The sequence below is a fragment of the Euprymna scolopes genome, chromosome 2 (assembly GCF_053919585.1).
Source record: "Euprymna scolopes isolate OS-2025 chromosome 2, ASM5391958v1, whole genome shotgun sequence".
Classification (NCBI taxonomy): Eukaryota; Metazoa; Mollusca; class Cephalopoda; order Sepiida; family Sepiolidae; genus Euprymna; species Euprymna scolopes.
The window spans coordinates 31,179,666-31,251,754 of NC_136483.1; the positions used below are offsets into that span (position 1 = coordinate 31,179,666).

General features: G+C 34.8%; 1 long non-coding RNA gene and 4 other non-coding genes across 5 annotated transcripts; 1 reads left to right on the forward strand and 4 right to left on the reverse strand.

Annotated features, from left to right (window-relative positions):
* Positions 1–32,496: 32,496 nt before the first annotated feature.
* On the reverse strand, positions 32,497–32,568 carry Trnae-cuc (transfer RNA glutamic acid (anticodon CUC)). Its single transcript has one exon. It is a non-coding gene; the product is annotated as a tRNA-Glu (tRNA).
* A 6,119-nt stretch (positions 32,569–38,687) lies between these two features.
* Trnap-cgg (transfer RNA proline (anticodon CGG)) lies at positions 38,688–38,759 on the reverse strand. Its single transcript has one exon. It is a non-coding gene; the product is annotated as a tRNA-Pro (tRNA).
* A 10,235-nt stretch (positions 38,760–48,994) lies between these two features.
* Trnap-ugg (transfer RNA proline (anticodon UGG)) lies at positions 48,995–49,066 on the reverse strand. The gene has a single exon. It is a non-coding gene; the product is annotated as a tRNA-Pro (tRNA).
* Positions 49,067–50,252: 1,186 nt separating this feature from the next.
* LOC145290448 (uncharacterized) lies at positions 50,253–54,997 on the forward strand. Its single transcript, XR_013869318.1, has 2 exons — positions 50,253–53,864; positions 54,289–54,997. It is a non-coding gene; the product is annotated as an uncharacterized LOC145290448 (long non-coding RNA).
* Positions 54,998–55,436: 439 nt separating this feature from the next.
* On the reverse strand, positions 55,437–55,508 carry Trnap-ugg (transfer RNA proline (anticodon UGG)). Its single transcript has one exon. It is a non-coding gene; the product is annotated as a tRNA-Pro (tRNA).
* Positions 55,509–72,089: the final 16,581 nt, after the last annotated feature.

A 72,089-nucleotide genomic window follows, 5' to 3' on the forward strand; every position in this document is an offset into this window, starting at 1 on the left:
ATTGAATGAAACCAGTTTAGTCTTAGCGGCATTGAACGTGACCATCCATTTTTGCCCCCATTCCACTACTGATTGGAGGTCATCCTCTAGTGTTTCTGCCATTACTTTAGATATATGTTCATTTGCTTTCCTGTCGTGCCTGCTATAGAGGGTGGTGTCATCAGCATATATACCCATCTCAGAGGCAATTTTGTCGGGGAGGTCATTTATGAATATCAGGAACAGTAAAGGTCCAAGGATAGATCCCTGGGGCACTCCCGCATTTATATCATATTGTTTAGATGTACGACCGTCGAGGACAATCTGGATTTTTCTCTTATCTAAGAAGGATTTAATTATGTTAAGTATTCTACCAGTGATACCGTATGATCTAATCTTCCTGAGGAGACCCTCATGCCATACCCTGTCAAAAGCCTTAGATATATCTAGAGCTACCGCTCTGCCCTTTCCCGCTTTGTCCAGTGAATGGTATATGCTTTCAAAGATTACAGTGAGGATGTCTGCTGTGGAACGGGCTTGTCTAAATCCATATTGCTGGTCGGTCAGAAGTTTAGTATCTGTAAGGTGCTGGACTAGAGCATGGTTAATTAAGGTCTCAAATATTTTGGCAAAAAGTGGGAGGAGGCTAATAGGGCGATAATTTAATGGGTCAGTTCTTTCGCCAGAATTCTTGAATACTGGTATCACAGAAGCAGTTTTCTAACAGCCCGGAAAGCAAGATTCATTAAGGCATTTGTTGTAGAGTTTGGAGAGAACTGGAGCTACTTCGACTGAGCACTTTTTTAATAGCACAGCTGGGATGAGGTCGGGTCCACATGCTTTTGAAGTGGCAAGGTTTTTTTATGATAGCATGCACCTGAGCAGGGGTGATTTTCAGATCGTCTAGCGTGGCGTCTGTCCGCATAGGAAATTTAGGTTGGAAAAGTAACAATTTGCGATAGGGAGTGAGATACAGAGAAGCTATGAGTTGCGCTGCCCGCTGCATCTGTGTAAGTAGAGAATCCAAGCCAGTTTTTGTGATGGACATTAAAGTCGCCAAATACATGTACTTGGGCGCTAGTGTCGAAGGAGAGTGCTGTGTCTATGCTGTCAGATACTTTGTTTATTATGGTGCAGTCTTGGGTTGAGGGAGAGCGGTAGAGAAAGTAAAAGTAGCTAATGTTGTGTTGCATGATTAGTCTAAAGCACATAAAGGCTTGATCATCCGTTTCTAGGTTTGTTTCTCTAGTCAAGGGAAGGGTATTACGAATGTAAACTCCAAGTTCGTGCATATGCCTGTCACAGTCCTTACGGCAGAGTGGGAGATATCCAGGCATGTTAAAGTAGTAAGAGGGGATGGAGGTTAGTCTTACTTAGTGCTAAGATATCCGGGGTATTTGTTAGGAGAAATGCTTCAACATCAGCTAAATTAGTTCTAACCCCACGGATATTTGTGAATGCAAGCCTCAAGGGAGGAGGCAAGTTGGATTTGACCCTAAGCCTGGTTTTAGCTTATTTTTGATTGTACTGTCATCATATTTTTAACGATTATAAAGATTTTCCCAAATCTCAGTACCCTGTATATCAATTTTTGAGTCTGTAGACTGAAAGTTGACAGAGCTACTGTGTAGTAAAATGTACACAGACAGATAGACGGCCAGACAAACACGTTCACTTTATATATATATATTTATATATATATATATATATATATATATATATATATATATATATATATATATATATATATATATAGTAAAACTGGTAATTAGTAAATACTTAAAGAGAGTGCTTAATTTCAAATGTTTAGACAAGAAATTGTCTTGGTAATTTGGTAGAGACCGCAGAGGTACAATGTTTTTCAACTTCGACCCCTATTATGAACCCCTTAATATTTATTGTTTTGTGCTCAAATCAAATTATTAAGTAAGATCCATGTCCAAGGCACCTATATCTAAAATTTCAAGGGTTTGGACCCGAAATTCTCGGAGGAGTTTGATAGAGTTCTCAAAGGTCAAATCGTTGAACTTTGACCCCTTTAAAGCCTAATTTCTGGCCGAAAACCGATCACATCGATTTTCCCAAATCTCCGTACTCTGTATATCAAATTTCGAGTCTGTAGACTTTTAATTGACAGAGTTAATGGGTAGGGAAATGTACACAGACAGACACACAGACAGACACACAGATACACAGACACTTTCACTTTTATATATATATATATATATATATATATATATATGTATATATATTATTGATATACACACATATATATACATATGTATATATATATATATATATATCATTTTATTATTATTGATATGTTATCAATAATTAGTATCTTTCAGATAAGGATAAACATTTTTTTACGAAAACGCTAAAAAAAGAGTGTGGCTCATTGGTTATTATTAATTAGAAAATAAGAAAGGAAAAATGATTTTAATCATGAAATTAAAAACTGACTAAAAGTTATATTAAAACAGAAATATAATGCCAAAAAATTTATGTTGGATGTAAAAATAGAGAAAAAAGCAGTGTTTCTTTACTTTTAACAAGTATTAGGAAAAAGATTTAAGCTTCATTAATCAATTATTATGAGGGAAAAATATGAAGATAAAAATAACATATTTTACCATAAATAGCATTTGTAATTATAATTTACTTCAATTATTTAAAAAAAAGTGTATTTGCCTGTCTAGTGACATTAAAATTCATGAAAATATTTAAATAAATATTTAGTGTTCCTATACCTAAAATCCAAGATTGCGGCGGTAGTTAAAATGTACAAGTTCATGATAAAAATTGGAATCATTTGAACTTATTAAAATATAAGATAATTATATTCTAATATTTTTGCATATTCTTATAGCCAATCACAGTAAATTTAATTTAGATATAAAAAAGTTAGTTTAATTTCTTCGAAAACCTTTTAAAAATATATATGTTTTATTTACATTTTGCGGAGATTGGGTAAACGCGTTTTTTTTTAAATTTAAGTCTATTAAAAATTATAGAAAAGTATATTATTCTGCTTTTAACATAATAAACTTCAGGGTTTTATATTTCTGATAAAACCAAAAGTTGTTCGGAAATAACGGATTGTTATAGATTTTAATAAGCAGTTTTTGATCGATTGGCGATCACTAGTTATGTAATGTACTCGCCAAAGAACGAAAAGTTCATATTTCAAAAACAAAGTAATTTAATGAAATAGTATTTATCTTTAAGAAAATTAAATTTTAGTAATTGCTTTATGCGAGAGAAACCCCTTAATTGCCATATTTGATTGGATTAAAAATTCATCTCTGGTTACCTCCTCCTTAACAACCTCTTCAGAAGTTAGGGCTCATCAATGGCTGCTAAAATACTTAATCGCTAGAAATCGTAAAATTTGATTTTCTTTAATAGAAAAAAAAAACTACTTGATCAATTTTTGTGATTTTTGGAATATAACATTTTCAAGTCGTGTTTTTCTTTATTTTTGTTTTTTTAAATAAGTGCATGTCTAAGCAACTGATTTTCTTCTAAACAACAATTTGTATGGTATACATTCAATTATATTAGTTTAAAAAAATGCTTTAATAAAACCCCCGGGTAACGCCATATTGATATATCACGTAATTTATAAACAAGAGTAAATAAGAAACTCGTGTCACAAATATGAATATAGGCTGTGCGGATGATGACAAATGAACGAAACGAATTGTTATTATTCAATATGTGGATAAAAACTTTAAGCCCGCATAGGGACTCGCACCCCAGACAACATCTTCCAGATATAGGCCATAAAAGTCTGATGCTCTACCGACTGAGCTATGTAGGCTCACGGATGCTATAACATCCGGAATACTTGTTATTTTTTAGTAAAATTTTTATTTATTTGATACGAATATTATTAACATCAAATGATTAGTGAATATTATAGAAAATCATTGGTTGGCTAAGCATTACTCAAACGTTGTATACATCTCATTGTGTGATATTAATTCGAATTCCAAAATCAGTTATTCATTTATTTTGTTTTTGTTTTTTGTTTTTTGTTTTTTTTTTAATTACGAGTTAAGTTATACGTCCTAACATTCTGTAAATAATAAATAGTTATCCGTCCTAACATTCTGTAAATAATAAATCCTAAAATAATTTCCGTGAAGTTGTCGACCACACGGTGAAGACCCTAAAATGTCCCTCACTTTGAAATGTTCCTCACTTTGAAATTATTTTTTATTACAATTTTCTTTGTCCAATAGTAATGAAATGCGATTTTTTTTCGTATTATAATAAAAGGAATAAATATTATTCTTACTTTGAACTTTATTTTTATTACAAGGTTTTTATCAATAATAAAATGAAGCGAGGTGAACCATATTTTTTATAAAAAATACAATTTGAAACCTTTGTAAACAATCACAGACGAAACTTGGGCTTTCCATGTGTAAACGGCATTTTTAAATTGTGTTTACTTCAGTCGGATACAAAGGTTGATATTGTTGGCTATAATAAACAACATATATTATTACTGTTAAGGGATTGACCAGCCATAAATCTGAAGTGTTCTAATGGATAGTGTCTAGCACCATCACCACCGAGGGAGTAGGTCGGTGAACATGACAGCATAACTAGGTGTGTTAGAAATTTCGTGAAAATAGTGAATAATTCCACCCCATCTTTCCAAGCTTATAACTCCTCGAAAAATGTAATTCAAGCCCTAATTTTTTTTTCAATTAAAGGAGCAAGGACCAAGGTTTCATTAAAATAAAACAAAAAACAACGTGTTTTTTTTAAGGTTTTAAACTTCGGACTTTACAGGGAAATTTCTAAAAAAAACAGTTCGTTTTTTTTTGTTTTAAATTTGAATATATTATTTATTGACCTTTTCTCTTCAATTTGTGATATATAAGACTTTGGTACATAAATTAATTATTTACTTTTTAATATACATTTCAAAATGGGAGGCGTGAATTATTCGACTCCCTGTCTTTCCAAGCTTATAACTCCTCGAAAAATGTAATTCAAGCCCTATTTTTTTTTTCAATTAAAGGAGCAAGGACCTAGGTTCCATTAAAAAAAAAAGAAAAAACAAATAACGTGGTTTAAACAAAAAGGTTTTAAACTTCAAACTTTACAGGTAAAATTCTTTTTTTTTTTTGTTTTAAATTTGAATATATTATTTATTGACCTTTTTTCTTCAATTTGTGAGTTAATTAATTATATACTTTTCGGTGAGTAAATTAATTATTTACTTTTTAATAGAAACTTGAAAATGGGGGGGGCGTGAATTTAAAAAAAAACGTTTGCCTAAAATATTATATTCGATTTATTGGAAAGAACATAAAATTTCACATTGACCCTGAAAATATCGTAAAAATAGAATCAATAGAAAAATTTTGATAGATTTTTAAAGTTTAAAAATTGAAAAATATTGAGTTCGGAAAATTCATTACTGTTTAAAAAAATATCTCTATTACTTTTAAAACAACTTTAATAGTTTATTTTGGAAGTATAATCCATAAAGAAAATAAATAACCCACTTTTAACAGAGAAATTACGAGATTTTTATATTTTATTCGCAGTTTCGTGTTAGGGGTGTCAAAAATTCTTACAAAAATTCTGATACACCTACAGCATAACGTCACTTCCTGATCAACTTGTAGGTATAGAAAGTTTCCGGTATTCAACCACGTCGTCACGCTAACAGGCATTAAAAATATGGCTACCGATTGTGTTACCGATTGTCCATGGCTACCAATATGTGTTACCGATTGTCCATGTATGTTCTAAAGAGAAAGAACAATTCTCCATTTACATCATTATTATTATAATTGCACATTGGGATAATTTTAATCTAACAAAATATAGTGAACTAGTTTTTGAACTTTTATTTCTATCGGAAAAAGTCGAATATTTCATTTTATTTTTTTTTTTACTCCAAAACAAACAATTTTTATATAACATTTTTCAGTCTGTTCTTTTAATAATAAATGAAACTTTTCACTGAGTATTTCCAAATATTTTGAATTTAGCATTTTTCACGGCAGTTTTTTTTTTTATTATTAATTTTTTTTTTACGATCGGTGAATTTTCAATATTTTAGCACCGGACGTAATTTATTTCTTTGAAATATATTTAAAACTTCAAGTTTTTGTTTTTTATAACATTTTAACTGTAAATAATTTACATTACGGGGTTGTTTTACTACACACACAGATTCGAAAAATTTGTCAAAAAACAAATATATAACAAATAAATGTTATCAAAGGCAAGATAAGTTACTTTTCTACCATGCTGGATAAATCTTTAGTGTTTTTAATTAATGTAAAGTGTTTATTCGGCTCAAAAAACATACAGTGTTTACCGATGTATTTGAAAAATGTAAATGGCAGCATGCTTACTGTTGCACACAGTAAGTTTAGGAAAACGAGTTTAAACAAAAAAATTATACAAAATACTGTTAGAAACTCGCTCAGCGAGTTCAATAGCGAGCATGCCGACATTTTTCTTTTTAAAATATATCGATAAACTTTATATGATTTTCGAAGCGACTACACGTTTTAAAGTGAGTAAAATCACTAAAAACCTTTCCAGCTACGGCGAAACATACATTACATGAAAGTACTTCGTTCGAACTTCTCGGCTTAACGTTCACAGGGAACATGAGTTGGGACGGATACATGGAGGGTATTGCCAAGGCTTCTGCGAAGAAGTTGGGCTCTCTCTCTCGCTACCCGTTAGAAACTTACTTACGCCTGAAAGTATCCTGTACCTCTATAAGGCCACCATTCGTCCATATATGGAGTATTGCTGTCACATTTGGACTGGTGCATCTGCTACTAGTCTCTCACTCCTTGACAGGGTCAAAAGAGAATCGGCAACCTGATAGACCCTGAACTGTCATCTAAGCTTCAACCTCTGTTCCATCGTCGAAATGTTGCATTCCTTTGCCTGTTTTACAAGTATTTTAATGGTGAATGCTCCCACAAACTACAAGCCCTTATACTCCTTCGACATAAATATCCTCGAAAAAAAAACGAGAAACAGCAAGCCCCCCCCTACACAGTAGAGATCCCTAGATGTAAGAAAGCCCTCTACTCCAATAGTTTCTTCCACTAGCTAAATTTTGGAACTCCCTTCTGGGTTCCTGCTTCCCCAACTGTACTGAAATGCAGAAGTTCAAGTGTAATGTGAACAGACATCTTGCTGCTCAACTCCCAACATAGTATCATTTCAATTGATGCCTCTGATAGTAGCTCTCTACATCAAAGTGGCACTGTGCCTTGTTTGGGATGAAAATGTAAAAAAAAAATAAAGAAAAAAGAAGCCGTGTGTCAACTAAAAAATTGGTGTCTAACTTTTTGTCGGTCAAAGCGTTCTTTAAAATTGCTTGAAGCTATTTATTTACTTTTTCGGAAATAGTGTTTCAAGTTACTTTTCTCAATTCGATCCTTATTCTATTCTCTTATGAACGAAGAATTTAAAATTAGTTTTTGTTCATTAACATTTCATAAATGAAATTATAATTTGTTTATAAATAACATTTAAAGAAAAAGGTTTAACGTCGGATTTATTAATGACAAGATATAGACATTGGGCTCCTCCGGAATTTGAACCCGGGACCTCTCGCACCAAAAGCGAGAATCATACCCCTAGACCAACTAGCCAACTATAAAGATCTTGACACATTTATTTTTTACTTTACGTAAAGTGGGTCAATTTTTTAAAAATCTCAAACAAGCTATTTGATAATAAGCGACACCAGATTTATCGATCAATCCTGTGGATGAGGATTGATGCGAACGAACATGAAAAGTTGCTAGTCTATATTAGCTACTCCCTTTTTTCTCCATTCGTTTAGCTTACTTTTATACCGTCCTCGAAAAAAAAATAACATGTTTTCACGTAAAAGTTTAGTTCTCAACTAAGGAAACTGATTGCCTTTATTCGAAACAATGCATTTAACGAGCCGGTATTGAATACCAATTTCTCAAAAAAAAAAAAAAAAAGAAAAAAAAGTTAAACCTCATCAATTAAAAACATAGGGAAGTCAACTTAGACAGAAACAATACAATATGCCCAGCGCACCCAGCATCACACTCTCTCTGCTCATTAAGGCAATGAGACGTAACGAGTACTTTATTTAAACTTACGCTTAAAGAGTTTACATTACATACTTACACAATGTCTCCTAAACCGTGGCCTATATAAATATAGTATATATATATTCTCCTCACTAACGTAATGTACTTGCAATAACCCTTATCCCTGAGTGGCTTCCGGGCCTTGATAAGTGGTGATCACTGTGTAAAAAAAAAAAAATATAGATTCTGACTGAAAAACGGCCTCATGTCTGAAGTCCTAGCGAGAAAGTTTTTTTTTTTTACAGATAATGAGATAATCAACTACTACTAACATGATTACATTTATGACCATCTTTCTTGTTTTTTTTTCTTTTATAAAAGCTGATCTTTCTCAGAATTTTACAATTATTTTTTAAATATAAAAAACAAATCATTTCATTTTTTTTAATTTCTCTCAATCTTCAAACACCGATTTTTGTGCTAAAATAAATAAAGCATGTTTACATGTTTTACTAATAAAATATTTTTTTACATAAAAATACCGTTTTCATTTTAAAAACAAACCATATTATTCTGCAAATTACACAGTGGTCACCACTTATCAAGGCCCGGAAGCCACTCAGGGATAAGGGTTATTGCAAGTACATTACTTTAGTGTGGAGATTTGATGAAGTGTTTACTTAAGGGGGCGGTTCATTAGGAATTTGTTAACGTTGGACTTGAACACATCCACGTTGTAGGAAGCAGACAGACGGAACAGAGTTCCACAGGCGTGCAGTTCTAAGAAAGAAGCTTTCTTCATGGAATCCACGTTTTGATTTAGGCACAGATAAAGAGTGAGGGAAATTTTTCACAGTGGATTCAGCTAGACGGGTGTTTTTCGTGAAAGATTACCGAGGGGGGGCAGAGATTGGAGTTCAGACGAGCACCTGCCATGGAAATAACGATAAAACAAGGATAGGCTCGCAACGTCTCTTCTGTGGGAGAGAGGTTGCAAGGTAGAGAAAAGGGCATCCTCCACTAAGCCACAAAGTCTATTTTGTACTCTGTCAAGGCAGGATAGGCTTTTTTTAAAGCTCCTGCCCAGATACATGTACATATATGTAATAGTGTCAAAATAATCTTATAGCAAGTGAACTACACAAACGTCTGTTTCTTTCTACTAAAAGAGTTCGCCAGGTAAATTGTTAGTCTGATGAATTCCTTCGATGGAATAAAACGTTGCAATAAGTGTATATTTTATACTACTACAAAACTCTATAGTATTGAGAAGTTTATATATATCTACAAACCACCCCCATATCGAATGACTTATGCTCATTTGCATATCACATTATATTAAATCTCTTTAACTAATTACCTCGACCTTATTACATATTGGAAATATTCTAATCATTTCAACTGTACTATTTACAAAATCTATTTAACATTTAATTATTTAATATATTTTCATTTAATTTTATATTCGATTTATTTCACTTTACGTATATTATCAAAACAATTCATTGGCGAGCAAAGCTTTATGTTTTGGGATTGTATTGAAAATGTAATGGAAATTTCAATTTCGTTCCGTTTTAATTTTTTATATTTTACTTGCCAATATAATTGAAAGAATACAATTCAACTATCGTAATTTTATATAAATAAACAAAAACAAATATTTTAAAATAAAACTTTATTAAAAAAGAAATAATTTTATTTTTAAATGAAAAAAATCAATTTAGTAAAATAATTGTATTAAACACCCCCAGCCTTGTCAGCAAACCTGTAAACCTATAAAAGTTAACATTTCGAATGTAAACAGTGATTTTTCGATTTTGTTAGCGCTTGCCGCAATTAAAGACAATTAAAACGGAACTAACTTTATTTCCATTCTATTTTTTAAACAACCCCCAAAACATAACGCTCTCTTCCAGTTATAGCCAATTTTTTTTTTAATTAAATAAAACAGGTCAAAATAAACAGATAAGCGCATTTTCTTTTACATTTTTCTTACAAACATTGTCATTTAACCAACTGCAGGATATCGTTACTTTGTGGGGTTGTTTTGAAAATGGCACGGAAATTATAATTTCGTTCCAATTTAATCTTTCTGGTCGAGCCTATTTCGAAAGCCTGTCTTATCATAGATTTGAACTACAAATAATTTATTACATTTTGATTATTACTATCTTAAGACTTAAAGCTTATATTTATTTCATTTTTCTATTTATATATTGAATTAGTTATTTCCAGTCTTATTTAAACTTAGTGCTTTCTTTAAACCGGATGAACCTTTTATAAAAATATGAGTGTAACGCAAAGAACACGAACAAGGTATTATTTAACTGAATTTCTTCCAGTTTACTAACAAAATATATAAATTTAAAAGAGATATAAATAATAAAATAAAAAGGTTATGTAATTTAAAAGAAATACACGTACTCACAAAAGCAGAACTTTTTTTTACACATTTTTTTCTTTAAAACCATAACAATGAGACTAACAATTACCTAGATCTTAGTAATTATTTGTTTTAATAGAACTGTTTTAATTGTACTGTTTACTTAGTTAACCTAAGTTGGTATTACATTTATTTTACATTTACTTTTTTTTTTAATTATTACTTTTAGACTGTGACGTTTACACCCGGAAGTAATGAGTCACACGTAGGTCGCTTTTATTCATTCCTTTTGGTCAAGATCAAAGTGTAGTATCTGTTCTTCAGATGCTGCACTTCATTTTCTTGTTCTCTTTCGGTGGAGGAGAAATCCTTCACGACTGAGACAATTTTTATTTTTGTACCTTTTCTCCACGTTAAAAAACGACCCTGGTGTCTAACTCTGTCCCGTGGGGAGGCATAGTAAATAGGTACAATATAATTGTTTATAATTGTACTATTCAGAAATATTATTTATAGTTCGTCCATTTCAGTTAGTATACATTTCCTTTACGCTTAATTAATTTACAATCATTAATATCGTTAAACAATTCCGTTTAAAACCGAAATTATGCCACCCAAACGAAGTAGAAACGAAAGTGAGGAAGAAAGAATGGAAAGATTGGAAGCTAATAGACTAAGAGTTGCTGCAATTCGCTCCAATGAAAACAATTCAGATAGAGAAAGACGTCTAGAACTTAACAGGATACGTCAAAGAGAAAGGAGAGCAAGACTGTCAGATTTGGAAAGAGAAACCCAACGTGAAGCTGACAGAACTAGACATGCTGTAAGGCGGTTAAATTCATCACAAGATGAAATTCAAGAAAGGCAAAGATATGCACTGGAAAGAGAAGCAATATTACGATCGAATGAATTATATGAGGTAAGTAGACGTACACAAGGTCAGTTAAGAGTGGCTCAACGACATCAGAATGAATCGGAAACCCAACGAAGCTTTCGCCTATACCAAGGGCAACAACGAGAGGCTGCATGGAGAGAGAGTATGACTTTGCCCCAGCAATTGACAGAAAACGAGGCAGCTAGACAACGAATGACTGCTTTGAGACACCATGAAATAGAACACTGCAATAGAAAAGGATTGCTCTACAACAAAAATGACTCTCTCACTACAGCTGATATAGGAAAAATGGACAAAGTATGTCAACATTGCTCAGCTGTAAAATTTAAAGGAGAAACCCCTGGTTGTTGTTGTTCTTCTGGCAAAGTTGTGCTTGATAGCTTTCCACCACTGCCTCAGTTGCTTCAAGATTTGCTCTCCGGCAATGGTCCCATCTCTAAAGATTTTCTGCAAAATCTACGCAGTTATAACAATTGTTTTGCAATGACATCATTTGGTCACAAAATTGCGGCAGTACATGGGTGGAATCCTTCTTTTAGAATTCGAGGCCAGGTTTGCCACCAGATTGGGAGTCTTTTACCACCTGAAGATGAAACAGCAAAATTTATTCAAGTCTACTTCTTGGATAGTCTGGAAGAGGAACTACATAATCGGGGACGTGGCAGTAGACTCAATAGAGACATTCTCCAAAGTCTGACTGAATTTTTACATGAGAACAACAGCTTTATTTGTCAGCTGAAAACAACAAAGGAGAGGATTGAAGAAGAACACTTGGTAGAACATAAAGTTGTCATAAGGGAAGACCGAAGGCCGCAAGAAGAGCATCCACGGCGATTCAATGCTCCAACAACAACGTATGAGATTGGAATATTAATGGAGAATGAACCAACAGCTAACCGGGATATTGTCTTGCGTTTTAGAAATGATACATTAAAATGGATCTCCGAACTACATCCCCTCTACGATACTTTAATGTACCCGTTAATGTACCCCTATGGTTCTCCATCTTACAACATCTACATGAAGGCATCCAATGGGCGAAAAGTTACCCAACAGCAATTTTATTCGTACCATTTAATGACTCGGCCTGGAAACTATTTTCTCTGGTACCGAAGGCTATTTCAACAATGGCTGGTGGATGTGTACTGCAAGATTGAAACAGAACGTTTACAGTTCCTGAGGCGTGAGCAACAGACCCTGAGAGCTGACAATTATAGCAACTTGAGAGATTCAATTCTTAGGGAGGATGGGAATCCAGAACAGTTTGGTCAACGAGTTGTACTTCCGGCAACTTATACAGGAGGCCCTCGATACATGTTTGAGCATCAAAGTGATGCCATGGCATATGTTCGGCGAATGGGCCGAGCCGACCTCTTCATCATGTTCACAACAAATCCAAAGTGGACAGAAATTACAGAAAATTGTCTTCAAGGGCAAGACCCTCAGGATCGTCCAGATATTGTTGCCAGGGTTTTCAGGCAGAAGCTAAAAAAGTTACTTGAATTTATTAAAAAGGGAGGATTTGGCAGGTTGAGGGCTTTCCTGTACAGTATTGAATATCAAAAAAGAGGACTGCCGCATGCACACATCCTCACCTGGCAGGCCCCAGAGGACAAACTTCTACCAGAAAAAATGGATCTCTGCATATCTGCAGAGATCCCTGACAAAGAGGAAGATCCTGATCTTCATGCTATAGTGATGGCACATATGGTGCATGGACCTTGTGGACCATTTAATCCAAATTGTCCATGTATGATTGACAACAAATGTTCCAAAAAATACCCAAAAGAATTTCTTCAGTGTACCAAGCAAGGCCAAGACTCTTACCCCAAGTACAGGCGAAGAAAACCAGAAGATGGAGGCCAGACTGGTACAATAAGGATGAAGAGAAATGGTCGGTATGTTAATCAAGAAATAACAAACCAGTGGATTGTTCCGTACAACAAGGTCCTCCTTCAGCAGTTCAACGCTCACATTAACGTAGAAATTTGCAGCTCGATCCAAAGCATCAAATATGTCCTCAAATACGTGAATAAAGGATGTGATCAAGCAGTGTTTGAACTACAAAGAACTGATGGAGCAGCTAACCAACAAGGCCAAGTACAAAGTCACATTGTGGATGAGATCCAGCAGTTCCAGAATGCAAGGTATGTCGGCAGTTCAGAGGCAGCCTGGAGGATATTGGAACATCCCATCCATGAACATTTCCCCCCAATTGTACAACTTTCTGTTCATCTTGAAAATGGGCAGCGTGTCATGTTCTCAGCTGATACTGCTCTGGAACGAGCCCAAGGTCCACCGCCTGCCACAACTTTGACAGCATTTTTTCAACTCTGCCATGAGGATGACTTTGCAAGGGGTCTCAAATACGTAGAAGTCCCTGGGTTTTACACTTGGAACAAATCGACAAAGAAATGGATGAGAAGAATGCGTGGGGTACAAGTTGAAGGTACTGAAAATGATGATGTATGGAAGGCACCATGCATTGGGAGAATCTACACGATTAGTCCAAAAGCAGGGGAGTGTTATTTCTTACGCCTGTTGCTCAATGAGGTTGCTGGTCCAACTTCATTTCAAAATTTGCGAGCATACAATGGTCAGGTGTTTGAAACATACAGAGCAGCGTGCCTTGCTCGAGGCCTTCTAGAAAATGACCATCACTTGCATCAAGCAGTAGGAGAGGCAAGTGCCACTCAATCACCTTCAAATTTGCGAAGCCTATTTGTGATAATTTTAACAGCCTGTGAGCCAAGAAATCCTCTTGAGATCTGGATGGCTTTTCGTGATGTAATATCTGAAGACATTCTTCACAGATACAGGCAAGAAGTTAACAATCCAGAAGCAGATTTTAATGAGGACATCTACAATAAAACTCTTTGTCTAATTGAAGAAAAAGTTCTCCTAATGTGCGGTCAACCATTGGCAAGCTATGGATTACCTGCACCAATGCAAGGGAGAGATGAAAGACTCGCGAGAGAGTATCAACGTGAAGTTACTTATAATCTTGAAGAACTTCCCTACAAGCAGAAAATATGCAAGAAAAACTGACCGATTCTCAAAGAGAAGTTTACAATTCATTCATGGCAATGTTGGAAGCACAAGGTGAAATGAACAAAAACATGATGTTTCTTGATGCTCCAGGTGGTACGGGCAAGACTTTTGTAATCAATTTGATCCTTGCAAAGATTAGATCCATGAGAAAGATTGTGCTTGCAACAGCATTCAGTGGCATTGCTGCTACTCTACTACAAGGTGGCCGCACTCTTCACAGCACTTTTAAAGTACCCTTGGATACTCATCGAATGGATCAGCCAGTTTGCAAAATTACTGGTAACTCAGCCTTGGCAAATGTAATTAGAGACACCTCTGCAATCATTGTAGACGAAGCCCCAATGACGCACAAGAGTGCTTATGAAGCAATTGACTGAACACTGCAAGACATCACAGGAAACAAGAATCCCATGGGTGGCATTCCAACCTTATTTTGCGGTGATTTCCGTCAAATCCTCCCAGTGGTTAAAAATGGCACAAGGGCTAACATTGTCAATGCAAGTTTGAAACAATCCTATCTCTGGAGGCACGTTATAGTGAAGAGACTGACTACTAATATGAGAGCCTATATCTCTGATAACACAGCTGCAGCAGACTTCTCAAAATTGCTTCTCCAAATCGGTAATGGTCAGTTTCCTATCACTTCTTCACCTGACACAATTAAGATTCCAACTGCGCTTGGTAAATGTGTCGGTAATCAGAAGCAACTGAAAGACAAAGTGTACCCAGACCTGCAAAACAATGGAAAATCACCGGATTGGCTTGCTGAGAGGGCTATTATTTCGCCATTAAACAGCAATGTGAATCATTTGAACAATTCAATAATGGATGAATTTCCAGGAGACACAAAGCAATACAAGTCAGTTGATTCAGCTACTAATGAATATGAAGCTGTTCACTACCCTGTGGAGTTTTTAAACTCTTTGGAGATATCTGGAATGCCTCCACACATTTTAAATCTCAAAATTGGATCGCCAATCATGATTCTTCGATCCTTGGAACCGCCAAAAATAACAAACGGAACCAGATGTGTTATCACCAGATTGCACACCAATGTACTTGAGGCCACCATTTCCTGTGGTCCCTACAAAGGCGAAACCGTTCTACTGCCAAGGATCCCCTTAGTTCCATCGGACTCAGTACTTCCATTTAAATTCCGGAGACTCCAATTTCCTGTGAAGGTGTGTTTTGCAATGAGCATAAACAAAAGTCAAGGTCAGACATTTAACACCATTGGCGTAGACTTGACATCAGACTGCTTCAGTCACGGTATGTTCTACGTCTCCATCAGCCGGACAGGAAGTTCAGAAAAACTCTACATTCTGGCTCCAAATCAAAGCAGCAGAAATGTAGTTTACCTTGAGGCTCTTTAGTGAAAAGTTTGAGAAATGGATATGAGGAAAAACTGACATGATCTGATTGTGGTAAGTTTTTAGTATTGAATGTGCAAGATAAAATTTAAGCAAGAGTTGAAAATGACTTCAATGAAAAATTTACTATGTAACATCAAGTAACCTTCCTTTTTGATGAAAATGTTTTGTGAAGTTCCTGATTGAATTTCAGTCACTACAAGAGGTAGTTAAAATGTTAATCACCTTATGCAATCGTTGCTCTTACAACATCAACTTACTGGAAAGGTGCCCACAGATTTTGGTACCCGAGTGCGCAACAAAGCTCCGTGCGAAGCACGGGTATCTTTGCTAGTATATCTATAAAGTAACAGGGTTCGTGTGTTTCTGTCTGTGTGTACAGCTCTCCATCATCAACGGAATATAAAGGAGGTAAGAGGGTAGATCTCTCCTGGTAGAGAAACATTAGAACCCATTTTAGGATGTTTCTGTTATAGGAGACATAACAATCTATGCCTAATTTCTTTATATACTATTCTACAAACCACCCCCATATCGAATGACTTATGCTCATTTGCATATCACATTATATTAAATCTCTTTAACTAATTACCTCGACCTTATTACATATTGGCAATATTCTAATCATTTCAACTGTACTATTTACAAAATCTATTAAACATTTAATTATTTAATATATTTTCATTTAATTTTATATTCGATTTATTTCACTTTACGTATATTATCAAAACAATTCATTGGCGAGCAAAGCTTTATGTTTTGCGATTGTATTGAAAATGTAATGGAAATTTCAATTTCGTTCCGTTTTAATCTTTTATATTTTACTTGCCAATATAATTGAAAGAATACAATTCAACTATCGTAATTTTATATAAATAAACAAAAACAAATATTTTAAAATAAAACTTTATTAAAAAATAAATAATTTTATTTTTAAATGAAAAAAATCAATTTAGTAAAATAATTGTATTAAACACCCCCAGCCTTGTCAGCAAACCTGTAAACCTATAAAAGTTAACATTTCGAATGTAAACAGTGATTTTTCGATTTTGTTAGCGCCGCTTGCCGCAATTAAACACAATTAAAACGGAACTAACTTTATTTCCATTCTATTTTTTAAACAACCCCCAAAACATAACGCTCTCTTCCAGTTATAGCCAATTTTTTTTTAATTAAATAAAACAGGTCAAAATAAACAGATAAGCGCATTTTCTTTTACATTTTTCTTACAACCATTGTCATTTAACCAACTGCAGGATATCGTTACTTTTGTGGGGTTGTTTTGAAAATGGCACGGAGATTATAATTTCGTTCCAATTTAATCTTTCTGGTCGAGCCTATTTCGAAAGCCTGTTTATCATAGATTTGAACTACAAATAATTTATTACATTTTGATTATTACTATCTTAAGACTTAAAGCTTATATTTATTTCATTTTTCTATTTATATATTGAATTAGTTATTTCCAGTCTTATTTAAACTTAGTGCTTTCTTTAAACCGGATGAACCTTTTATAAAAATATGAGTGTAACGTAAAGAACACGAACAAGGTTTTATTCAACTGAATTTCTTCCAGTTTACTAACAAAATATATAAATTTAAAAGAGATATAAATAATAAAATAAAAAGGTTATGTAATTTAAAAGAAATACACGTACTCACAAAAGCAGAACTTTTTTTTACACATTTTTTTCTTTAAAACCATAACAATCAGACTAACAATTACCTAGATCTTAGTAATTATTTGTTTTAATAGAACTGTTTTAATTGTACTGTTTACTTAGTTAACCTAAGTTGGCATTACATTTATTTTACATTTACTTTTTTTTTAAATTATTACTTTTAGACTGTGACGTTTACACCCGGAAGTAATGAGTCACACGTAGGTCGCTTTTGTTCATTCCTTTTGGTCAAGATCAAAGTGTAGTATCTGTTCTTCAGATGCTGCACTTCATTTTCTTGTTCTCTTTCGGTGGAGGAGAAATCCTTCACGACTGAGACAATTTTTATTTTTGTACCTTTTCTCCACGTTAAAAAACGACCCTGGTGTCTAACTCTGTCCCGTGGGGAGGCATAGTAAATAGGTACAATATAATTGTTTATAATTGTACTATTCAGAAATATTATTTATAGTTCGTCCATTTCAGTTAGTATACATTTCCTTTACGCTTAATTAATTTACAATCATTAATATCGTTAAACAATTCCGTTTAAAACCGAAATTATGCCACCCAAACGAAGTAGAAACGAAAGTGAGGAAGAAAGAATGGAAAGATTGGAAGCTAATAGACTAAGAGTTGCTGCAATTCGCTCCAATGAAAACAATTCAGATAGAGAAAGACGTCTAGAACTTAACAGGATACGTCAAAGAGAAAGGAGAGCAAGACTGTCAGATTTGGAAAGAGAAACCCAACGTGAAGCTGACAGAACTAGACATGCTGTAAGGCGGTTAAATTCATCACAAGATGAAATTCAAGAAAGGCAAAGATATGCACTGGAAAGAGAAGCAATATTACGATCGAATGAATTATATGAGGTAAGTAGACGTACACAAGGTGAGTTGAGAGTGGCTCAACGACATCAGAATGAATCGGAAACCCAACGAAGCTTTCGCCTATACCAAGGGCAACAACGAGAGGCTGCATGGAGAGAGAGTATGACTTTGCCCCAGCAATTGACAGAAAACGAGGCAGCTAGACAACGAATGACTGCTTTGAGACACCATGAAATAGAACACTGCAATAGAAAAGGATTGCTCTACAACAAAAATGACTCTCTCACTACAGCTGATATAGGAAAAATGGACAAAGTATGTCAACATTGCTCAGCTGTAAAATTTAAAGGAGAAACCCCTGGTTGTTGTTGTTCTTCTGGCAAAGTTGTGCTTGATAGCTTTCCACCACTGCCTCAGTTGCTTCAAGATTTGCTCTCCGGCAATGGTCCCATCTCTAAAGATTTTCTGCAAAATCTACGCAGTTATAACAATTGTTTTGCAATGACATCATTTGGTCACAAAATTGCGGCAGTACATGGGTGGAATCCTTCTTTTAGAATTCGAGGCCAGGTTTGCCACCAGATTGGGAGTCTTTTACCACCTGAAGATGAAACAGCAAAGTTTATTCAAGTCTACTTCTTGGATAGTCTGGAAGAGGAACTACATAATCGGGGACGTGGCAGTAGACTCAATAGAGACATTCTCCAAAGTCTGACTGAATTTTTACATGAGAACAACAGCTTTATTTGTCAGCTGAAAACAACAAAGGAGAGGATTGAAGAAGAACACTTGGTAGAACATAAAGTTGTCATAAGGGAAGACCGAAGGCCGCAAGAAGAGCATCCACGGCGATTCAATGCTCCAACAACAACGTATGAGATTGGAATATTAATGGAGAATGAACCAACAGCTAACCAGGATATTGTCTTGCGTTTTAGAAATGATACATTAAAATGGATCTCCGAACTACATCCCCTCTACGATACTTTAATGTACCCGTTAATGTACCCCTATGGTTCTCCATCTTACAACATCTACATGAAGGCATCCAATGGGCGAAAAGTTACCCAACAGCAATTTTATTCGTACCATTTAATGACTCGGCCTGGAAACTATTTTCTCTGGTACCGAAGGCTATTTCAACAATGGCTGGTGGATGTGTACTGCAAGATTGAAACAGAACGTTTACAGTTCCTGAGGCGTGAGCAACAGACCCTGAGAGCTGACAATTATAGCAACTTGAGAGATTCAATTCTTAGGGAGGATGGGAATCCAGAACAGTTTGGTCAACGAGTTGTACTTCCGGCAACTTATACAGGAGGCCCTCGATACATGTTTGAGCGTCAAAGTGATGCCATGGCATATGTTCGGCGAATGGGCCGAGCCGACCTCTTCATCATGTTCACAACAAATCCAAAGTGGACAGAAATTACAGAAAATTGTCTTCAAGGGCAAGACCCTCAGGATCGTCCAGATATTGTTGCCAGGGTTTTCAGGCAGGAGCTAAAAAAGTTACTTGAATTTATTAAAAAGGGAGGATTTGGCAGGTTGAGGGCTTTCCTGTACAGTATTGAATATCAAAAAAGAGGACTGCCGCATGCACACATCCTCACCTGGCAGGCCCCAGAGGACAAACTTCTACCAGAAAAAATGGATCTCTGCATATCTGCAGAGATCCCTGACAAAGAGGAAGATCCTGATCTTCATGCTATAGTGATGGCACATATGGTGCATGGACCTTGTGGACCATTTAATCCAAATTGTCCATGTATGATTGACAACAAATGTTCCAAAAAATACCCAAAAGAATTTCTTCAGTGTACCAAGCAAGGCCAAGACTCTTACCCCAAGTACAGGCGAAGAAAACCAGAAGATGGAGGCCAGACTGGTACAATAAGGATGAAGAGAAATGGTCGGTATGTTAATCAAGAAATAACAAACCAGTGGATTGTTCCGTACAACAAGGTCCTCCTTCAGCAGTTCAACGCTCACATTAACGTAGAAATTTGCAGCTCGATCCAAAGCATCAAATATGTCCTCAAATACGTGAATAAAGGATGTGATCAAGCAGTGTTTGAACTACAAAGAACTGATGGAGCAGCTAACCAACAAGGCCAAGTACAAAGTCACATTGTGGATGAGATCCAGCAGTTCCAGAATGCAAGGTATGTCGGCAGTTCAGAGGCAGCCTGGAGGATATTGGAACATCCCATCCATGAACATTTCCCCCCAATTGTACAACTTTCTGTTCATCTTGAAAATGGGCAGCGTGTCATGTTCTCAGCTGATACTGCTCTGGAACGAGCCCAAGGTCCACCGCCTGCCACAACTTTGGCAGCATTTTTTCAACTCTGCCATGAGGATGACTTTGCAAGGGGTCTCAAATACGTAGAAGTCCCTGAGTTTTACACTTGGAACAAATCGACAAAGAAATGGATGAGAAGAGTGCGTGGGGTACAAGTTGAAGGTACTGAAAATGATGATGTATGGAAGGCACCATGCATTGGGAGAATCTACACGATTAGTCCAAAAGCAGGGGAGTGTTATTTCTTACGCCTGTTTCTCAATGAGGTTGCTGGTCCAACTTCATTTCAAAATTTGCGAGCATACAATGGTCAGGTGTTTGAAACATACAGAGCAGCGTGCCTTGCTCGAGGCCTTCTAGAAAATGACCATCACTTGCATCAAGCAGTAGGAGAGGCAAGTGCCACTCAATCACCTTCAAATTTGCGAAGCCTATTTGTGATAATTTTAACAGCCTGTGAGCCAAGAAATCCTCTTGAGATCTGGATGGCTTTTCGTGATGTAATATCTGAAGACATTCTTCACAGATACAGGCAAGAAGTTAACAATCCAGAAGCAGATTTTAATGAGGACATCTACAATAAAACTCTTTGTCTAATTGAAGAAAAAGTTCTCCTTATGTGCGGTCAACCATTGGCAAGCTATGGATTACCTGCACCAATGCAAGGGAGAGATGAAAGACTCGCGAGAGAGTATCAACGTGAAGTTACTTATAATCTTGAAGAACTTCCCTACAAGCAGAAAATATGCAAGAAAAACTGACCGATTCTCAAAGAGAAGTTTACAATTCATTCATGGCAATGTTGGAAGCACAAGGTGAAATGAACAAAAACATGATGTTTCTTGATGCTCCAGGTGGTACGGGCAAGACTTTTGTAATCAATTTGATCCTTGCAAAGATTAGATCCATGAGAAAGATTGTGCTTGCAACAGCATTCAGTGGCATTGCTGCTACTCTACTACAAGGTGGCCGCACTCTTCACAGCACTTTTAAAGTACCCTTGGATACTCATCGAATGGATCAGCCAGTTTGCAAAATTACTGGTAACTCAGCCTTGGCAAATGTAATTAGAGACACCTCTGCAATCATTGTAGACGAAGCCCCAATGACGCACAAGAGTGCTTATGAAGCAATTGACTGAACACTGCAAGACATCACAGGAAACAAGAATCCCATGGGTGGCATTCCAACCTTATTTTGCGGTGATTTCCGTCAAATCCTCCCAGTGGTTAAAAATGGCACAAGGGCTAACATTGTCAATGCAAGTTTGAAACAATCCTATCTCTGGAGGCACGTTATAGTGAAGAGACTGACTACTAATATGAGAGCCTATATCTCTGATAACACAGCTGCAGCAGACTTCTCAAAATTGCTTCTCCAAATCGGTAATGGTCAGTTTCCTATCACTTCTTCACCTGACACAATTAAGATTCCAACTGCGCTTGGTAAATGTGTCGGTAATCAGAAGCAACTGAAAGACAAAGTGTACCCAGACCTGCAAAACAATGGAAAATCACCGGATTGGCTTGCTGAGAGGGCTATTATTTCGCCATTAAACAGCAATGTGAATCATTTGAACAATTCAATAATGGATGAATTTCCAGGAGACGCAAAGCAATACAAGTCAGTTGATTCAGCTACTAATGAATATGAAGCTGTTCACTACCCTGTGGAGTTTTTAAACTCTTTGGAGATATCTGGAATGCCTCCACACATTTTAAATCTCAAAATTGGATCGCCAATCATGATTCTTCGATCCTTGGAACCGCCAAAAACAACAAACGGAACCAGATGTGTTATCACCAGATTGCACACCAATGTACTTGAGGCCACCATTTCCTGTGGTCCCTACAAAGGCGAAACCGTTCTACTGCCAAGGATCCCCTTAGTTCCATCGGACTCAGTACTTCCATTTAAATTCCGGAGACTCCAATTTCCTGTGAAGGTGTGTTTTGCAATGAGCATAAACAAAAGTCAAGGTCAGACATTTAACACCATTGGCGTAGACTTGACATCAGACTGCTTCAGTCACGGTATGTTCTACGTCTCCATCAGCCGGACAGGAAGTTCAGAAAAACTCTACATTCTGGCTCCAAATCAAAGCAGCAGAAATGTAGTTTACCCTGAGGCTCTTTAGTGAAAAGTTCGAGAAATGGATATGAGGAAAAACTGACATGATCTGATTGTGGTAAGTTTTTAGTATTGAATGTGCAAGATAAAATTTAAGCAAGAGTTGAAAATGACTTCAATGAAAAATTTACTATGTAACATCAAGTAACCTTCCTTTTTGATGAAAATGTTTTGTGAAGTTCCTGATTGAATTTCAGTCACTACAAGAGGTAGTTAAAATGTTAATCACCTTATGCAATCGTTGCTCTTACAACATCAACTTACTGGAAAGGTGCCCACAGATTTTGGTACCCGAGTGCGCAACAAAGCTCCGTGCGAAGCACGGGTATCTTTGCTAGTATATCTATAAAGTAACAGGGTTCGTGTGTTTCTGTCTGTGTGTACAGCTCTCCATCATCAACGGAATATAAAGGAGGTAAGAGGGTAGATCTCTCCTGGTAGAGAAACATTAGAACCCATTTTAGGATGTTTCTGTTATAGGAGACATAACAATCTATGCCTAATTTCTTTATATACTATTCTACAAACCACCCCCATATCGAATGACTTATGCTCATTTGCATATCACATTATATTAAATCTCTTTAACTAATTACCTCGACCTTATTACATATTGGCAATATTCTAATCATTTCAACTGTACTATTTACAAAATCTATTAAACATTTAATTATTTAATATATTTTCATTTAATTTTATATTCGATTTATTTCACTTTACGTATATTATCAAAACAATTCATTGGCGAGCAAAGCTTTATGTTTTGCGATTGTATTGAAAATGTAATGGAAATTTCAATTTCGTTCCGTTTTAATCTTTTATATTTTACTTGCCAATATAATTGAAAGAATACAATTCAACTATCGTAATTTTATATAAATAAACAAAAACAAATATTTTAAAATAAAACTTTATTAAAAAATAAATAATTTTATTTTTAAATGAAAAAAATCAATTTAGTAAAATAATTGTATTAAACACCCCCAGCCTTGTCAGCAAACCTGTAAACCTATAAAAGTTAACATTTCGAATGTAAACAGTGATTTTTCGATTTTGTTAGCGCCGCTTGCCGCAATTAAACACAATTAAAACGGAACTAACTTTATTTCCATTCTATTTTTTAAACAACCCCCAAAACATAACGCTCTCTTCCAGTTATAGCCAATTTTTTTTTAATTAAATAAAACAGGTCAAAATAAACAGATAAGCGCATTTTCTTTTACATTTTTCTTACAACCATTGTCATTTAACCAACTGCAGGATATCGTTACTTTTGTGGGGTTGTTTTGAAAATGGCACGGAGATTATAATTTCGTTCCAATTTAATCTTTCTGGTCGAGCCTATTTCGAAAGCCTGTTTATCATAGATTTGAACTACAAATAATTTATTACATTTTGATTATTACTATCTTAAGACTTAAAGCTTATATTTATTTCATTTTTCTATTTATATATTGAATTAGTTATTTCCAGTCTTATTTAAACTTAGTGCTTTCTTTAAACCGGATGAACCTTTTATAAAAATATGAGTGTAACGTAAAGAACACGAACAAGGTTTTATTCAACTGAATTTCTTCCAGTTTACTAACAAAATATATAAATTTAAAAGAGATATAAATAATAAAATAAAAAGGTTATGTAATTTAAAAGAAATACACGTACTCACAAAAGCAGAACTTTTTTTTACACATTTTTTTCTTTAAAACCATAACAATCAGACTAACAATTACCTAGATCTTAGTAATTATTTGTTTTAATAGAACTGTTTTAATTGTACTGTTTACTTAGTTAACCTAAGTTGGTATTACATTTATTTTACATTTACTTTTTTTTTAAATTATTACTTTTAGACTGTGACGTTTACACCCGGAAGTAATGAGTCACACGTAGGTCGCTTTTGTTCATTCCTTTTGGTCAAGATCAAAGTGTAGTATCTGTTCTTCAGATGCTGCACTTCATTTTCTTGTTCTCTTTCGGTGGAGGAGAAATCCTTCACGACTGAGACAATTTTTATTTTTGTACCTTTTCTCCACGTTAAAAAACGACCCTGGTGTCTAACTCTGTCCCGTGGGGAGGCATAGTAAATAGGTACAATATAATTGTTTATAATTGTACTATTCAGAAATATTATTTATAGTTCGTCCATTTCAGTTAGTATACATTTCCTTTACGCTTAATTAATTTACAATCATTAATATCGTTAAACAATTCCGTTTAAAACCGAAATTATGCCACCCAAACGAAGTAGAAACGAAAGTGAGGAAGAAAGAATGGAAAGATTGGAAGCTAATAGACTAAGAGTTGCTGCAATTCGCTCCAATGAAAACAATTCAGATAGAGAAAGACGTCTAGAACTTAACAGGATACGTCAAAGAGAAAGGAGAGCAAGACTGTCAGATTTGGAAAGAGAAACCCAACGTGAAGCTGACAGAACTAGACATGCTGTAAGGCGGTTAAATTCATCACAAGATGAAATTCAAGAAAGGCAAAGATATGCACTGGAAAGAGAAGCAATATTACGATCGAATGAATTATATGAGGTAAGTAGACGTACACAAGGTGAGTTGAGAGTGGCTCAACGACATCAGAATGAATCGGAAACCCAACGAAGCTTTCGCCTATACCAAGGGCAACAACGAGAGGCTGCATGGAGAGAGAGTATGACTTTGCCCCAGCAATTGACAGAAAACGAGGCAGCTAGACAACGAATGACTGCTTTGAGACACCATGAAATAGAACACTGCAATAGAAAAGGATTGCTCTACAACAAAAATGACTCTCTCACTACAGCTGATATAGGAAAAATGGACAAAGTATGTCAACATTGCTCAGCTGTAAAATTTAAAGGAGAAACCCCTGGTTGTTGTTGTTCTTCTGGCAAAGTTGTGCTTGATAGCTTTCCACCACTGCCTCAGTTGCTTCAAGATTTGCTCTCCGGCAATGGTCCCATCTCTAAAGATTTTCTGCAAAATCTACGCAGTTATAACAATTGTTTTGCAATGACATCATTTGGTCACAAAATTGCGGCAGTACATGGGTGGAATCCTTCTTTTAGAATTCGAGGCCAGGTTTGCCACCAGATTGGGAGTCTTTTACCACCTGAAGATGAAACAGCAAAGTTTATTCAAGTCTACTTCTTGGATAGTCTGGAAGAGGAACTACATAATCGGGGACGTGGCAGTAGACTCAATAGAGACATTCTCCAAAGTCTGACTGAATTTTTACATGAGAACAACAGCTTTATTTGTCAGCTGAAAACAACAAAGGAGAGGATTGAAGAAGAACACTTGGTAGAACATAAAGTTGTCATAAGGGAAGACCGAAGGCCGCAAGAAGAGCATCCACGGCGATTCAATGCTCCAACAACAACGTATGAGATTGGAATATTAATGGAGAATGAACCAACAGCTAACCAGGATATTGTCTTGCGTTTTAGAAATGATACATTAAAATGGATCTCCGAACTACATCCCCTCTACGATACTTTAATGTACCCGTTAATGTACCCCTATGGTTCTCCATCTTACAACATCTACATGAAGGCATCCAATGGGCGAAAAGTTACCCAACAGCAATTTTATTCGTACCATTTAATGACTCGGCCTGGAAACTATTTTCTCTGGTACCGAAGGCTATTTCAACAATGGCTGGTGGATGTGTACTGCAAGATTGAAACAGAACGTTTACAGTTCCTGAGGCGTGAGCAACAGACCCTGAGAGCTGACAATTATAGCAACTTGAGAGATTCAATTCTTAGGGAGGATGGGAATCCAGAACAGTTTGGTCAACGAGTTGTACTTCCGGCAACTTATACAGGAGGCCCTCGATACATGTTTGAGCGTCAAAGTGATGCCATGGCATATGTTCGGCGAATGGGCCGAGCCGACCTCTTCATCATGTTCACAACAAATCCAAAGTGGACAGAAATTACAGAAAATTGTCTTCAAGGGCAAGACCCTCAGGATCGTCCAGATATTGTTGCCAGGGTTTTCAGGCAGGAGCTAAAAAAGTTACTTGAATTTATTAAAAAGGGAGGATTTGGCAGGTTGAGGGCTTTCCTGTACAGTATTGAATATCAAAAAAGAGGACTGCCGCATGCACACATCCTCACCTGGCAGGCCCCAGAGGACAAACTTCTACCAGAAAAAATGGATCTCTGCATATCTGCAGAGATCCCTGACAAAGAGGAAGATCCTGATCTTCATGCTATAGTGATGGCACATATGGTGCATGGACCTTGTGGACCATTTAATCCAAATTGTCCATGTATGATTGACAACAAATGTTCCAAAAAATACCCAAAAGAATTTCTTCAGTGTACCAAGCAAGGCCAAGACTCTTACCCCAAGTACAGGCGAAGAAAACCAGAAGATGGAGGCCAGACTGGTACAATAAGGATGAAGAGAAATGGTCGGTATGTTAATCAAGAAATAACAAACCAGTGGATTGTTCCGTACAACAAGGTCCTCCTTCAGCAGTTCAACGCTCACATTAACGTAGAAATTTGCAGCTCGATCCAAAGCATCAAATATGTCCTCAAATACGTGAATAAAGGATGTGATCAAGCAGTGTTTGAACTACAAAGAACTGATGGAGCAGCTAACCAACAAGGCCAAGTACAAAGTCACATTGTGGATGAGATCCAGCAGTTCCAGAATGCAAGGTATGTCGGCAGTTCAGAGGCAGCCTGGAGGATATTGGAACATCCCATCCATGAACATTTCCCCCCAATTGTACAACTTTCTGTTCATCTTGAAAATGGGCAGCGTGTCATGTTCTCAGCTGATACTGCTCTGGAACGAGCCCAAGGTCCACCGCCTGCCACAACTTTGGCAGCATTTTTTCAACTCTGCCATGAGGATGACTTTGCAAGGGGTCTCAAATACGTAGAAGTCCCTGAGTTTTACACTTGGAACAAATCGACAAAGAAATGGATGAGAAGAGTGCGTGGGGTACAAGTTGAAGGTACTGAAAATGATGATGTATGGAAGGCACCATGCATTGGGAGAATCTACACGATTAGTCCAAAAGCAGGGGAGTGTTATTTCTTACGCCTGTTTCTCAATGAGGTTGCTGGTCCAACTTCATTTCAAAATTTGCGAGCATACAATGGTCAGGTGTTTGAAACATACAGAGCAGCGTGCCTTGCTCGAGGCCTTCTAGAAAATGACCATCACTTGCATCAAGCAGTAGGAGAGGCAAGTGCCACTCAATCACCTTCAAATTTGCGAAGCCTATTTGTGATAATTTTAACAGCCTGTGAGCCAAGAAATCCTCTTGAGATCTGGATGGCTTTTCGTGATGTAATATCTGAAGACATTCTTCACAGATACAGGCAAGAAGTTAACAATCCAGAAGCAGATTTTAATGAGGACATCTACAATAAAACTCTTTGTCTAATTGAAGAAAAAGTTCTCCTTATGTGCGGTCAACCATTGGCAAGCTATGGATTACCTGCACCAATGCAAGGGAGAGATGAAAGACTCGCGAGAGAGTATCAACGTGAAGTTACTTATAATCTTGAAGAACTTCCCTACAAGCAGAAAATATGCAAGAAAAACTGACCGATTCTCAAAGAGAAGTTTACAATTCATTCATGGCAATGTTGGAAGCACAAGGTGAAATGAACAAAAACATGATGTTTCTTGATGCTCCAGGTGGTACGGGCAAGACTTTTGTAATCAATTTGATCCTTGCAAAGATTAGATCCATGAGAAAGATTGTGCTTGCAACAGCATTCAGTGGCATTGCTGCTACTCTACTACAAGGTGGCCGCACTCTTCACAGCACTTTTAAAGTACCCTTGGATACTCATCGAATGGATCAGCCAGTTTGCAAAATTACTGGTAACTCAGCCTTGGCAAATGTAATTAGAGACACCTCTGCAATCATTGTAGACGAAGCCCCAATGACGCACAAGAGTGCTTATGAAGCAATTGACCGAACACTGCAAGACATCACAGGAAACAAGAATCCCATGGGTGGCATTCCAACCTTATTTTGCGGTGATTTCCGTCAAATCCTCCCAGTGGTTAAAAATGGCACAAGGGCTAACATTGTCAATGCAAGTTTGAAACAATCCTATCTCTGGAGGCACGTTATAGTGAAGAGACTGACTACTAATATGAGAGCCTATATCTCTGATAACACAGCTGCAGCAGACTTCTCAAAATTGCTTCTCCAAATCGGTAATGGTCAGTTTCCTATCACTTCTTCACCTGACACAATTAAGATTCCAACTGTGCTTGGTAAATGTGTCGGTAATCAGAAGCAACTGAAAGACAAAGTGTACCCAGACCTGCAAAACAATGGAAAATCACCGGATTGGCTTGCTGAGAGGGCTATTATTTCGCCATTAAACAGCAATGTGAATCATTTGAACAATTCAATAATGGATGAATTTCCAGGAGACGCAAAGCAATACAAGTCAGTTGATTCAGCTACTAATGAATATGAAGCTGTTCACTACCCTGTGGAGTTTTTAAACTCTTTGGAGATATCTGGAATGCCTCCACACATTTTAAATCTCAAAATTGGATCGCCAATCATGATTCTTCGATCCTTGGAACCGCCAAAAACAACAAACGGAACCAGATGTGTTATCACCAGATTGCACACCAATGTACTTGAGGCCACCATTTCCTGTGGTCCCTACAAAGGCGAAACCGTTCTACTGCCAAGGATCCCCTTAGTTCCATCGGACTCAGTACTTCCATTTAAATTCCGGAGACTCCAATTTCCTGTGAAGGTGTGTTTTGCAATGAGCATAAACAAAAGTCAAGGTCAGACATTTAACACCATTGGCGTAGACTTGACATCAGACTGCTTCAGTCACGGTATGTTCTACGTCTCCATCAGCCGGACAGGAAGTTCAGAAAAACTCTACATTCTGGCTCCAAATCAAAGCAGCAGAAATGTAGTTTACCCTGAGGCTCTTTAGTGAAAAGTTCGAGAAATGGATATGAGGAAAAACTGACATGATCTGATTGTGGTAAGTTTTTAGTATTGAATGTGCAAGATAAAATTTAAGCAAGAGTTGAAAATGACTTCAATGAAAAATTTACTATGTAACATCAAGTAACCTTCCTTTTTGATGAAAATGTTTTGTGAAGTTCCTGATTGAATTTCAGTCACTACAAGAGGTAGTTAAAATGTTAATCACCTTATGCAATCGTTGCTCTTACAACATCAACTTACTGGAAAGGTGCCCACAGATTTTGGTACCCGAGTGCGCAACAAAGCTCCGTGCGAAGCACGGGTATCTTTGCTAGTATATATATATATATATATATATATATATATATATATATATATATATATATATATATATATTAATTCTTTAATATTTATAATATTTATACTTTACTTTAATTTTACCATCTTGGATCATTTTGGTAAATTCAATTGTAATTTTCATTTATATATATATATATATATATATATATATATATATATATATATATATATTTTACTTTGTACTTTTTCAGCGTCTCAGCTGTTTTTTCTCTCGTTTAAATCATCCAAGTAAACAATTGTTAATACTTTCTGCATATTTTTACATCGTTCATTTCCGTATTACGTTTAAGTTATTTTAACGCAATTTTCTTACAAATAAATCTACTTATAATCATAAGAGCATTTTACAACGGCGATTTACCAACCGCCTTCATTTATTTTAAAATTTATTCTCCTTTTTTTCGCGTTTGAATTAAGATATATCAAACTTTGAATTTAATTTTAAGTATTATGGTATCTGTTCAGTGCTCATGGCAAACCACTTATAATTCAATGTCTGTAAGTTTTTTTCCAAATAAATAATTATTAACAGAAATACTCATAGAAATCTATCTATATTCTTTTTTCATTTTAATGTTTCTGTAATGTCACAAAACACTATTTTCTTTACGTCATAAGTGTCACGCTTATACATTAATTTCATAGCTAATATAACATACTGACCCAACGGGTCACGGGTAGTCTAGTATATATATATATATATATATATATATATATATATATATATATATATATATATATATATTACATAAGGGAATTTAAACATAGAATGAGATCTCAAGCAAAATGGGGGAATCGGAATATAATCTCCGTATTCTTTTCAATAAAGCGTATTTGCACTAAATAAATAAAAAACTTTATTTCAATCACATAAATTATTTAATGAAATGAGTTTCGATATTGCTCCTAAATGTATTAGTTACTAAAACCATGTTTCTAAAAGAAATAATGATGCTTCTGAAGAGGATGTACTACGTTTTAATGTTTTATTGTATCTGCTTATTACATTGTTAGGCAAAATTACAGAATAGTTACAAAGCACCCTTCCTATGTTAAGAATAAGTTTCTAAATAATAACGTTATTCCAGCAGGATCCCTCTTCTGCATAAGTGCCGAAATAATAAAAACTAAGTAATTGCAAGTTACATCATTCACGTGAAACACGAAATGAAAACTATTGTAAAATCACAGTCGCCATCTTTATGAACTTGAACTATAGTTTGTTTTTATAGCTAGTACTACTTGTTTATGAAGACAGCTACTTTATTTTTCCAGCATAGCTTTCATTTACACGTGTTTATTTACATCCACGAGATTTGTTTTTATTTTTTTTACTCAAACGTGGTTGAGATAAAAATATTTATACCGAAATAGCTTATATGGTCTGTGTAAAAGACTAGTTAATTATAAATATACATGCATTATAAATAAACAGATCAAAATATTCTTTAATACACCAGGGACGCATGAAAAAACTTTTGTTTTTGAACTAAAACATTCAGTTTTACTTTCGTTCACATCAAAAAAGGTATATTGCCCTAAAGCGTTTCAGTGGCGTTCTTTCCGGGTTTAAAATGGAATGTTATTGTATATGCATTCTTCTAGAGTGTCCGACTGTCCAGATTGTATTTTTGAAATTCACCAGCTGTGACAATCAATAGGGTTCATTCTGATTCCCGCTGCAACTGTTCATTTGAACCTGAAATCATAAAAATTAGTCAATCAATTCATAAAATGTATAGCAATAACATACTGAATTTTCAAGGGTTTACGACAATTTTAAATGCCGATACAACAAAAGTCTGGAACTTATTGAAGGCACCTCTTTTTTTTATTTTTATTTTTTTACATAGGCATCACCACATTATCAAGGCCAAGAGGCCACTCAAGGATAAGGGTTAAAGAGTGTACAGTAGAAATTGGACATTATAGTAATCATTAGTAATGAAAATTTGGTAAAGTTGATAACTTATATGGAACGGCTCATCAAGAACTTATTTACGTTAGACTTGAAGACAGCCATATTGTAGTCAGCTGGAAAGCAGGAAAACGGAAGACAATTCCACAGGCGTGCAGTTCTAAGAAAAAAGCTTTGTTCATGGAATCTACGTTTAGGTTTAGGCACAGATAAAGAGTGGGGGGAATTATTGATAGTGTTTACAGCTAGACGAGTGTTTCTTGTGAAAGTTTTGCGACCATAGATTGAAGCTCAGTCGAACACTTTCCATGAAAATAACGATACATCAGAGACAAACTCGCAACATCTCTTCTGTGAGATAAAGGTTGCAAGGAAGAGAAAAGGACATCTCCTACGAGGCTACGAAGTCTATTTTGAACTCTATCAAGGCAGGCCAAGTCCTTTCTAGCAGCTCCTGCCCAGATGTGGCAACAGTATTCCATCCTTGGACGTACCTGGCTCTTATATAGATAGAGAATTGCATCAGAAGTGAGATATCTACCGGATCGATAGAAAGATCCCACCATTTTTCCAGCTTATAAGAGAGTTAAAAAAAAAAAAGATTTCCCAAGCGGGGAATCGAACCCCGGCCGCCGCGGTGAGAGCGCGGAATCCTAACCACTAGACCACTTGGGAATCCGTGTTTCACTGCTGCTTATTAAACCTATTACTCATTGTTTATCAGTTTTTTTCTTCTCGCTTGAAGCGGTAAATGATTTGTGACAATCTCATGTTTCACAGCTTTAAACAGCATCGCTAATATCATGGTTAAAAATAATTTTATAGCAAGGTTACAACGAGTTGCTTACAAGCAGTTGTTGGAATCAACAGCGAATACGTACCGACTCTCGATTGGATAAACAATAAAATCACCAATTTCTTTAATCAATCAAAAACGCGGATATATTTAGACCGAACTATCGCGCGTATTATGAAACCCACACCCAACGATTCTTTTTCCTTTTTCTCGTTTTCTTTCGAAGACAGCACACTTGCGCACGACACAACCTACTTAGGTCGATGGTTCTCCACAAACGCAACGAAAGACACATAATATGATAACATATGCACACTGGTAAACAATCTCATGCATACGGTCATACATTCTCAGTAACTGTTGTACTGTATCCTCAAGCCATACAGCTGTTGTGCTGTATCCTCAAGCCATACAGCTGTTGTGCTGTATCCTCAAGCCATACAGAGCGTCCCCAGGTTGCGGATAGGGGAAACCCCTCTATTTATAGGGGGTAGCTTTGAATATTAAATCAAAAGCCGCTGACAATGAGGAAATAAAATGAAAATGAATACCAAAAATAATACATACTGGCTGGCCGTCGCCCAGGATAAAAAGGGTCCCTTACCTCGTTCACACACCAGACGAGAAAAGGTATTTGAAGGTGTGAACCGTCTTACCTCAGATAATGGCACTACCATGACAGAGGTCCACTTGGATCAGCCAACAGATCGTGAATTAGATCCTGGCCCCAAACCATCATATGCAACTACAAAAAAAGGAAACAGAAGAGGCCTAAAAACCCAACCCTGGACAGTTGCACAAAAGAAGGTATTATTATATTGCTACCATTATTCAAAGTTTGAAAAATGGAGCAGAACGTCGAATGAGATCCTACAAGAGAAAATCAAGAATTCTGACCTCCCTGAAGACAAAAAGTAACAAAACACGTACGCTAATATACATGTACATTTATCATGCCTGTCCTTTATACACGCAATCACGCATAAACGTCGAAATGAACATATCTACTCAACATCAGTTGGAATGGTGTAACGACTTATGTATTTTACGAAATCCTTATGGCTCGTTATTTTTACAAGTTGTTAATAAAAATGGTGCTAATGCGCTTATTGATCCGCGCAATTTTTTTTAAATAGCATTATCAAGTTTAATTAAAGTTTTATGATATCTGTTTTTATGAAATTGTAATGTTAAAAGACAGAATAGGTACAAAACACTCTCCCCTCCCCATTTTAAGAATGGCTGTCTAAGTAATAACGTTAATATTTCAGCACGGATCAGTAAGTGCACTGCCACTAGTACCATAAAAATTAATTATTTTTTATGTTTAGACATTTTTATTCTTTCTTTTGATATTGCCCGTTTTTTCTCTACGCAGTTGTGATATCTTTTTGTAATAATATCAGCAATAGTACAGGGGGGGGCGTAATTAAAATAACATTTTAAATACCATGGTAACATGGTAAACTGTGGAATTGCTTACTGATAGGTAAATCTCTTATCCCTATAAAATCAGAAGGTACTTGTGAATCATTATGTCTTTATCCTGAATATTTTTGTATCACGGTTGTTTAAATAGATAATCAGATGTTCCTTTATTCGCCAATCAGGTATCGTATTCAACCACCGGTAGTTGATTTCAACCATCTTTTTCTTTTATATATATATATATATATATATATATATATATATATATATATATATATATATATAAAAGTGGTAGTAGGAAGGTAGTCTTGAACCCGTACCGCGAAAGAGGAAAAGAACGGGGAAAAAACGTGACGTCTTTGTTGTTACGACCACCACCAAACCTGAAGTGACGTAGGTTTAAATTAAGGCTAGACAATTGAAAAGAGGGGGTGACTTTCGAAAATATCGGTGAAAAAAGCGACCACTCCCTGTAGAAAAATGCCTAGTTGAGGGTGAAGGAATTAATGTTTTTAGCCATTTTTTCGGTATTTGTCGTCTGAAGGGTCGAGCTTCAAAACGATACTGATCTTGTAAAAATCCGTCGCCTCTGTCGAAAGTTTTAGGCAGACATGCAAACATACATGTATACATTTATATATTGGTAACTCAAATTTTTGGATCCCAACTGATTAAAAAGCTTGTCCAATCTCTGAATACCATTTATGTAAAACTTCAAATGTTTAGACCAGAAATTGTCTGAGTAATTTGGTAGAGACCGCAGAGGTAAATTTTTTAAAAACTTTGACTCCTATTATGACCCCTTAACATTTATAGTTTTGTGCTCAAACTAAGTTATTAAGTTAGATCCATGTCCAAGGAACTTATATCTAAAATTTCAAGTGTTTATACCCAAAATTGTCGAAGGAGTTTGGTAGAGTTCTCAAAGGTCAAATCGTTGAACTTTGACCCTTTAACAGCTATATTTATGGCCGAAAACCGATTACAAAGATTTCCCCCAAATCTCACTACCCTGTATATCAAATTTCTAGTCTGTAAACTGAAAATTGACAGAGTTATTGTGTAGGGAAATATACACAGACAGACACACATACACGGACAGATAATCAGACAGACACTTTCACTTCTATAGATATATAGATATATATACATATATTTTTCTGGTGCTTTCTCTCCTCGTGTAGCGAGATAAACATAACCAATCCAAACGAATAATGAGAAAGCTTTTTCCAACTTTTCAACCTATATTTATATCAAAGAAATTAAGTTTATTTAATTCAATAGTACATTTATCTACTTTCCTCCACGTGTAGTATTGTCGGTGGACGTGTGTCTTCTATTGATTAGATTTCATGACAGTGTATATACGTGTGTATGCACGTGTCACAGTCATCTATATGACGTGTGTATATAGGTGTGTTCGTCTATTGCTGTCTAACGTTGTGATTCATCTAACTAGAGTTTGTTGTGTTTGTATGTATATTTTACTACAATTTATGACGGGACAAGAATATATATAGATATCTTTACAGCACAAAGGACGAGTAACACTTATTTAGGGTTTCTTGTGCCTCATTTAACAGAAAGCTGTAATAGTAATTCTTTACAAGAAATGACTGAGCCTCGGGTTTTGTTTTCGGCCCAGCGTGTTTTTCTCCTTTTGGAAAGTTGCAACGTTCATTCTTAGTATTTCTGACCTCCTTTACTTGGAGCCACCACAATCTCAAGGTCGTCTCTGTCCCTTTCTAGACTACGACTGACTCAACTAATCTCCACATATATCCAAAAGACCATCTCTGCTTCTAAATGACGTCATTATTAGACGTTACTAACAAAATCACCTGATCTTCTTACATTTTATTATTCTGTGTTGCCAACTAGATTATTACAATCACGCATTTAAGTTACATTCCCAAATGTAATGTGAGAAATTTAATTCTCACAAACTCAATACTCCCTGGCAGAGGCAAAATAAATCCACAAATTACAAAAGCCATACCTTCAAACTCAAAATTTATTCAATAATAACAGCAAAGAAAAGTCATTGGTTGTAGTACAGTCCAATTGTAAAACGGTGGGCCGATTTTGCCTCCTAAACATGGAGCCTTTAGTTAAACTCCTTTTGGTGGAATGGTAGTTCTTTTTTTTTCCTCGAAAGGAACTATGAATATTCATGGTGTTCTCGGCAAGAATGTTGGTGCTTACAATTAGGCATAAAGTGAGTCACTTCGGACTCTAGTTGAATTGAGATAAGTTCCAATATTTAGCAGATATAAACATGAAGCAATGTTCAACGGATGCCATCCTGTATGTAGGATCTTCAGCAATATAAGGTGTCTCTGCGTCTAGAGATGTAATTCCTTTGTTCACCAACAGTTTAGTGATATAACATGAAGAAATTGTGGGAGCTCCATTCTATGTAAAGCATTCATCTGGGAGCTGCTCTGGTGAGTCCTTCCTTGCCCAGTTCTTCACGTGGACTAAAAAATGAAAGCATGATACAAAAAGGGCGCCAAGAAATTCACTTGACTCATTCAAAATTAACCAATCACGGGCGGACTACTAGAACTGTGTAAGCGGCTTAAACAAGAAACATGGCGGCTGCAATGGAATTTCTCACAGTATTATTCTAAAATATATTTTAGCTGATAAAATATTTTCGCTTGAATAATCATAATAATTGTCGACTAGTACAGCTTTTTTGGCCTTCTCCAGCCAACATCTAACACCACAGAGGAATATGTGACACAAGAAGGTGAGGGTTATAGATTAGTATACAAGAGGGAGCACACACTGGCTCTACAAAAAAAAAAGGCTTTAATCTGTAGCTGGATAAACTACCACTATCTACATATGGTCAAATGTTAAAATGAAAAATATTTAAACTTTAAAAAATAACTATTTGAATACATTGTGACAACTGAATAGCGAGGCGATTGCGATGGATGCCGAAAAGCAAATGGCTTGAATTGCAATCCATTTTCCTTTTTCACTTAGTTGAGATAAGTTCTTTTATCATTTCAAGGGCAAGTTAGTTTTCACAGGAACGTGTTAATTCAAAGTATTTTCAACCAATGAAATTTGTTTCAAGCCCTAAAAGTAACAAGTTTATGTGAAAGTAATAAGCCGACATGAACTTAGAAACTCATATAAAGTAAGGAAACAAACAGGCAAAAGAGAAGAAGGAAAAGATTAAACCTGCCGGACCTGAAATACTCCAGAATGTGTATTCAATACCCCTACGCTTTTGACCAAAGCAAGCGAAAAGAAACACTTCAAAGACTCATACAATCTTCATCTCGTGCACACATTCTAACACACCTGCGAGAGTCAGGCGAACAAAAACAAATTGCTACTCACAGCTATAAATGCACTAACAAGACCAAGGTAAACTAACTGCACATTTCTACGCTGCCAAATACTCACATACATATATCACTTACACGTGCATATTCACACTATCACTATATTGAAGTGTAATTACTAGGGCTGTGACAACAGAATATTCTTTTCATTCTGTTGACTCTCGGGTATATATCTGACACAGTAAGACACACCTAATCAACCGAGAACCACATCCGTGTATATAAAAATATATAAGATGTTAACGGATATATACTCAAGAATGAAAACAATGAAAAGAATATGCTGTTGTCACAGCCTTCGTAATTACTAACCCAACTTTCTTTACCAAATATGAATTTCCATGAATGAACATTTACTAATTGAAAATACTTTTTATTCTTATACAGTTATAATATAAAAATAAAATTGTTAAAACATTTTTAATTGCAAAACTGTTTATGTTTCAGTTAGCACTTGCTATTTGGTGACCTTTTTGTTCTATTTATGTTTCATTTTTATATGCATGCCTGCACACATGCCTTTCAGTTTCTTCGTTACAGCATAACGTGTTATATCCAATTTATATTAAATTGTCTGTGTGGTCTTTAACAATATGAAAGGACGCTATTGTCGTTCCAAAATTGGCTCTGTCAAAGTTAGCGACCACGTCCGAACTTTTTCCCAACTTCTACAAGGCGCTAAAAAAATTTAGAAACGCGGATGTGATCTTTTTATCCTCTTTATCAAAAGTAAAATAAAACGATCACCTAAGTGTGAAAATACCTTTGTGCGGATGAAGCAAATCACTACCAACATCTGACGAAATGGCTTCCAGTTCATAAAATTTAAATAATTTTTCAAATTTGTTTTTTATAATCTGAAAATTATTATTATCAATCAAAAAGAAATTAAAATCGACGTACCTGCTATTACGACCACAACACCAGTTCGATTTTAAAATCACAATTGAAAATGTTAAGACTTGTTATTTAATATTTTATTTGCCCAAAATTTTAACCTTTATCTCCAAGTGGCCTAAGTACATAAAACGGTGACACTTAAGTACATAAAAAAAATCTGTACATTTTAAAAAGATTTGTCAAATATAGAAAACCTAGTTCGAGTGTTCCAATGCCCCCCAAACAAAATGAATGCTTCGTTTTAAAACTAATAATTAAATAAAATTTCTTTTAGAAAAAATTATATACAATTTTGAGAATAAAAATGGCTCGTCCGGGTCTTGAACCCGGGACCTCTCGCACCCGAAGCGAAAGTCATACCTCTAGATCAACGAGCCAGCTGTCAGTATTTGGCTGTTAATATAAACTAATATAAATTAGTTGCGGTTATTGTAGCAACTGATAAACATTGCAATTAGTTGCATAGTAAAACTCGTTGACTGAGTGAAGCAAGGATCGGACTAGAAGTGAAACAGGTGCTTTTTAGAAATAAAATTTTGCAGATGTGAAGCAGTTGTTATGTAAGCATTTTACTTTGACAGTAAAATGATTTTAAAACATATTACGTGGCGTTTATTTTAGTCCCTTCTTGTCTTACTAGGTACCTTTTTCCTGTAATAACAAGATGACTAACCCTCTCACAACCAATATTTACGGCAACCCAGCATGCTTATGTCTTACATTAAAATTTTTAACGCAAATACGTAACAAATTTTAGGTAAACGAAAATAAATATTGTTTTACTAATTTAACAACCATATTTTCTTTAAAATAATTTATGTTTCCAATAATAACGTTTACCTGAACTATATTATATTTCTCTTAGTCTATTTGTATGTTTGTTTGTTCGAACTTTTACACACAGCGAACTAAGTATTATGGTATACGTTCGATACACATTTAGAAATTAACAACGACTAATACGGATTAGAAGTTTCCTCGGGCACTACTGGGCCTATCTGACCGAGCTTTATTATTATTATTATTATTATTATTATTATTATTATTATTATTATTATTATTATTATTATTATGATAAGGTGTAATGGTATCTGTTTGATGTCAAGTCAGAGATTAATAAAGATTAGTATTTAACGTAAAAATGAGCACCTATTAAATTGTATTCAACCATCGATTTTGCATAAAGCACTCATTCTAAGTCAACGGTCCTGGATATGACCTGAAACTATATCCGATTGTGAGGCCCCACCTTGCGGACTTTGCGGGCCTTAGGGAGTGTGGAGCCATCCTTTAATTGCCATTGCTCCCAGGTCCACTCTGACCCGGAGTGGTAGTACCTGTTAGGGTCCCAACTGTGGGTTAAAAAAACAAATATACTATATTAAAAAATCGTTTCTCAAAATAACTAGATTCGGCATTAAATAACCTGAAAAAGGTTGATATGCCGTAAAACAAAAACAACCAACCAACCATTCAAAGTCAACGGGCTATAACTTTTGCACATTTTTAACGGACAAAGCGTCTAGTATAATTTATAATGCATTATCATAGTCACCCTGCAATACAAAATCATTATAAGCCTAACTTGTAAAAGGGCACATAATTCTTCATCGGAACAGAAAAAAAAAATAGACGCAAGGGTTACACAATCTCCAATCACACCTTTTCTGAATCGATACGGTTTGAGTCCAGTGGCAAGGAAAAGTTCAGGATGATTGGAAACAATGCCGAGATAAGTGGAGTACCTGGAAGTCCCAAATAATCACCCACTTAGTACTGACCAAGTTCAGTGTTGCTTAACTTCGGCGATCCAGCAGGAACCGGTGTGTCAACGTGATTATGCTGTATGTATTGTTGAGATATCTTTATACATATTTTCGTGACATTTTCTTCTTTGATGAAATATAGTCCATGGTTATACAGGCAACTGCATTCCTAGAACTCACTTAGTATTGATGGTAAACATAAAACGTGTGTTACACAATAATTATACGGGACTTACAAATAAAGGTGGATTAGTTAAAAGCAAAAAAATACAGACTAACATAGAATCATCATAGTAGCCATCAATGTCAAATTAACCTCGGTTACCGGCACATCATTGTATGCTACACGGATATTCTCTTACTAAAATAGTATAATTTCATTATATGACAAATAACCCTCATCTCAGCTACGTTTGCCAGATTTCAGATGAACTCATGTTGAACTAAATTGCACAAGTTCACAATACATGATCACACATTACTACTGTTACTACACTGTTGTCGAGTGATGACTGGATATTTAATTATCTAAATTAGTACACTTTATCAAATAACACCTCAATACTCGCATTTCTTTCTACAAACACATCATCTCATGTAAAAACACGCAATGGACTATCTGTGTCTGAATTCTTGCTTCGGTGAGAAACATTAGAAATTTAAGGATTCCGGAAGCGTTACTTATTTCTAGTTCTAATATTTCTATTGATAACAAACTCAAACTGAATTTCCTCGTCATTATATCACCTCCTCACAGTTACCTATGCAAGCATCGTGGATTAAATTACACATACATCTTCAACCGTCTTTATATCTATTCATATATCTTTACAGTTACCGTTGACATTTCTCACCTGGACTCTATATAAAATATTCATATTTTATATGTATTGTTCCTAGGTTCAGAATACTTGGCCACACGCATGAATAAATACTTGGAGGGATTGCATTGAATTAAAACGTTTACTTGTTATTTAATTTGAAAATTTAGAAAGCCGCATATTATTACATATACGTATTTGATTCAAATCATTTTATTCTGAGAATTTAAGTTCAGACAACATTTTAAAATATAAGTTAAGACAACATTTTCACAGAAGAAACCTTTGTGCTTATTTTCTCTTTGTTTTGTTGGGACTATGCACCCCGAGCTTGATAGCTCCACATGGAGAGAGAAAAAGTATACGTCCGATGTTTTTGACGGTTGTTCTAAAGTCTTAATAGATGTCTGTTGCGTGTGGTGGTGCGAATCTCGAATAAAATAATGATTTTAACCATTTAATAAAAATATGATATAACTTTTAAATTTTCATATTAAATTTAAGTAATAATGTTTGCAAATATGTGACCAAGTTTCTCTATTCGATTAATCAAGACGAAGCATTGATGCAGCTGTAATGTGAATTTTTGTAAAACCTCGTGTGTGCCCTGGGTTGACTAAGGACTACACATTTACTGAAATTTATTTCAGATATCACTTTATTGATACCCCCTTCTGATTCAATCAATGTTGATTTATGGCGATAATTATTTGGTGAAGTATCCAAAAATTGAGTGCTATTAGAGAAAAATGGAGGTCCTTACTCTTTAAGGGCACTACAATACATCACATAAAGCATCTCAAAAGTGGACTTTTATTAAATATAAAGTATCAGAGAGGCGGTAGCACTCTCTATATAGGGATGGCCCGTACACGCCTATATACGCCTACAAAACAAAACTATCCAAATCTCAACTAAAATCAACTTATAAGTTTCAAAAAGCACATATTCTTACAGAGAAGCGTCTTACGAATCCAGCGAGTGTCAGAAGTCGGTTAAAATGTCAAAAGAGAGCAAAAAAAGGGTACAAAAATGGCCAATTGTTCTTCTTTCTTCTTCTTTCTTTTTTCTTTTGAGACGATGTATCTCGGTGTACGAACGGTCTCTGACAACAGTTCAAGCATCAATCGACTGCTCTTTACACGAAGTGCAGTGACTCATCGCTTTTTAGCTAACTCCATAATTAAATAAGATTACGTGTAATAACAAGTTTTAAACACTATATACCCAATGTAGACAGACCACTTCGAATACGGAACTTCTCTCAAAAGGGACAGCTCCAAATAATACACCGGATGCTCACAGACGTTCCAGTTTGCATGTGGCCTATATTTCTTGGACGCTGAATATTTGAGGTGAACGTTAAGGTTTTTTCTTTAAACAGTAACCCACCAGCGTTAATGAAACCACGAAATCTTTATCTCAGTTGATCAAAATTGTTATAAGAGTAACCTATCAGCAAGTACGACGTCAAAAAACAATGTTATAAAAACAAATAATTCTTCAGATTTTGGACTGTAAAATATGTACAAAATGTCAATGCTGTGACCAGGATTCGAACCTAGGTTAGCACAGCCACAAAGTGGGGTACTAAACTCTAGACGATCACGGCTAACACTGACGTCTGTCGCTCTTGGCAGAAAGACACATGACTACTGTCAAACTATTGAAAAATAAAGATAACTTGAAATTCTCACGCATGCGCAAAAATACACTATAGCAGCCATTGTTAAATGCAGCTGAATCTCTTCGCTCGCTAAGAAAAGTAGATCAGACCAGTTCTTCTAAGAACTCACCAAACGCCAAAGGAAAGAAGTTAAATTAACCGCAAAAGAAACTGCAAGAAAGTCATCTTCTAAGAACTCACTGGAAGCTGACCAAAAAGAATAAAAATCTAAGCCCTAGCCACAAAAATAACTAGATATTGTGGCTACTATACACAATCTACTAATAAAAACAATTAAGTTTTCTAAAATAAACTATAATAAATTAACCAAGTAACCTCACACTGTCACTGATTAGGACTTCATATAAAGATAACAACTACACTATTGGTGTATATACCGTTCCACACTTTAACTATTGGTGACGGGGCAGTATCTCAATTCTACGAGAGTTGTCTTGCTATAAGATAAGTGATATTATAGTAAGATACACATAAGTGTTATATGTTTACATTTAATAAAAAATGCCAAAGTCAGCACGTAGTAAAAAAGCTCAGAGAAATATAGACTATGAAAAAAACAAAGTCAAGGTATTATCTGAGCAAAAAGAATACTATCAGAAAAATGCTGAAATAATAAAAATTAAGTATCATGCAAATCCTGAGGCAAAGAAGGCTGCCTCACGTGCTGACTCAAAAGCACGGTATAACAGGGATTCCGAGGGAAAAAAGCTGCCTCATGCACAAACTATTATAAATATAAATATCAAAAACTGCCAAATCTTTGCCAAAACGCCAAAGAATGAACCAAGAAAAATTTAATAGTGAAGGTATGAACATTTTAGAACTTTATAATACTCTAACTGTTTTATCAGAGAGGCGGTAGCACTCTCTATGTAATATAGAACCGATGGAGGACCAAGAGGCAACTCCTAAGGCCCAAAACCCAAAGACGTAAAACCCAGCAGGAAGCGACCTGCTACTAATGGAGGCGGCAATGAGCCGTCTCCTAAAAAAGACAATACTATCACGAATGTAAGTTTAAAAATAAGACTGTAAGTAAAAATACTAATTAACAAGAATAAAAAAGCATTGGAAATGTAAAAGGATATAGGGATGGTATGCCAAAAAGTATACAAACAAGATAGCTATGAATGGCTAGGCACATGGAAATAGAATTGCATCCAAAGTATAGCCCTATAGCTTCTTACAACCGTAATGATGGCACGGAATGAAGATTGGAGAAAAGCTATAGGGCTATACTTTGGATGCAATTCTATTTCCATGTGCCTAGCCATTCATAGCTATCTTGTTTGTATACTTTTTGGCATGCCATCCCTATATCCTTTTGCATTTCCAATGCTTTTTTATTCTTGTAAGAATAGAATGATATCGTATTATGGGCTCAGCACAACAGACAATAGAACTCCTTATTCAATCTTGGAAATTCCAGCTCACACAGACACACACACACACACACACACACATACACACACACACACACACACACACACACACACACGCACACATATATATAATTAGTAATAGAATTTTCAGAATGTGAGAGATTATATAATTATTTCCAAAGCCAAACAACGTCGCAGCCTACAAGAGCCATGACAGCCAACGAACTGAAAGTCCAAGACTAGAGTTTCACCCTCATTTAGAGTGCTTGCCTTTCATGCAAGAAGCTCGGATTTCGAATCTCGGATTCGGATATGTCTGACTAGCCCAAATGAAAATTCGTAATTTGAGACATCGGCTTGAGGCTATTAGTTGGTTGGATGATTGCGTTCATTGTCGAGACGAAGTAGGTCCATTCCACAGTTGGATTTTGGCGCGGTTTACTTGATCTGCGTTAGTTAATAGAATTTCTTGTGTGCGGGCCGTTTTCTCAGTTACAAGAGGCTCGGATTTCGAATCCCGGGTTTGGTTATGTCTAACTGATTAGCCCAAATGAGGGCGAAACTCGAGTCCTGGACTTCCGGTTCGTCATGGCTCTTGTAGGCTGCGACGTTGTTTCGCTGTGGAAATAATTATATAATCTCTCACATTCTGAAAATTATATACACACACACACACACACACACACACACACACACATATATATATATATATATAGTGGAAATGGTAATTAATTAAAAAAGAGAAGAAAGTGCTCAATACTGTTGTAGAGCAAATATGCGTTTTATTTTTTATGGCCGTATCTTTCTGTTAAGTTACATTATTGTTTCAGCTACCCGGTCGTTTTTTTTTGGCCGTCTGTAGCTTCCTCAGACTTTTACTGACACAGAGTTCTTTTATATAATAGTGGGATGTAAAAACTTTCGAAATAATCTGTAAAAGTCTGAGGAAGCTACAGACGACCAAAAAAACGGCCGGGTAGCTGAAACAAAAATGTAACTTAACAGAAAGATACGGTAATAAAAAATAAGACGTATATATATATATATATATATATATATATATATATATATATATATATATATATATATATATATATATATATATATATTCGACATCGTCTACGAAGATCAACCTACATTTCGACGTTAACACGTCAAGTAGGCATTATAAAGAACTTATAGATCCGACGAGATGTGTTTAAGTTGAAACGTTTATTGATCTGCACTGATTGATTCGTATCCGCAAGATGAAACGTTCAGGTCATAAATGCATAAATTCAGTCATCATAACAATGTAATTTGCAATCGCCCATTTTTTACAATCAAATGGGTCGATTGTCTGCTCTAGTTAGGGATCCCTCCCCACAGTGTACCGGGAGGAAGCTTCACATGCTCCCCCCCCCCGCAGTGACTTAGTCAACATTAGATTGTAGTCTATATTGAACTGTAGAAAATCTACCATTGATTTTATAAAATGGCTTCGTTTAAAGTTTAAAATGCAGTTGTCAGGTATCATGGTTCAATTCTGCTCTAAACAGAAACATAAATTTTGAACGCGTCCCTGTCTTATTAAAGAACTTGATGTTCCTTTTATTAAATTATTTTTGCATATAATCACTTGAATTAAAATTAAACATACAAAAGTCAAGTATCATGGTCCAATTGTGCTCTAAAAATAAACGTTTATTTTGCATGCGCCCCTGGCTTATAAAAGAATGTACATTTTATAAAAGTGTTCACTTTGGTCAAAATCGAACTTCCTTCTTTAATCAGCTTGATTTTTTAGTTCGATAATTTAGATTATCGATTTTCGATATTTACCAGACGCATTCCGACAGAAAACATGCGTGAAAACACTTCCATACACATCAAGTATCTTCATGCAAAATTTAAAAAAATCATTCCAGTCGTTTTGAGCAACTCTCTCTCTCTCTCTCTTTCTCTCTCTCTCTCTCTCTCTCTCTCTCTCTCTCACACACACACACACATTCACACAGTCACACATACACACCAGACACAGAGAGTTCTTTTATATAACAGTGAGCTGTAAAAACTCTCGAAATAACTTTTGAAATATTGGTTTTTCTAACGCGCTGATGAAGCATAGGCTTGTGCAAGTTATAATTTGATGAACAATTATAGCCTTATATGCCAACACCGTGGGTCGAATAAGCAATGTTTGACCAATAAAAGAAAAACTGTCCTAAAATTAGTGCATCTATCCTTATTAACGCAGTATCTTAAAAGAAAAAAATATTTAGAGCTCTAGTATTGTACTATTGAGCTATGTAAAAGTGAACCTTGTGCTATTAATCCATATGTAATCACTGCCCCAAATAGTTAAATTATATATAAACATTTTAGGTTTATATATATATATATATATATATATATATATATATATATATATATATATATATATATGTATATGTATATATATATATGTATATATATATATATATATATATACAGAGAGAGAGAGAGAGAGAGAGAGAGAGAGAGAGATGAACAACCTCGCAACAAATTTGGCTTATTTGAAGTAATATTTCTATTCGATGATTCAATTTGTCATCGATACAACAAATTTAATTTTTAATATTAAAAAAAACTCGCATCTTCATCAACGTTTTTGATCACACCATTGTCTATTTCAGCTTTAATATTCACATGTCAAACACGTAGTACTTTTTTATGTAAACTTTGAATTTCAAAATGTCTTTCAAATGTTACAACTTATTCAATCCATCTGAGTTATTGATACTGAGAATGTTTGAAGATATATTTCAGCAAATGATTATATTTCTAGATTTATAGCATGTATTAATGAGTACAACAAAAACAAAACGAACAAAAGAACTATTCGAATATTGAAACCCGGAGAACCCCAGAAAGTAAACACCATGATTCATCTCTTACAGTATTTACAATTTTATTTAAAATATGATTTTTTTCTGTGTTTTTACCGCCTCAAAAACCTCGTTAAAATTGTTGGCACTCCATCAGATTTTCATGAATAATAACAATACTTTACAAAATATGAAATAATACTGATTTATTATTGCCCAAATTATGTTAACTACAAATGATCTCTTCTGATATTAATTATGTGATTTATATTGTTTAAACCTAGCACAAAATACATGTAAGAGACACTGGTATCTAATTATATTTCTGATATATCAAACTTGTTTTATGTAATGAAAGGCAATTGCTGTTATTTAAATAGATGTTTTTTTTTTGTATACCACAAAATGACATGCAACGGCAAAACCTCTATTTAAGAGTCTTAGGATGCGTCGTATCGCTTTATAGAAGTCATTACTCTCAGGTCCACTCTTATTCGGGCTTATTACTGATCGAATCGAACTTCTAGACAGAATTCAGGAATTTTATAGCCTGCATGAAATCTCTAGTTATTGACAATCTATTCATTATACCTGCAATATTTTAAGATTTGATCCGCGACACCAGAGAAGCAGCAAGGCCTATACGAAATAGCAACATTTTGCCCAGAAAACACAAATGAATGGCGGTTGTACGTGTGCAGAGGCAACATTATTATCATCGCTTCTTGGACTTGCACTTTCGAGCCTGACATGTCTTTGCTTGCCACTAATTCAGATTGAGCGACGACCAAAACACGACGGACCCTGATGCTGACTCGGATTTTCATCAGAGCCTATCCAGGTAGCTTTTTAGGTGGGTTGAGGGTAGTAGTGCCTGTTAGCGTACCATCAATGTGCTAAATCATAACACTAAATTGCTTCATGCACGCATACATACTTGGAGATTGTTAGTTCATGCCTGATACCTCAGGGGTATTAGTGCATAAATGAGCAGCATATATCTTATCAACGTGACATAGTCCATTACGCGGTCTATTCCATAGTCAACAACGGTATCCATTACAAAAAATGTAACTTGTATTGTGTTGACACAAAATGAAAATATATCATAGACAAAAGACAAATCAGTTCGACGGCATCTTTCCTGCTATAGGGTTGGGATAGTCTTCTGTGCTCTTTTACGAGGTCCACCTTCCTAGGCTTTACAATTTATCTGAGAAAGCGTTTAGTCTATTGCTAATCAACTGAGACGCCATTACAATGGAATACCAACGGAGCTGCTCAAGCATGTTTTGTAGATTACAGAGCGCTTATTCCAGTAGGCTGGCTTCTCCAACCACAACTGACATTGTGTCCAACCTCAGAGCAAAAAGTTAAATAACATGTAAAAAAGACAAATTAAACTACGAAACGTAAACGTTTTAAATTTGAATTTTGTTTGCAACCATAGAATTATGAGTTTCATGTTTTTCCAACTTCAGAATTATCAGTTCTGTACTTTATCAATCGAACGGCACCAAACAATTTTGTTTCTATTAGAAATATCTTAAATATAATCTATATAATTATGAAACTCAAATGACCTTGTAACGGGTATTGTAACCCAACATCCGGTTTACGACTTCCGGTTTCGCATGCATACATAAACAAATAATCAACGCGACAATAAAACGTATTGTTTTACTGTGTACGTTTTCAGCGTCCCAATTGTTTTTTTTTCGCGTTTAAATTAAAAGATATATCAAAATTTAAATTTAACTTTAAGTATTATAGTATCTGTTCAGTGCACATTTACATATAAGTATGGCAAACCACTTATAATTCAATGGCTGTAAGTTTTTTTTTTTTCAAAAATAAACAATGATAAACAGAACGACTCATAGAAATCTATATTCTTTTTTCATTTTAATATACTGTCATATATATGTTTCTGTTATGTCACAAGTGTCACGCTCATACATTAATTCCATAGCTAACATAACATACTGACCCAACGGGTCATGGGTATCCTAGTTTGGTTTTAAAATCGAAAATTCACACAACTTCTTAATCAAGGGACTTGTGAGCATGTAGCTTTAATTTAGAAGAAATAATAAAAAGACATCACGTAGGGCTCGTCCGGGATTTGAACCCGGGACCTCTCGCACCCAAAGCGAGAATCATACCCCTAGACCAACGAGCCAGATGTTCTTGCTGAATCACTTTTAACTTTACGTCAGTGTATTATGATGATTGATAGAATGATATTAATAGAATTACTTCATTTGAATGGCCTCATTATCGACCGTGCGTCCTGGTAAATGTTGAAAGAGAAAAAGGCGATTAACATAATCGTTTTTCACAATCGAGCGACACCAAATATAAAAACTTGACCAGATGTTTTTCTCTCAAGTTTCGCTCTTTTTAGTAAAAGAGAAAATAAAAAAATAAATAAATGGGTACTCGGTGTTTGGAGGTGTGTTTGAGTAAAAAAAAAAGTAGTAGTATGCAAGTAGGCTCGAACCCGTACCGCGAAGGAGGAAAAGAACGTGATAAAAAAGACGTGGCGTCTTTTCTGTTGCGTCCATCGCCAAACCGAAAATGACGAATGTTTAAATTAAGGCTAGTCAATCGAAAAGACTTTCGAAAATATAGGCGAAAAAAAGAGACCTCTCCCTGGAGAAAAGTGCCCAGTTGAGGGTGAAGGAATTAATATTTTTAGCTAGTTTTCGATACTGAATGGCCGAGCTTCAAAACAATATCGATATCGTGAAAATCCGTCACCTCTGTCGAAAGTTTTAAGTAGACATACATACATACATACATACATACATACATACATAAAGATAGACGAGATTTATATTATAGCCTAGCCTGGGTACCCAGTGTTGCTCGGGTGTTTGGGGGGGGGTTGAGCAAAAAAAAATGTGTCAGAAGAAAGGCAGGTTCGAACCCCTACGGCGAAGGGGGAAAAGGACTACCCCCCCCCAAAAAAAAAATAAAACTGTGACGTCTTCTCTGTTGTGCCCATCGCCAAACCGGAAGTGACGAATGTTTAAATAAAAGTTAGTCAATCGAAAATATCGGCGAAAAAAGCAACCCTTGCTGTAGAAAAGTGTGTCCAGTTGAGGGTAAACGAATAAATGTTTTTGGATAATTTTTCAATATTTGTCGTCCGGAAGTTGGAAGTTAAAAACGATACCGGTTTGGGCAGGTTCATACGCGTCCATCGAAAGTTTAAGGCGGACATACAAGCAAATAAAGAAATAAACAAACAAACAAGCACAAAAAAGACAAATTAAACTACGAAATGTAAACGTCTTAAATTTGAATTATGTTTGCAAGCAGTTTCACGTTTTTCCAACTTTAGAAGTATAAGTTCTGTGCTTTTGTGGCACTATTTCCTTGTGCCACTGTTTCTAACACACTCTGCAGCATGGACGGGTGGTAAATTGTCCATGAGCGTAGAGATACAAAGAAACCCCTTCCCATAATCCCCTTGCTATCTTTCTGTCTCTTTCCTGCACGACCACCATGATGTGAGGACGCATAGACTGTCTCTCCGTAAATGAGGGGGGGCCACCCCCTCCCTCAACACTAGTTAGGGTAGGTTAGTTAGCTTTGAAAAGCCTATTGTAAAAATTAATTGTAAATTGTTTTTTTTGTAATATATATTGTATCTCTAATGTAAAATAAAATAGTTAGTTATACCTTTGTATATTACAATTGTGTCGCGTGTCATTTTTCTTGTGTCTGCCATGAATGCCTTCATAAATGTCTTAAGTCAAAAGGCGGCCCTGAGGACAAAGAAATGAAGATTCCTACCAGAATGCCACCAGGGTGAAGAGATCATCTTGAGAAAGGAAAGGAGCCACACCCAAAACCAACATCTCAGGTATGATTTTCTTCTTACTACACAGACCCTAATGACTGGCCCATCTTCATGTCTTCATGAGACCGCTTTAAGACATTTACTATAACACGTCTGTCGGTCACACCTCGGTGGCCGGCTGATAAGGTATAAATGGTTGCCTTAAGACGCAGGATTGACCCTGGTTAATTACCAGACGGATCTCGTCGCATCTGTGTCGCACTGTCGCAGTATAAATGATGCACTATGACCAGAACATATTGTTTCCCAGCATGGAAATAATTTCGACCCTTAAACCCACGGCACAACCAAAAATAACGACCACTAGACGAATCGAATGAAAAAAATGGTCCACGGTCTTTAAAAACGGAAAAAACTATTATTTCTGGCAAAATTAAAAAAAAATGGCAGACCAGTACACACGCGCACAAAAAAAAAAAAAAAAAAAAACGCACTCAAAAAGAAAATTCAGAACCTGAACAAAAAATTGTCTTGCACCTACAAAAAAAAAACAGTTTACAAAGGATCGATTTAAAAAAAAAAGAGTATTGAAAGTAACCCTTCGAAAAAAAAAGTAAGAAATGTGTCCCACACACAAAAAAAAAAAAAAAAAAAAAAACAGAGACGAGAAAAAAGTGTCTCTAGAATATGCAATGTCTCTTTCTCTCTCACGCTTTCTCTCTTTCTGTCTCTCTCCGGATATATATCGATATGTGTGTATATCTATGCATCTTGTTATTACATAAAAAAAAAAAAAGAAAAAAAATCCTTCAAATACGAAGCTCGAAAAATAAATTTAAAAAAAAAAAAAAGGAAAGAAAATAAAGGATACCTAACATTTTTTATCTGATCTTTATTTCAGGTTTATAAAGATATAGGACTTTTTAAAAAATTCTTTTGACTTTGCAAGTGTTAGATTCAGATTTGAAAAAATAGAACTTTTACATTACATTTTATTCCATGAACAGTTGATGTGTTTATTTTTCAGGTTAGGTAACAGTAAAGCTGAAACATAAGGGGACATTTTTTTTTAATTGATAATGTTTCTTTTATTGATGTTTTGTCTGTTTAAAAAGAAAAAATGTTACTGGTAAAAAAAAATTGGGGTTAGATAATATGAAAGTTTTGTGTGAGAATGCCTTTTACAAAATTGTTCAAAATAAGATTGTTTTTCTATTTAGTTATTTGTTTTAAACTCGTAGAAATGTTTAATGTCTACCTGTCACTTATTTGTTTAAAACAATGGCCGCACATAGGAAAGAAGCGAGGACGACCTCGTCATGGTGTTTGTGAGGGTGTTGAGGGATGGGTGGGGGAACAATGCGACTTGCCTCTGTTTCTCTTCCTCTCTTTCTCCACCTCTCGTGTTGTCTACCATTCTTTCACCCTCTGCAAGCTTTTTTGGGGACGAGAGAGTGACTTTTAAAATCGTCGAAGATTTTTTTTTTGTTATTACGTAATGATATCATGAGGGTGGTAGGGTGTGTAATGGCGTCGCTCTGTCTCTATCCCCTTTTTTCCCCCTCAGTCTCTTTCTCTACTCTTGCGTTTTAATGATTGTATAGCTAAACCCCCATGGATGATTGCAGGAGGGCATATAATAACGAATTAACTTGGAGTTTTTTTAAATTTTTCTACCAAGTTTGAAGAACAAAATTATTTATGCTTCGTTAAATTACATTAAATGATGTCTTCAATTGGTTTTTATTAAAAATAAAAACTGAGACGATTATTCAAACAGCACTTAAAGTACTTTTTTGAAGTCTTCGAGTGTTTGGAAAAGCCAACTGTTACATGATTACGTTAATTTTTTAAGAGTTCTCTGAAATGTTCATAGTTTTTCTTAAAGAAAAATTACGCTATTACATTTCGAATATTCTCTGAATTTTTAATAATTTCTAAGGAAATATTGTTTGACTAACGAAAGAGATTTTCCTGAACTCTAGATGATTTTAAGGAAGAATTATTCGAGCAAATTCTTTAATTGAAGGTTTATTTGAAATTGGACCGTATGATAGGGGTCCCTGAAATATTGACTGAGGAGTATATACGTAAAATTGAATTAATTATTAAGAAAAAAAAAGATTTCCTCAGTCTAGAAAGATCTCTCTTTAATTGAAACTTTAATTTTTTCGAGCTGTTAACTATACAGAACTGGTCGTTAACTAATGTGACTCCCAGGTGTGGCGGGAGTTTATTAATTCGAAATAATCCTTGTGAGTGAGTTTAGGAAAAGAATTGCTTTTAAATGATAAAATAATTACTTTGGAAAATAAAGTTAATTAACGTGAAATGTTTCTGAATTCGAAATGACCTGGATAATGGTCTAAAAGAAGAAATGATTTTTAAGAATCAATTAAATAACTTTAAATGTACACTGAATTTTAAAAATAATAATTACGAAATGAAAAATTTGGGATGTTTCTGAATCTCATTGTGAAGGGTGAATTGATTCAAAATGAATTTTTTATGATCTTTTCGGAAGATTAATTTTAATAATGAACCAAATGTTTAGAATAATTTTTGAACTGTATTACGAAAAATGGGTCTATTCGAAGTTTATGACCTTTTGAGAAGATTGTTTTTAAAGTAATAAATGAATTACTTTGGAAAGAAGTTAACTAACATAAATTGATTTTAACGATGAACCAAAATACTTTAAATAATTTTTAAATTTTGGAATTAAATTTTAATGATCTTTTGTAAATCAAGTTTTGAAAAAATACATATACTTTTTAAATGTACCCTGAAATTTGGGAAAAAGTTAATTATGAATGTAATATCTGAAATGCGTTTGCATTGTGTAAACAAATTCTAATTGTGACCGAGGTGCTCTGAAATGATTTTTTAAAAATGTTTTCTTTTTAAGAAAAAAAATTGTTAACACCCTATTTCATTGATTTAATGTATACCAGGTTTCTGAATTGTTTATTTTTGGAATTTTTTTTCCCCCTAATTGAGTATTCTAACTCATGAAGGCTGAGTGCCCTTCTTAGTTAATTCTTTATATAATTAATAAATATTCCGTGGTGGATAGTTTTTATTGGTCGCTCGGCGGCAGACTCCTTGCTCTAACAGAATTAATTGGATTAGAACCTCTGAAGACCAAGGTTTTACTAAATCCATATAGGTCGGCGTGATGAGGTCACGTAACCCCGACTTATCTAAAATACATTATACTGGTTGCTGAAGAGAGCGTAAGTCCAGTAACTGAAGTAATAACTTGGAATACATATAGGTCGGCGTGATGAGGTCACGTAACTCCGACTTGGTTAAAATACATTATACTGGTTGCTGAAGGGAGCGTAAATCCAGTTACGGAAATAATGTTATGCAGACTAAATTAAAAAACGTATAGGTCGGCGTGATAGACTCACATAAAATCCGGCTTAGTCAAATACGTATAGGTCGGCGTGATAAACTCACGTAGAATCCGGCTTAGTGAAATACGTATAGGTCGGCGTGATAAACTCACGTAGAATCCGGCTTAGTGAAATACGTATAGGTCGGCGTGATAAACTCACGTAGAATCCGGCTTAGTGAAATACGTATAGGTCGGCGTGATAAACTCACGTACAATCCGGCTTAGTGAAATACGTATAGGTCGGCGTGATGAACTCACGTAAAATCCGGCTTTGTTAAAAAAATATTATACTGGTTGCTTAAGAAAGTGTAAATCCAGTAACTGAAATCATGAGGTCATTGCCTCGATGGAGGGCGAGGATGATTACCCTCTCTGGTATTTGAAGCAGTATACCAGTCTACCAGGAGCCTGGTGGAAAAAATAACTTGCTTCACTGAGTTCCTGATGGAACGTAGAGCATGGGGACATTGATTGCTGACGGCCGGTTGACGCACCATTCACGGAAAATTAGGGACTTCTGAAATTTATGAATACTCATAAATTTCGGATAGCATAGGGAGGGATGTGGCACTATTTCCTTGTGCCACTGTTTCTAACACACTCTGCAGCATGGACGGGTGGTAAATTGTCCATGAGCGTAGAGATACAAAGAAACCCCTTCCCATAATCCCCTTGCTATCTTTCTGTCTCTTTCCTGCACGACCACCATGATGTGAGGACGCATAGACTGTCTCTCCGTAAATGAGGGGGGGCCACCCCCTCCCTCAACACTAGTTAGGGTAGGTTAGTTAGCTTTGAAAAGCCTATTGTAAAAATTAATTGTAAATTGTTTTTTTTGTAATATATATTGTATCTCTAATGTAAAATAAAATAGTTAGTTATACCTTTGTATATTACAATTGTGTCGCGTGTCATTTTTCTTGTGTCTGCCATGAATGCCTTCATAAATGTCTTAAGTCAAAAGGCGGCCCTGAGGACAAAGAAATGAAGATTCCTACCAGAATGCCACCAGGGTGAAGAGATCATCTTGAGAAAGGAAAGGAGCCACACCCAAAACCAACATCTCAGGTATGATTTTCTTCTTACTACACAGACCCTAATGACTGGCCCATCTTCATGTCTTCATGAGACCGCTTTAAGACATTTACTATAACACGTCTGTCGGTCACACCTCGGTGGCCGGCTGATTGTGGTATACTTTACCAGTCGAACTAATTTGTTACTATCTAGCTGAAATATAATTTGGTTTTAAAAGCTAACATTCATACAACTTCTAAATCAAGGGACTTGTGAGTATGTATCTATAATTTAGAAGAAATAATAAAAAGATATCACATAGGGCTCGTCCGGGATTTGAACCCGGGACCTCTCGCACCCAAAGCGAGAATCATACCCCTAGACCAACGAGCCAGATGTTCTTGCTAAATCACTTTTAACTTTACGTCAGTGTATTATCGTGATTGACAGAATGATATTAATAGAATTACTTCATTTGAATGGCCTCATTATCGACCGTGCGTCCTGGTAAATGTTGAAACAGAAAAGGCGATTAACATAATCGTTTTTTACAATCGAGCGACACCAAATATAAAAACTTGACCAGATGTTTTCTCTCAAGTTTCGCTCTTTTTAGTAAAAGAGAAAATAAAAATTAAATAAATAAAGGTACTTTTAAAATGAACTATTCTGGGTGCTCGGGGTTGGGGAGTGTGTTTTGAGCAAAGAAAAAAAAGTGGTAACAGGCAAGCAGGCTCGAACCCATACCACGAAGGAGGAAAAGAACATGAAAAAAAAACAAAAAAAACGTGGCGTCTTTTCTGTTGCGTCCATCGCCAAACCGGAAGTGACGAACGTTTAAATTAAGGCTAGTTAATCGAAAATATCTGCGAAAAAAGCAACCCCTTCTGTAGAAAATGCCCAGTTGAGGGTGAAGGATGTCGTTCGAAAGTTGGAAGTTAAAAACGATACCGGTTTGGTCAGGTTCCTACGCGTCCGTCGAAAGTTTTATGCTGACATACAGACAAATAAATAAACAAACACACAGACGTTTGGGATTTATATTATAGACTAGCCTGGGTACCCGGCGTTGCCCCAGTGTTTGGAGATGTGTGTTAAGCAAAAAAAAAAAAAAAAAGAGTCGGTAGACATGTTCGAACCCGTATCGCGAAGAAGGAAAACAACGTGAAAAAAAAGCAAACAAAATAAAAAGACGTGACGTCTTTGCTGTTGTGACCATTGCCAAAACTGGAAGTGACGCGAGTTTAAATTAAGACTAGTCAATCGAAAAGAGAGGATAACTTTCGAAAATATCGGCGAAAAAAAGCGACACCTTCCTTTAGAAAAGTGCCCAGTTGAGAGTGAAGGAATTAATGTTTTAGGCAATTTTTCGATGTTTGTCGTCCGAAGGGTCGAGCTTCAAAATATATCGGTCTTGTCAGGATCTATCGCCTTTATGGAAAGTTTTTGCGAGACCTACATATATACATACATACATACATACATACATACATACATACATTTAAAAAGACAGGTGAGATGCAGATTGCAGCACTTGCGGAGAAAATTCTGAATATTGATGATGAATCCTGAATTAGTCCTGGAAATGGCAGACGTATTTTACGATTTCAAAAACACCATTTTTTATTTCTGTATAATTTTAACAAGCTATTTTTCAACCTATTTTTCTGATGAGTTAAACATGCTTAATATCGTCCACATTTCTTTTTACATTTTTCGCGGATTTTATGTAAATTTCTGCAACCATTTCTGGGAATTTTCGTCAATAATTCGACTGATTTTGTAAGTATTGAAATCCTCTAAATGCCCATGTATTACACATGCCTTAATTAATATTTTCGTAATTGACTTTATTTAAATCAAATAAAATAAAAGGTATTTAAAAAAAACAAACTACTTTCGCCATAAACTATTTTGAGCATGGCCATGACCTTCGAAAAGTAAAAAAACAAAAGCCTGCTCACTAAGTGGCGTCTATGTTGATATCGAAATGGTTGGTAAAAACGTAAACAAGAACTTTCGAAGGGCAGGGTTACACGTCGCTGCACTTGGTTTCGCGGCAGACGGTGATCATTTCTGGCGAAAATTATTACTCCTTAGTTCTAGTAATTGTTTCTTTTCTTTTGTTGAGTTAAGGATGGAATAAATTAAAAAAGGTTGAAATAATAATTACAGGAACAGCAATGAATTAACAATTCTAACATGTTTAAAGAAATAAACGGTAAGATGGATAACATCTTGAAATTTGAAATATAAACCTTTTGCCATTTATTTGTATATTCTCTGTAGTTACATCGAACTTCATAAATTAAAGGATTAGTATAAATAAAAAGTGAAATATTATTTAATAATCATATTTTCACCCTATATGTATGTATGTATGTATGTATATATATATGTGTGTGTGTGTGTGTGTGTGTGTGTGTGTGTGTGTGTGTGTGTGTGTGTGTGTGTGTGTGTGTGTGTGTGTTGGAAAACATCAGACATAATGGTTCCGTGCTCAACGACACTTATCAATAACTACTCAAGTCTGCTTTCGAAAATTGACTCGAGGGTCATTGATTTGTTGAGGTTGGACACTAAGTTCCGGAGCAGGGTTAAAGGATTACTCATAAGTGATGGAATGCAGAAACCTTTTTGGTATGACATGTTCCAACAATAATGTCTGTTACCTCGGTAATTGAACATTTAGTTCAAGTTTTCTTCCAACATAGTGTTTGCAAACCTAAATTGCTTAAGTTGCGAGTTGGGAATAATTTTCCCTTTTAACCAATTTGGTACCCCCACATGGGGAGCTGTATATATATTATTTCGCATTTGGGTAAAAATGCACTTTCGTAAATAATTGAATTCATTCAAAACATATCGCTAAAACCAAAACAAAACAACATCTAAGTAAATCGCGATATATCAAGACAGTTGGCGAGATGGTCCAGGGGTAAAGGTTTAGGCTCATTACCGTTGGGTCCCGATTTCGAACCTCGCTAGATACAGCCACTTTGGTGAGTCGTAGACGACGAAACATGTGTCAGTAGATAATTATATTTTAAAAATAATATATATATTATTTTTAAAAAAATATATATATATACACTATACTAGCGGGGGGGGATGTTTGGAGGTGTGTATGTAGGGGGGGGGGCTGTTTTAATATTATAAAAAAAAACACGATGTTATAAAAAATTGGAAAAACCCAAACCAAAGCAAAACCGCGAACAAATATATAAAAAAACAGGTTTAGGTAGGAAGTAGTGATGGGACGATTCCAAAATTTTTCCCGATTCCGATACAATTACCGATTCCTTTCAAAATTTCCGATTCCGATTCCGATTCTTTTTAAATTTCTACATATTTAATTATAGATTTGTTTTGTTTTGTTTTTGTTTTGTTTCTTTCGTAAATTTTCAAATTATTACATAAAACCCTGGGTAATGTCCGCGTATATTTTTTCTCAAATGTTTTTTATGTAATTGATTAACAATTATAAGACAACAAAACATTTATTTTGATTTTAAAACAAAGCTATATTGTATCAATTCGTATTTACTGTATAACATGCTACTTACATAAATAGTTAAATAGTTGAAAATATTCGAAGATTGGTAGGCAACATAAGAAAACGGGTGCTCGGTAAAAATGGCACCGGTAGAAATGGCACCGGTAAAAATGGCACCGGTAAAAATGGCACAAGTGAATAACTAGGTAAAAATGGCACCAAAAGGTGCTACTGAAGCTATGGGGTCCCAAATTCTAACTTCATTTTGGGTTTTGTAAAAGTTCCTATTTTCTTGCCCGTCAACGAGGGCAGAGTTAGACACAAGGTCGATTTTTGATATCCAGCCCCCACCCCCACCCCCACCCCAGGGGGCAGTTTTCATCGGAACAAAAGATTACAATTACCTCAGTTTAGAAGCATTGTTTATCTAAAGGTTCTTATTTAATTGCACCCTGCTAGGGCAAAGTTAGACACAAGGTTGGTTTTAAATCTGGGGAATATCAAGCTCCCCAAAAAGGGGCATTTTCGATCGGAACAAAAAATTACAATTACCTCAGTTTAGAAGCATTGTTTATCTAAAGGTTCTTATTTAATTGCAAGTTAGACACAATGTCGGTTTTTAATCTGGTGACTATCTAGTTCCCCAAAATGGGGTACTTAGGACTAATGAATCGCAACTTAACAAGGATAAAACACACTCGAGGATAAGGGTTAATGTGGAAGTTTTCAATTACACTAAACAAAATGCATCTTTTCTGGACAAGTTGTAGTTGTATTTTTGGGTTCTTTTTTCATAATGAATCGCTAGTTATCAAGGATAAAACACACACGGGGATAAGTTTTTTTTTTCCTAAAACAAAACAAAATAAAAATGATCCAGAAAAGATGCACTTTGTTTAGTGTAATTAAAAGCTCCCTGGTTGACACTTATCCTCGACTGGCTTTTATCTTTGATAAAAGAAAAAACTAATTTTGGTGCACTCTAAATTTATTTTATCATTGAATGTATTTTATTAGGCACCGTCAAAACTGGGGGGGGGGACAGGTCAGTACTTTTTGACGGACCGTCTTTTTAAAAATCTACCAAAAATCAGGTAATTATCCGATCAATACGAAATTTTCAGCGATTATTAAGAGAAGAATGAACTTTATAAAAGTGTGCTTATTTTTCATAAACGATATATATATATATATATATATATATATATATATATATATATATATATATTTGCTTACAACCCCCCCTTGTTTTGAAGTGGGAACAAATATGCTTAAAATAATCATCTGAAACTGAACGCAACATATTGTGTTGTTGTAAGAGACAGAATTATAGATTAAAAAAAAAAAAAATGTTTGCATATCTTATTTTGACGACTGAATATCAGAACTTCGATTGTGTTTAATTATCCCGCTTTTGAGTTTTGAAGTGTGAAATTCGGTGAATATGTTAAGTAAAATAATTAATTTAAGTTAAGCAAAACAAAACAAAAAATTTTTTTATATTTATATGAAAAAAGCCATTTTAAAATCTTTGATAAATAAATTAACAATTTTTTTAGCGAGCCGAATAATGCATGACCATTATTAAACAGGGCATGCTTTGAAGAATCGATACAAAAAAAAATTCGATAAATATTGTGCCCTTTGTGTTAAAAATAGCATCATTTTTTCGATCCCGTTTGAAAACGTTTGCCGCCTTTAGACTACGGTGAACCAAACGCGCTGAAATATTTTTTCTATTCTGCTTTAAATTGCCCTCCCCCATTTTGGGGAGCCTGGCCCCCACACACATACACATTAAAAACCAAACTCATACAAATGGTCACCCATCTGGTACTGGCCAGCCTCAGCGTTAATAATACATTTAAATTTTCGTCTCTGAAAAATAAGTTTTTTTTTGGCCTGTTTGGTCTTCCATAGTTTGCTTTTTATCAAATGTCAACGTAAACAGTGTCGATCTAGACTCTAGATCGACGCGAAATAACTGGTTGCCTATATGAATAAGTGGAATTATTTGAAATCCAGGTACTTATATTATAATATTTTTGCATATTCTCTTAGAAAATCATCCTAAATCTCAGTTAAACAAGAAATAAATAAATTATTTCAAAAACCTTTTTTTTTTTTAAATATTTATGTGCGTTTTTTGTGCAAGACAAAAAATGTCAATTGTTAACTTTTTGTGAAAATTTAACATTTAAAATTTAATTAAAAATAGTAGAAAAAGTTTTACATTATTCTGTTTTCTATATGATAAAATTCAGGGTTTTATCTTTCTGAAAAAAAAAGTTACTCAGAAATAATGGATTTTAATGAATGTAATTTCGTTTTAAAAAACAACAACAACTTGATTTTTCGGCCATTTCTGGCGGTGCCTATATTTTATCGTTGATAAGTTGGGCTTTGCCATTTTTTCTTATTTATCCAAAACTTCTATTATTGAATAAATATTGAACTCTGGAATGTTTCTGTTGATCTCGAGAATCTGTACAGAATTTCTGTCGGAGGTTGCATCGACTGATACGTTAACAAAGTGTAGTATCACTTCTGATGCTACACTCCACCTATTATCTCCCCGTTCAATGAAGAATTAATAAATCCTTTCAGACTGAGACGATTTTAATTTTTGTTCTGATCCAGAGTTCCTCTTGTAGGAGAGCTGGATATTGCCCACATAAAAAAACGACCTTGTGTCTAACTTTGCCCTTTTGGGGAAGCAAGTAAATAGGAATACTCAAGATGAGAATAGTAGTCCAAAGCTGGAATGGGAACAGTAACATAGAATTCTCAAAGCTAAACTGTATTAATGTTGTTAATTACCAAAAATAGTTTTATTGCCTTATTAACAAATTCAACTGACACATAAACTAAAGTGAAAGATAACACGTGTTGTCGCGTAGACGCGCGAAAAGGTTTTATGACAAATTTATCTCACAGTTTCATGCTCACAGTTGAGTATGAAACCGTTCTGGGGACATTTCTGGGGTCAATCGGTCACTGAGTATATTTTTGACATAAAATTATAAACTGATTCCAATATAAATAACAGCTTACTGACCAAATATGACAGAGTTCAGTTTTGACTCACTGAAGTTGCCAGCACCACTACTTAAAGTGAACTACAAGAAGAAACAACATCAGCCCCAAAAGAAACTAGGAAGAACTATCATAAATCTATCATGGAAATTATAAGGACGAACAAAGGAAAAGAGAAAATTTGCTTCCAAGGGTATATGTATACCAAACAGGTTGCACGTTCAACTATTATCAGATGGAGATGTGTAAAAAGAACATCTTTTTGTAAAGGTACCTTGACCATAAGCTGTGAGATGACTAATCCTGTACCAGCTAATGACCACAACCACGCTCCTAGTTATGCAGAAATTGCATCCGCAAAATGAATCGACAAAATGAAGAGTAGAGCATCAGAAACAGAAGATAAACCTAGCCAGATTTATAGCAACAACCTGAATTACTTACCGGTCGATGCAAAAGCACTACTTCCAAGTGAGGATGTTATAAAAAGAACTTTACGTAACCAAAGAGCAAAACGGTATCCACAAATTCCAGACACAGTGGACAACTACTTCTGCTCCTGAGCCCAAACCATTTTTGTTCTTTGACAGTGGTACAAACACTGCCAACCGCATCATAGCATTTGGTTCTGATGAATCATTACAGTTACTTGCTTCTGCTGATAGATGGCTGATGGATGGCAACTATACAATGGCGCCACGTGGATTTCTTCAGCTTTATGTAATACGAACTCCAATTGGGAACACTGCAGTTTCTACAGTTTTTGCTTGTCTGCAGAATAAGACCCAAGAAACATATGAAACACTGCTACAAGCAATTATAGATCGCTGTCATAATATTAATATTTTTCCTGATCCGTCAACAATAATTGTAGACTTTGAACGGGCGACAAGCCAAGCCATCAACAATGTATTAGTACCAGAAACACGCACACAAGGATGTTTCTACCATTTGACTCAGAGTACTTGGAGAAAAATACAGGAACTTGGCCTCACCAAGCATTACAAACAGAGTGAAAACTTTCGTCAATTTTGTGGACAGATTGACTCATTGGCATTTGTGCCCGTGGAAGATGCAATTGCTCAAGACAAAATGCCCTGATGAAGCAGTTCCTTTACTTGACCAGACCTATGTTTCTGGTACATATATTTCACGGGGAAGACAAAACAACCAGTCAGGACTTTCAGTAGTAAACCTTCGGCGAATCCCGCCCAAATTTCCACCAGAACTTTGGAATATACATCAAGCAACAATTAATAATTGTTCGCGAACCAACAACTTGTGTGAAGGGTGGAATAATAAATTTTATCATCTTGTTGGTCATCGGCATCCATCTATCTGGAAACTGATAAAAATGATCCAAAAAGAAGAGGCTGTTGTGAGTACAGTAATAGCAAGAAACGCAATTGGTGAGCCACCAAAAAAGAAAACAAAGAAAATCTATGCTGATTTGCAACAAAGACTAAAAAATTCCAGACACAGTGGAAGATCTGCATCTTACTGGAGAGTGGACAACTACTTCTGCTCCTGAGCCCAAACCATTTTTGTTCTTTGACAGTGGTCCAAACACTGCCAACCGCATCATAGCATTTGCAGGGAGTACACAGAAGGCAGGAAAGATTTGAATCAGTTCTTATGTGGACTTGGTTACAACATAAGATTTTAAATTATTGCTTTTTGTTTTGTTTTGTTTTTGTATTATTGTAAATTGAGCTTATTCTCCTCCCATCTCCTAAAAAATAAGATTGTACTTTCTTTTAGATGATAACTTATGAACTGCTTAAATAGAAAAGAAAAACGACTACTTTAGAATTTAGCATGGGGATCAGTTTTGTATATAAATTCCATGTAAAATTATTATCCATATTCTGACTAGATAGTATCTTGACAAAATGCAACCGTTTTGTTTTTTATCTTATTTTTTTTGTAGTGGTTCAGTTAAGTAAGCGTTTTTATGGGGGTCTTGTATTTATTTTTCAGTTGACAAAGTCAACAATGTTATCTCAAAATTAAAAAGATGGCAAATAATTTGATTTGGTGTTACTAATTTAATGCAAATAAATTTTCAAAAATTATAAGCAAATGAACTGAGTGTTGGTCTTAAATTTACGGAGACGAATTATCGGCACCTGTTCTTTGACCGGCAGTTCTGTGAAACTCAAATATAAACAAGTTTTTCTGATAACACAAAAATATACAATAACGAAGTAAATAACACAAAAAGATGAAAAGCAAAACATGTATTGTATAAAAACGTAAAAAATATAATTTCAGGTACTCCTTGCGTGTTGAGTTCCATAGCTCCCAGCATAAATATTTAATAACCGCCCCCTTTGTGTGGAAATAAAAAGTTTTTGTAATGAATTTGTTTCCCAATTTTACAAACATTTTTTTAATTTATTTACTTATTTATTTACGCTGGTTTATTACAAACATTTTTTCGCTCCATTCAACATTTTTAAATGATTAAATAAATTAGAATTAAAATAGGTACTTATACATGTTTGACACCCCGAGAGTACAAACAACGTTGAAATAATAACTATTTAGAAAGCCATTCTTAACATGGAGGTGGGGTGAACTATTTTGCACTTTCACCTAACAATTTAATGAAATAAAAGTAACATTATTTTTTTTAATTCATATTTCTTTCGGTATCAGACATCCATAAGTACAATACGTCCGTTTGTTTACAAACTAAAAGAGTTTATTTCCGCACCAAGGGGAGAGGTCATTGAATACTTAGGCTGTGAGCTATAAGACTCAACGCACAAGGAGTACTTAATTTTAAAGTATAAAAATGTATCGAACTATAATTTTAAAGTTTTAATATTTCTTTTTAATGAGTGATGCATAATGGAAAAAATATGCTAAAAACATTTATAGATTGTTTTTAGTATTTCTATTTTTATTTTTTTACATTAAGGTTGTATAAAATGTATCAAAATATAATTTTAATTCATCAATGTAGTAATTAAAAAAACATGAAATATTTATGAAGAAACTTCTTTATATTTGAGTTTCATAAAGGGGTCGATAACTAGTCTCCATTGCCGACATGTTGCAATGCAGGAGTTCCATAAAAAAGAAACAACACTAAGTGTACATAAATTACGAGGAACGAATAACATAATGTTGATTTCTGATTTCAATATCAGAAGCCGTCATCAAATGGACTGTTCCTCGCTATAATTGTTTATGCCTAAGTTATTTTGTTTGTATTTTTGAAAAATATATAAACTGCTTATTTTTATTTTATTTTTACTTTTAGCATATCTTGCGTTTGGTAGCATTTATTTGTTGTATATTTTACTTTTTCATTTTGTTGTCTATAGTAATAAATGTTCGATAATTCTTATTTTTAAGGCATTTATTAGTATAGACATCGAATCGAATATATGATAAAGAAACAAATAAATAGAAGTAACTAATTAAAATAAAAGGAACTTGTTTGTAAATAAGGGAGATTTTTTATATTTATTTCTGCCCAGTGTTCAACTTATAATAGGGGAGAAGAGGTGAATGAATTAGCACACAGATGAAAAAAGTTATTTCTGACACCTGTGACGTAATAGCACTTTGGGAAATCTCAAAAACGAGATTCGCATTTAGGATCTATTTAAATTTGACAAACTTCTCATTATTTTCTGTAACACCGGTGACGTCGCAGTACATGACCTAACCTTTGGAAAACTCAAAACGAGGGTAAAATTTGAGACCAGATCGGTCGTCTAGCACCCTTTTTAATTCGACAAATTTCGCACGTTTTCCCATTTTAATATACTGTGAGATATTCATGCATGTTCTCGTTTTGTCATTTTTCTCATTAATCCATTACGTGCCATTTTTACCGGTGCCATTTTTACCTATTTATTCACTTGTGCCATTTTTACCGGTGCCATTTTTACCGGTGCCATTTTTACCAGTGCCATTTTTACCGGTGCCATTTTTACCTAAATTCAAGAAAACGATGTAAGACAACATATTTAACAACGCCACTTCTCATTGTTACGAACGTATTCCTAAATAATAATGTTACTATTTAGAAAAACATTTTTAACATGAGATTGCGTGAGCTTTCTGTGTCTTCTCTCTATGAATGAACTAAAATTTTATTGTTATTATAAAAATTTGGTAGGTTATTAAATTGATTTACTTTGCTATAAAAAAACAAAACAAAAACAAAACGAAGTGCAAATGGTGACGATGATGATGATGACGACAGCAACAACAACGACGACTTTGTAGATTAACACGCAGCTAAATCCCTATTCCAAAATGAAATATTACTTTTATAGATTACGCGTTAGAACATTTTTTTTAAATTGACGGGAAGAAAAGCGATCATGGTACTTGTGCAGTTTACGTCCCTCATTAAAAAACGAAAATTTCAAAAAAACAATTATATTCTACGTACCCGTTATGGAATGAAGTTCTAAAAAAATTTCACTTAATTTCATCAAGTAGTTTTGTTTTTACAACTTGTTTTCAATCTCGGGAACATGAAATTTCTTTAATAAATCGCTTAATTGATATCAAAGGGAAATAATCCATTATATTTCGACCAAAATCAATGCTAATGGCGTAGTTTAGATTGACTGTTTCGAATGCCTCGAATGAATGCTTTTAGCAATAAAAACAAAACTACTTGATGAAATTAAGTGAATTTTTTTAATGAGAACTTCATTCCATAACGAATACGTAGAATATAATTTTTTTTTAATTTTCGTTTTTTTAATGGGGGACGTAAACTGCACAAGTATCGCGATCATTTTAGAATTTAGAGTGTGAGATCAGTTTCAAATATAAATGTAACGTAAAATGATCATCGTTTCTGGCCACCCTAATTCTTATGGATGTTAACTAAATTGTTTCCCACCAAATTAAGTTCGATTTGCGACGTTGTAAAACCATGTGTAATCGCTTAAAAAGTAGACACCCCCTCCTCCAATAAGCGCACATAATTTAAAATTGGTAACACACTACTTTGGAAAAGCAGCTCATTTTACGTTAAATTTATTTGTGAAAATGACCCTCTATTTTAAATTCCTAATCGTTTTATATTTATTTATCTGTTTATATCATGAGTGTTTATAGGCCATGTTTATATTTCATTTTTAAATAGTTACGTGTAAAACGGTACGGAGATGTAAATAATTATTTCTCGTGAAATTATCGGTGTTTTTTATTCCGTTTTCATTTTTCGCCCATCGCAATTATAACTTTTTGTTGCGAAAAGAAAAGTTCGATTTTCCATTTTATAAACGACACAACCCTTTCCTACTACTAACCATAAGTCCGTGATAATACAAAAAATAAAGAGTTAGATTCCCTATATTAAAAACTGACCTTGTGTCTAACACTACCTTCGGGTAGGGGACGACAATAAATAGAATCACATGTAAACTAACTCACACACCCCAGACAAAATGAGATTCTACATTTTTAGGCGATTATGTGAACATATTAAAAAAAACCCAAAAAGACAACTAATTTAAAATTTAGAGAGTGGGATCAGTTTAGTATATATATTTAAAGTAAACTCGTCTTCATTTTCAGGCCATTATAAATTATTATGATTGTTCGTTAAATTCTTTTACAACTTACTCTAATTTAAACTGGTAAGTTCATAAAACCCGCAAATTATCATTTAAAAAGTAACCTCCCACATACACAAACGCACAGAACTTACATATTATAGCAATCTTTGGTTAACTGTCCTTAAACGTTAGAATTAGTTGGATATGGAGGCTCATTTTCTGTCAAATTTACCTGTAAAACAGACACTATAAATTCTTAAATTTATTATTTTTTTGCTTCTCGTCTGGTGGATGATTTTTCATAATAAGAAAAGAAGAAAAGGAGGCGAAATAAATGAATACACAACGAATAAATGTTACGAAAAACAAGCGAAGCTACATTTTCAACTACCTGGATAATTTTTTATTTTCTTTTGTTGCATTTTAACTTATTTTAAAGTGTTTTTAACTTAAAATAATGGTAGTGTAAAGCCTATTGAATTAAAACCAAATAAAAATCGTGATATTATCTAAGCCATCTTCGAGCCTCGATAATAGCTCAGAAATCAGAAATCAAAGTACTGATAGAAACGCATCCAAGAAATCTCACTATGTTCACCCGATGTTATGTGAGAACAAGAAAAAAGGCCGACATACGACTTTTAACTCTCAATAATGACTCAAAAATTAAAAATTAAACAATATACTAGTAGAAACCCACCCAATAAATGTTACTAAAGGCAAGATAAGTTGCACTTCTACCTAACAAAAGAATATATTTGACTTTTACAAAAAAAAAAAAAAAAACAATTCGAACTTTTGCATCACATTAAAATAAATATTAAACAAAAATAAAGTAAAAATATGCTGGTAATTAATTTTCAGATTATGAAACACATTTTGAATATCTTTAAAATAGTTATTTAAAAATACACTTACATTTTATGTTGCCAAATTGTCGAAGCCAAATGGTATCGAAGATGTTAATTATCCCCATATACTTTCAATTAGTGGTCTAGGTTTTTATTGTCTTATATAGGGGAGTGAGATTGGTGGGCTCTAGACGGCATTGCCGCCTCCGTATGAATCCCTAAGTATAAAGATAAATGATACTGGCAGAATAAAAGAAAATCACACGGAAGCATAACATTTCACGTGTTCATTTCAAATTCAATTCAAGGCCAAGCCTTTTCACACCTTTCGCCATTCCTTGTCATATTTGCCAATGCCAAGTAAGGGAGCGGACAAAAACCTAACCGAACAAAATCCAACACTATTATATTCTTGATTTAATTAGCAATAATATTTGATATTATTTTTCTTGACAAAATATTTCTTTAAATTTAAACAATTTTTCAATACCTTGCAAATAAACTGCATTCTTCTAAAGGTTATCTAGCGAATTTTCGCAAAGTTTCAAGTTTTATTTTGTTTATTTTACGCAGATAAAATAAATTTAGGTCTTCTTTTAATGTTATCATGATCTATAGCGGTTGGTTTTACTGATAGTTTAAAAGGAATAAATATTTATCAACGGTATCAGCAATGAAAAATTAACATAGTCAAATATTAAAAGAATCGGAAATTAGGCACAAATTTTTCCGATACCTCAAAAACTACCGATTTTCCCGATTAATCGGTACAATACTAGTAGGAAGACAGGCTCGAACCCAAAGCATCGAAGCTAAGGCGGAAAAAATGCATGACACGTTACCTCTACGCCAAAGAGACACACAATTGAGAATGGATAAAATAAACCATTTAAAAACACTTGCAGGTGGTTGAAACTAACGTCAACTTTTTCTAGGTCAAACATGACGTCATTGTCGTAGTAGCAGGAGGAGGCCGAGTTTAGGGTAAAGGAGCCCCCCCACACACATTTTAGCTTTTATATTTATAGATGCCCCCCGCCCTGGTTTAGCTAATATATGACGCGTAAAATTGAAAGGAATAAAAACAAAACGAACGTGGAAGATTTTTCTTTGTTTCAATGAAAAAGAAAAAAAAATGAATAAATAAAACCAGAAAACTGACCGTGTTTTTAATTTTTTTTTTAATGTTGGTCGCTGTTAACCAATTTGAATGTCGTCTGATTCTAATATCGATAGTGTAGTAGTAATTATGCTAATGAAACTCTCAGAAATGCAATGTATAGAAATAAATAATGAATAAATAACAAATCCGAAAATAGGAAGTCAGCAGTAAATAAAATATTAAAACGACTAATCGGTGCAAGATTTGAAGAACGTTGGCAGCTGACTGCTAAAGTTTCTTGTAAAAACTGGAATCCAATGTTAGTTCGTTTCGTGTAATTAATTCTTCGAATCGCACCCCCACCCAACCTACAAAAAGAGAAAAAAAATATAAAGGGAGGAAAAAAGTGAGAAAAGAAGAAGAAATTTATAAAATGGCACAAGTAACCCACGGAATAACTGGAATGTAAAGTCGCGTATCACCCGACGGAAAAATGCCAATCCATATTTTTTAAGCAACTAAGAACTCAAACTGGTGTTCCTCATATATTCCCCTGTGGACGTATCCGCAGCGGTGTTAAGTGGTCGCGGGCTGAGTAGAAATCGAATAGAGAGAAAAGATTTTACAACTTCCATTGTTTCTAACCGATTGTGGCAGTGAACTTTCACCGGAAAAATATAGAAATGTACGAATATCAAGGAACTGTAAGGGTAGTAGGCCTATAGCACACCTCAGATCCTGTGCTGAAGTGTGGGGACATTACATTTGAATGTAATGTCGTAATTTCTAATTCTATTTAGGTCAAACTCACACGGAAAAAAATGAGTTCATTTTATTTATATATATATAAGATAAGACAAGAAGAAAATAGATAGAATAGATAGAAGATATAAGATAGATAGGAGAAGAAAGAAGAGAAGAAGAGAAGAGAATATATATATATATATATATATATATTTACCGTTTAAGAAATCGTCAGATAGATAAGAAAACGTTAAAATTTAACTAACTTTAAAATATAACTATAACTTTATATATATATATATATATATATATAAAGTTATAGTTATATTTTAAAGTTAGTTAAATTTTAATGTTTTCTTATCTATCTGACGATTTCTTAAATGGTAACGACTAAAGCTGAAGCACTAAATTTGGTTTTAATTCTGGATGAGAGCACTCAAGTTTTATATTTCTTTTAACTTTCGAAATCAATACTATATATTAGGTACAATATGATAATCAACAGTGTTTGGCTCTATAATAATACATATGAAATCTGTATAAATTAAAATATGTTTAAGCGTATTTTATGACTGGACCACGTCTCGTGGCTTGCTAATATATATATATATATATATATATATATATATATATATATATATATATATATAAAGTAATAGGGTTCGTGTGTTTCTGTCTGTGTGTACAGCTCTCCACCATCAACGAAATATAAAGGAGGTAAGAGGGTAGATCTCTCCTGGTAGAGAAACATTAGAACCCATTTTAGGATGTTTCTGTTATAGGAGACATAAGAATCTTGGCCTAATTTCTTTATATACTATTCTACAAACCACCCCCATATCGAATGACTTATGCTCATTTGCATATCACATTATATTAAATCTCTTTAACTAATTACCTCGACCTTATTACATATTGGAAATATTCTAATCATTTCAACTGTACTATTTACAAAATCTATTTAACATTTAATCTATCTTCTATCTTCTATCTATCTATATCTATATCTATCTTCTATATCTATATCTATCTATCTATCTATATCTATCTATCTATCTATCTATATATCTATAAAAACAGAGATGTGTGTGCCACAGACGATTTCTGATTGGTTAATCCAATAATCACATCTCCTAAAAAGCAATGGTTTCTACGCTCTTACCTTTACCATAAAATATTATGGCTTTATTTATTGTCCATCTTGGAAGGGTTTAATTTTTTGATAACTTGTTATTTACAAATTAAAAAAATACGAAACTAATATATGAAACTAAACTACACGAATCAAACGCTCCTACAAACTTAGTAGTAGTACTAGCAAGCACACGCGCACACACGCACACACACACGTTCACTAACGTCACGTTGTTATGGCAACCAAACCCGCTGACTTATATAAACAGTAAACACACACAGTAAATGTGATTTTCTTCATTTTCTCATTTACCTCGTGGTCTTAAATTCATTTCGGGTTCGTATTACTGTACACATAGATTCGAATAAGTTGCCAAAAAACAAATATATAACAAATAAATGTTATCAAAGGCAAGATAAGTTACTTTTCTACCAAACTGGATATAGTTTTTGTGTTTTTATTCAATGTAACATGTTTATTCAGCTCGAAAAACGGGTTTGTATTACTGTACACATAGATTCGAAAAAGTTGTCAAAAACCAAATATATAACAAATACAGGTACTTATGCAGAGAGTGATCCGGACGTAACTCACCGGACGCTCGGCTAGCCCCGTAGCACGACGTCAACAGCCGGAGTTAGCCGAGCGTCGGCGATGTAGTTCGACGGTTTTCAACGAGCGTCGCCGATGTAGTTCGACGGTTGTCAACGCTACGCGCGTGCGCGACGCAAGAAAAAAAATTCAAAGCAGCAGACGACAATAAGGAAAAAGAAGAAAAGAAAGTAAAACAGTACAGAATCAGATTTATTTAACAAGAACCGTTACAATTTCAGATTCATTTAACAACCCTTAAAATTGCGTACCTATGGAAGGAAATATGAACTTAACATATTTGTCGGAAAAATTGCAAACAGCAGCGCCGCAGCGGGTGTCCTGGAATTTTGTCAGGAAAGGAGTTTGCTTGCAAAAAAGAAAACCTGTCCCTCATAGTCGTGTGATGCTCTCCAACAGTCTGAGGAAATACCAACAGTAAATATTCCTCGCATTTTTCTTTTACCGGGTTTTTCCTT